This window comes from Squalius cephalus, assembly GCF_949319135.1.
Source record: "Squalius cephalus genome assembly, chromosome: 17".
NCBI classification, from domain to species: Eukaryota; Metazoa; Chordata; class Actinopteri; order Cypriniformes; family Leuciscidae; genus Squalius; species Squalius cephalus.
The window spans coordinates 7,491,067-7,563,155 of NC_137138.1; the positions used below are offsets into that span (position 1 = coordinate 7,491,067).

The 72,089-nt window shown below is 38.6% G+C and overlaps 2 protein-coding genes and 1 long non-coding RNA gene across 4 annotated transcripts; 1 reads left to right on the forward strand and 2 right to left on the reverse strand.

The window, feature by feature from the left end:
- The first annotated feature begins 6,631 nt into the window (after positions 1–6,631).
- On the forward strand, positions 6,632–24,266 carry LOC307145117. The gene is made up of 4 exons (XR_013818901.1): positions 6,632–6,859; positions 15,393–15,537; positions 18,723–18,797; positions 24,147–24,266. It is a non-coding gene; the product is annotated as an uncharacterized lncRNA (long non-coding RNA).
- A 15,715-nt stretch (positions 24,267–39,981) lies between these two features.
- Positions 39,982–46,778, reverse strand: LOC307145115 (uncharacterized protein; the record flags this gene model as incomplete). The annotated part of the gene is made up of 5 exons (XM_079847973.1): positions 39,982–40,511; positions 41,876–41,979; positions 44,139–44,267; positions 44,390–44,731; positions 46,673–46,778. 5 exons carry the CDS (start codon positions 46,776–46,778, stop codon positions 40,449–40,451), a joined length of 744 nt encoding a protein of 247 aa, XP_079704099.1. The 3' UTR covers positions 39,982–40,448.
- Positions 46,673–53,901, reverse strand: LOC307145114 (uncharacterized protein). Of its 2 annotated transcripts, none has more exons than XM_079847972.1 (5): positions 53,743–53,901; positions 53,108–53,206; positions 52,924–52,983; positions 52,154–52,270; positions 46,673–47,459 (listed from the first exon to the last, which is right to left on the reverse strand). In XM_079847972.1, the coding sequence occupies exons 1-5, from the start codon at positions 53,798–53,800 to the stop codon at positions 47,149–47,151; spliced, it is 645 nt and encodes a 214-aa protein (XP_079704098.1). In that variant the 5' UTR covers positions 53,801–53,901; the 3' UTR covers positions 46,673–47,148. The 2 variants fall into 2 exon arrangements, with proteins under 2 accessions (XP_079704098.1, XP_079704097.1); XM_079847971.1 differs by having other exon boundaries at positions 53,108–53,440.
- Positions 53,902–72,089: the final 18,188 nt, after the last annotated feature.

Here is a 72,089-nt window from a genome sequence, read left to right on the forward strand (position 1 = left end):
GTACTTACATTTTAATTATGTATTGATATATATATAGAAAGTTTAAACAAATTTGGAAAAAAGTTTTTTATAAAATTCCTACCTACCCTACCTTTAATACTTTTATTCAGCAAGTATGTATTAAATTGATCAGCAAAGACATTAAAGTGGTGGTTGATTATGTTGCTGTTTGAGCATAAACAACATCTGCAAAGTTACAATGTTCAAAGTTCAAAGCAAAGGGAGATATTTGCTTTTAAAGAAATAGTTTTTTTAAGGACTACAACAAACGGCTGGTAGAGACTACACAAGCTTCCTTCCGGGTTAGTGACATCACAATCCTTAAAATTTACACAAACCCCGCCCCCGGGAACATGCAAACAACAAAGGGGGTGAGACAGTGTTGAGAAGAGGAAGAGTTGTTGTAGTCGAGCACATTTGTGAGTCTGCTCAAGCTGTTGCATCAGTCTTTTCACATTTATTGCAATACAGTACGTGACACAAATGCAATAGCATGTCAATCTATGCATCTTACAACAGTTCCCACACTAGCGATTTATAGATTATCATGACAGAATATGCTACTCATTGACTTGAAGATAGTTATCTCCACATCAGCTACATAAATTCATCAACTAACCATTCAGAAACGTCCTGTTGCATTCTACGTTGTCACTTCTTCTTGAGTCTCTCAATCATTGTCCGACTGTCCGGTTTGAACATAAAAGGCAGAACAGTTTCTGACATTTTAGTGCTTGTCTGCGTGAGGTATTCGGAGCTGCTAACACACACACACACACACACACACACACACAAGCTGTTGAAGCTCCGCCCTCTGTACTGTACATTTGCATTTAAAGGGACTCACAAAACGACGCTTTTTTGCTCAAAAAGGGACAATTTTAACATGCTATAAAAATGATCTGTGGGGTATTTTGAGCTAAAACTTCACATACACACTCTGGGGACATCAGAGACTTATTTTACATCTTGTAAAAGGGGGAATTATACCACCCCTTTAATAACATTAAAAAATGCTGTTCCTTTGATCTGTATCACGGGTTCCACAAAAACATTAGGGACCGTTCGGTATTTATGGAAGGGGCCACCGGAGGAAAATAGGGGAGGGTCATGTCTTTTTATTCTTTGTTGAGGGGAGGGTCATCCAACTTTTTTTAGTCTATGGGGGAGGGTCACCCAACTTTTATATTCATTAAAACAGCAACATTTCAAAGTGGCTTGTTTGGTGCTATTTTTTTTTTTTTTTTTCATTTAGCTCCATGTTGATCTCGCGTTATCAGCCCCCCTTCGATATCAGATGGGTCTGACCCAACAAAAATCCAGTTTGGCGCTGTTTGACAGTGCGCGCGCACTTCAGTTCGCGCTTAGAAAAAGTGCATCATGTCAGAACAGAATGCCAAAGAAATGTTTACCCGGCAAAGCTTTAAAGCACGAGCAAATAATGAACTTTTGTTAAGTGCACAGTGTCCTGTGAGTGTAACTCTACGGGCCCTATCTTGCACCCAGCGCAATTGACTTTGTACACCGACGCATGTATCATTCCTATTTTGCACCCGCGCAAAGCGCACTTTTCCCTCCACAGAAGCACGTCGCTAAACTAGGGAATGAACTTGCGCTCCCTGGGCGGTTCAGCGCAAAAAAAGGAGGCGTGTTCAGGCGCAAACGTTCCTTCATGCTATTTTGCAGGTTTAGAAAACAATTGCGCCACTATAACCAGGAAAAAAGAGTTTAAAGTCAGTGGCGCGTTGCGCATGTTATTCATATGCTATTTTAAGGGCGCATGCTTGGCCATAATCAATGTAGCGTGTTCTCAACGTGCATACACTTTAATTCTCTCATCTACACACAGACGCAGCAGTTATCATTTTTGCAAATCATACATTATTACGATAGATAGATAGATAGATAGATAGATAGATAGATAGATAGATAGATAGATAGATAGATAGATAGATAGATAGATGCCAGTTTAACCTAAGTTAATTTGGGTGGGTTTCTCCATTTCAATGTAACTTATCTCTTTTACGACCGTGACGAGAGCGTTGCTCTCCTTGGCTGTGAACCGCTCCTGGCGCGCGTCTGGCAAATCCGCCGTTATGATAGGAATCCGCTTAGAACAAGCGCGTCTGCTCTTAAAGGGAATGTGAGATGACGCTCTGATTGGTTTATTTCACGTTACGGCCAAACCACACCTATGAATAATGAAGCTACTTCAGACCAACCCATTTTAGATTTTCGCCTGGCGCAAGAGTCATTTATCCCGCCGGGAAAATAGCAACAGCGCCGAGACCCGCCCACAAAGTTACTTGCGCTTTGCGCTTGACACTTGCGTTTCAGATCGTTAAAATAGGGCCCTACCGCTGCATTAACATGTGATGTGAACGTACGTCGAGTTTAACAGTATTGAGGCGCCAGATCTGCAGCTGATAGAATGTGCGATACTGCATATTTTAGTTTCCATTCTTATTTTGTTTCCACGATGTGTAAGATGTAGGGCTACCACATCTTTAAATTACTATTAGTATTATTTAAGTTAACATAAAATACATAGACCTACACCACAAAAACTAGTTTAGGATAAATTCGTTAAAATTGGGCGATTCCAGTGTTATGGACGTGACATTTGCAGTCAAAACTTAAAATAAAAATTCTCAGAAAATGCATTTAATACCAATATTTTGAAACGTCTGAAAGGAGTCAAGACATTAGAAAAATATCAGTCTACACATGCGTTTTATATTTAATATGAGGGAAATACACATGTGGCAAAATATTTTTTAGTAATTCAATTACACTGTGCAAACCAAAGATATATACCCACCGGATGAATAAAGATCGGCCTCCACAGAACATAAAATATTATATTATTTTTATTTTATTTTATTTTTCGTGTTCGCATTTATGTGAAAAAAAAACAAAAAAAAAAAACAATGTTACGGACGTGACAGTTCTCATTACGGGCATGACTGCTCTGAAGCGACTTTAAAAATTTCACAGAGACCTCAAACAGAAAGCACAAAGCCTTTCTTTAAAGTGAATTTCGTTTTTTTATTAATTTTATCTTAATTTTAATCAATGTTTCATCTGGATTTAATAAATAAGAAGTAGTCTAAATATAGTAGAAAATAGATAATCATGACACGGAGGCGCGGGCGAGTGAACTGGACTATATGAACCGAAACTCAGCGTAAGGTAGGCTATGCTACTTGCCTCACAGACCTGAGAAATATATAGAAAGCTTGAAATGTCTACTTTTAAACAGAACAATTCAAAACTAAAGAAAACAGACTGCTTTATGCTTATGAAATGTGCATTTCTCTCTGGCGCGTTCTGAGAAGATCGCGACGCATCGTCAACTTCATCTTTGCAGTGGACACAGAAAACACGTGTTTATTAATAAAGAATTAAAATGTATCCTTGCTATATTTGACATATTAATAATCATTACTTTTGCCGGTTCTTTGTGACAGCTTTTAGATGCTTTATTCGCAACGCCACCCACATGTTGAGTCACACCGCATCAGCACCGAAAACATGATTTTTTTTCAAATCTAAAATCAAAAATCGTGATACGAACCGGTTTGGTCTATCGTTACAGCCCTAGTAAGATGAGAAAGCAAGAGTTTATGGTTTAAAAAACAAACAAACAATGGCTATCTGAACATCTTTGCCAAGCGCAAACCAGTACAGAAGTAGGCTAATCAATAAATTATCGGGGAGGGTCATGCCTTTTTTCACAATCATTTTGGAGGGTCATAGAAAAATGTATTGCTGGCGAAGGGAGGGGTCATGTCTTTTTTGACAACAGATCTCAAAACTCCTCCGGTGGCCCCTTAAATAAATAACGAACAGTCCCTTAAGCAGCACAACTATTTACAACATTGATAATAAGAAATCTTGTGTCTTAATAATAAGAAATGTTTCTTGATCAGCAATGATTTCTGAAAGATCATGTGACACTGAAGACTGATCTAATGATGCTGAATGCTTTGCATCACAGGAATAAATTACATTTTAAAATATGTTGACATAGAAAAGAGTTATTTTAAATTGCAATAATATTTCACAATATTACTGTTTTTACTGTATTTTTGTTAGCATAAGATACGTCTTCTACCAATCCCAAACTTTGAATGGCTATAATTAAGAAGAAAAGGCAATCTGTTCAGCACCAACCCAAAACAAGAGCTCAGGTAGCATGAAAGAGCTTTCTGTTGCTAGAAGCCTATACGTTGAGTTTCGATAAAATTTTGTGACGTGCTTCACTAACTTCACGGAAAGGAAACTGGAACGGCAAAAAGCATCATCCTGTAAGCTTGTATCGAACAGTGAGTCAGTGACCCCAAAACCAAGGTACATACCAAACCGTGACTTATGTGAACCGTTACACCCCTAATATATATTCAATATATATATGTACACTGTAAAAAAAAAAAAAAAAAAGTTGAGAAAACTTAAAAGTTTAAGGCAACCAGCTGCAGGACATTTTTGAGTTTTCTCAACGTGTTTGAGTTATCTCAACTTTTCATGTTAAATAGTTGAATAAACTTTAAAAATTGAATTTGTCATACAAAACGTAAGTTGGATTTTTTACAGTGTATATACACTCACCTAAAGGATTATTAGGAACACCTTTTCAATTTCTCATTAATGCAATTATCTAATCAACCAATCACATGGCAGTTGCTTCAATGCATTTAGGGGTGTGGTCCTGGTCAAGACAATCTCCTGAACTCCAAACTGAATGTCAGAATGGGAAAGAAAGGTGATTTAAGCAATTTTGAGCGTGGCATGGTTGTTGGTGCCAGACAGGCCGGTCTGAGTATTTCACAATCTGCTCAGTTACTGGGATTTTCACGCACAACCATTTCTAGGGTTTACAAAGAATGGTGTGAAAAGGGAAAAACATCCAGTATGCAGCAGTCCTGTGGGCGAAAATGCCTTGTTGATGCTAGAGGTCAGAGGAGAATGGGCCGACTGATTCAAGCTGATAGAAGAGCAACTTTGACTGAAATAACCACTCGTTACAACCGAGGTATGCAGCAAAGCATTTGTGAAGCCACAACATGCACAACATTGAGGCGGATGGGCTACAACAGCAGAAGACCCCACCGGGTACCACTCATCTACACTACAAATAGGAAAAAGAGGCTACAATTTGCACGAGCTCACCAAAATTGAAAAGTTGAAGACTAGAAAAATGTTGCCTGGTCTGATGAGTCTCGATTTCTGTTGAGACATTCAGATGGTAGAGTCAGAATTTGGCGTAAACAGAATGAGAACATGGATCCATCATGCCTTGTTACCACTGTGCAGGCTGGTGGTGGTGGTGTAATGGTGTGGGGGATGTTTTCTTGGCACACTTTAGGCCCCTTAGTGCCAATTGGGCATCGTTTAAATCCCACGGCCTACCTGAGCATTGTTTCCGACCATGTCCATCCCTTTATGACCACCATGTACCCATCCTCTGATGAATAATATTAATAAATATTAATAATATTAATAAATATTGAATAATATTAATACATAGTTTTATAATAATGAGTCACTGCAATTCCATTGTGAAACTTGTCCTCAGTTCACTTGAAGTTATTCTGCCATCCAAAATCTCTGAATGGCTCAGGTCCTGAATGGCTCGCTGAAAGGTCCTAGATGCAAGTGTGTGTTCATTGCCAAAAGTATCCGGCTGTTGTTTTGCAGGCTGCCCACTCACACTGCTATCTGGCTATTGGTTTGCATTATCCCAAACTGCACTGCCTCAATGACATCAGAGGAAGAGCAAGTTATTTTATTTTTGGCGAAAGATTAAAACGTAGATAAAAACTATTTTTGTTTCGAAATAACATTCACAATAGACCATTTGGGAGCAGACCGTTACATCACTTGCAGCACGCACATTGCGGTTGTAGAAAAAAGTGGTAACAAGTGTGGGAAAATGGACATAACCCATGAAATAAGAGAAAAAAAATGTCTTCTTGTGCCTTTAGATGAATCAGATTGCAAAAAAAGATGATCTTATTTTTTACAGAATATCATAGCCCAACAGTTTCAGCATGAAATCATATTTAAACCTATAACATTTTACAGATAACTATTAAACCTATAACATTTTTGACATTTTTGCTGGTGGAATATTGAGTTTGTATCTCGGAATTCAGATTTTTCTTCTCAGAATTGTGAGATATAAACTCTTAATCACCTGAATCACCACATAATCGTTGATTGCAAACACCCAAATGGTCTCTAAAGACCAAGGATATTCATTAAAAAAGTATAGGGTCAGTTTGGATTTTGATGTCGACATTAATATAATGCATATAATGCATTTTTTGAATTTTGATGTCGACATTAATATATAATATATTAATAAAAAATACTCTTTTTTTTTTTTTGTCTTCTCTCTCTCTTTCCCATGTTGTTGAATGCAATACTTGGACACTTTAACGGCACACATACACTCTTGGGTCCATCTGTTTTGTCCAACAGTGCCAGATCTCCCCTCCTCTCTCTTCTTTCTACTTTTATTTTTCCTCTGTAGAGTACACAGATCATCCTCTGATCTCCCAATATTACTGTGCTCTTCATGCATCCATGACCTCTGACCTCTCTTTATTGTGGCTTGTGCAGGTTTGACCTGTGGAGCAGATCGAGGTCACAACTTCCACCATCATTTTGCCCTTCATTTAGTGTCTGGACCGCCGCCCGGCGCCTCTCTCACACATACACATGGTTCACAGCCAGAAAGTGTTTCTGAATCTGTGTTTGTGTGTCTCTGAACACGTCGTGACTGTTTTTGAGCGCATCTGATATGTGATCGCTGGCATCTACAAAGTCAGTCCAGACGTCCCACTGAGATGAGGTAAGCGAGTGACTCATGCATGACATAACATAGAAACGCAGGTGGCGCTGTGTGTCTGTGTGTGTGTACACGCCAATGTATTAAAGGTGATGTGTAATTTTGATTACACGTCAAACATCAAACGGAATTGCAAAAAATGTGTTTCCAAACAGGTTTCCGAAACTCTTCCTGCCCCACTCCCGTCTTTTATGCGGAGAACTCTCCTCGTGTGTTTTCATAATGATGAATTTAAAAGTTACTGACCAAACGTATAATCATAAAAGTTCACAATGTTGTTGCAGATGAAACATAATGTGGATAACATTGAATAAATATTTTTTCATCAGGTTAGATAATGATTATTAATCACGAGTCAGTTCCTCTGTCCCTCCATTGACAGCTATGCAACTGCCACTTTGATGCTTCAAAAAGTTCATAAAGAGATCATAAAACTATCCATATGAATTGAGTGGTTTAGTTCAAATTATCTAAAGAGACTTGATCACTTTATATGATGAACAGATTGAATGTAGGCTTTTATTCACATATAAACATTGATCAACTCACGCATCAGTTGTGGTAAATGGAAAAAAGAACCAATGAGGTTCATTCTCGTGTTACGCAGCACGTTTGAGCTTCAGCAAGAACCAATGAGGTTCATTCTCGTGTTACGCAGCACGTTTGAGCTTCAGCAAGAACCAATGAGGTTCATTCTCGTGTTACGCAGCACGTTTGAGCTTCAGCAAGAACCAATGAGGTTCATTCTCGTGTTGCGCAGCACGTTTGAGCTTCAGTAAGAACCAATGAGGTTCATTCTCGTGTTGCGCTGCACGTTTGAGCTTCAGTAAGAACCAGTGAGGTTCATTCTCGTGTTGCGCAGCACGTTTGAGCTTCTGCAAGAACCAATGAGGTTCATTCTCGTGTTACGCAGCACGTTTGAGCTTCTGCAAGAACCAATGAGGTTCATTCTCGTGTTACGCAGCACGTTTGAGCTTCAGTAAGAACCAGTGAGGTTCATTCTCGTGTTGCGCAGCACGTTTGAGCTTCTGCAAGAACCAATGAGGTTCATTCTCGTGTTACGCAACACGTTTGAGCTTCAGCAAGAACCAATGAGGTTCATTCTCGTGTTGCGCAGCACGTTTGAGCTTCTGCAAGAACCAATGAGGTTCATTCTCGTGTTGCGCAGCACGTTTGAGCTTCTGCAAGAACCAATGAGGTTCATTCTCGTGTTACGCAACACGTTTGAGCTTCAGCAAGAACCAATGAGGTTCATTCTCGTGTTACGCTGCACGTTTGAGCTTCAGTAAGAACCAATGAGGTTCATTCTCGTGTTACGCAACACGTTTGAGCTTCAGCAAGAACCAATGAGGTTCATTCTCGTGTTGCGCAGCACGTTTGAGCTTCTGCAAGAACCAATGAGGTTCATTCTCGTGTTGCGCAGCACGTTTGAGCTTCTGCAAGAACCAATGAGGTTCATTCTCGTGTTACGCAACACGTTTGAGCTTCAGCAAGAACCAATGAGGTTCATTCTCGTGTTGCGCTGCACGCTTGAGCTTCTGCAAGAACCAATGAGGTTCATTCTCGTGTTGCGCAGCACGTTTGAGCTTCTGCAAGAACCAATGAGGTTCATTCTCGTGTTACGCAACACGTTTGAGCTTCAGCAAGAACCAATGAGGTTCATTCTCGTGTTGCGCTGCACGCTTGAGCTTCAGCAAGAACCAATGAGATTAATTCTCGTGTTACGCAACACGTTTGAGCTTCAGCAAGAACCAATGAGATTAATTCTCGTGTTACGCAACACGTTTGAGCTTCAGCAAGAACCAATGAGGTTCATTCTCGTGTTACGCAACACGTTTGAGCTTCAGCAAGAACCAATGAGATTAATTCTCGTGTTACGCAACACGTTTGAGCTTCAGCAAGAACCAATGAGGTTCATTCTCGTGTTGCGCAACACGTTTGAGCGTCAGCAAGAACCAATGAGGTTCATTCTCGTGTTACGCTGCACGTTTGAGCTTCAGTAAGAACCAGTGAGGTTCATTCTCGTGTTGCGCAGCACGTTTGAGCTTCTGCAAGAACCAATGAGGTTCATTCTCGTGTTACGCAACACGTTTGAGCTTCAGCAAGAACCAATGAGGTTCATTCTCGTGTTACGCAACACGTTTGAGCTTCAGCAAGAACCAATGAGGTTCATTCTCGTGTTACGCAGCACGTTTGAGCTTCTGCAAGAACCAATGAGGTTCATTCTCGTGTTACGCAACACGTTTGAGCGTCAGCAAGAACCAATGAGGTTCATTCTCGTGTTACGCTGCACGTTTGAGCTTCAGTAAGAACCAGTGAGGTTCATTCTCGTGTTGCGCAGCACGTTTGAGCTTCTGCAAGAACCAATGAGGTTCATTCTCGTGTTACGCAACACGTTTGAGCTTCAGCAAGAACCAATGAGGTTCATTCTCGTGTTGCGCAGCACGTTTGAGCTTCTGCAAGAACCAATGAGGTTCATTCTCGTGTTACGCAACACGTTTGAGCTTCTGCAAGAACCAATGAGGTTCATTCTCGTGTTACGCAACACGTTTGAGCTTCAGCAAGAACCAATGAGGTTCATTCTCGTGTTACGCAACACGTTTGAGCTTCAGTAAGAACCAATGAGGTTCATTCTCGTGTTGCGCTGCACGCTTGAGCTTCAGCAAGAACCAATGAGATTAATTCTCGTGTTACGCAACACGTTTGAGCTTCAGCAAGAACCAATGAGATTAATTCTCGTGTTACGCAACACGTTTGAGCTTCAGCAAGAACCAATGAGATTAATTCTCGTGTTACGCAACACGTTTGAGCTTCAGTAAGAACCAATGAGGTTCATTCTCGTGTTACGCAACACGTTTGAGCTTCAGCAAGAACCAATGAGGTTCATTCTCGTGTTACGCAACACGTTTGAGCTTCAGCAAGAACCAATGAGGTTCATTCTCGTGTTACGCTGCACGTTTGAGCTTCAGTAAGAACCAATGAGGTTCATTCTCGTGTTACGCAACACGTTTGAGCTTCAGCAAGAACCAATGAGGTTCATTCTCGTGTTACGCTGCACGTTTGAGCTTCAGTAAGAACCAATGAGGTTCATTCTCGTGTTACGCTGCACGCTTGAGCTTCAGCAAGAACCAATGAGGTTCATTCTCGTGTTACGCAACACGTTTGAGCTTCAGCAAGAACCAATGAGATTAATTCTCGTGTTACGCAACACGTTTGAGCTTCAGCAAGAACCAATGAGATTAATTCTCGTGTTACGCAACACGTTTGAGCTTCAGCAAGAACCAATGAGGTTCATTCTCGTGTTGCGCTGCACGCTTGAGCTTCAGCAAGAACCAATGAGGTTCATTCTCGTGTTACGCAACACGTTTGAGCTTCAGCAAGAACCAATGAGATTAATTCTCGTGTTACGCAACACGTTTGAGCTTCAGCAAGAACCAATGAGATTAATTCTCGTGTTACGCAACACGTTTGAGCTTCAGCAAGAACCAATGAGATTAATTCTCGTGTTACGCAACACGTTTGAGCTTCAGCAAGAACCAATGAGATTAATTCTCGTGTTACGCAACACGTTTGAGCTTCAGCAAGAACCAATGAGGTTCATTCTCGTGTTACGCTGCACGTTTGAGCTTCAGCAAGAACCAATGAGGTTCATCCTCGTGTTACGCAGCACGTTTGAGCTTCAGCAAGAACCAATGAGGATCATTCTCGTGTTACGCTGCACGTTTGAGCTTCAGTAAGAGGTTTGTTCTCGTGTGTCAAGCAGGTTCGGTTGAGCTTCTGTTTATGTTCGTTGATCAATGTTTATGTGAATAAAAGCCTAAATTCAATCTGTTCATTGTATAAAGCGATCAAGTCTCTTCAGAAAATTTGGACTAAACCGCTCAATTCATATTAGTTTTACGATCTCTTTATGAACATTTTGAAGCGTCAAAGTGGTAGTTGCATAGCTGTCATAGGAGGGAAAGAAATCTCTCAGATTTCATTAAAATTATCTTCATTTGTGTTCCGAAGATTGAACGAAAGTCTTACGGGTTTGGAACAACATGAGGGATAACTGATGACAGAATTTAAATTTTTTGGGTGTACTATCCCTTTAATCATTGGTCTTGCACATCCGTTTTTTAAAACTTTTTACCTGTGTTTGTAGTTCTAATCGCAATGGGTTGTGGGCAATATTAGCCGTTAGTGTGCATGGATCTGCACTTCAAATTCTATACAGAATTTATATATATATATATAACAAATATATATATATATATATTGAACCACAACTCCCCCACATTATTTCTAATGCCACTAAAGAATCCTGTGGCTGCCGGGATGTGAACGTCAGAGAGAGAGCGGCTCTGTCTCTCTATGTGTGTTCTGGAGTCATTAAGAGTCTCACACAGAGTTTTGCTATTCAATTTACAGCCCTAGTCTCATAACCCATTGGAAAAAAATCACCTCTCACACTGACTAGCAAGAAGGGAAAGTTACACAAACATCTCCGGGGAACAAATTAGTAGCTTGAGTCAAAGTATATCAACTGCAAGAGTTAAAAAAACAGGAGAGACCTCACAAAACACATGTACAGATTGTGATCAGTACCACCACTACGGCTAAAGGAGGGGAAAAGAGAAAGGGGACATGATGGAAGAGAGATTGAGAGCGTTTTATTTCACGTTGTTCCCTTTGTGTCGTCTTGTAGCTCATGGGAGACGTTGACAACAGAAATTTTGCAGCAGCAGCAAGTGTTCTCTCATTCTTCGCTCGGTTTATTTTTAAACTCATTACCACTCTCTTGTTTGTCTCCCTCTTTTCTGTCTCTTTCTGCTGCTAATTTACCTACTTTCTCAGATTCATACGCACAACGCACAACGTTGTAATAAACAGCATAGCCTACACAAGTGCGCGACTTTGTTAATATGGTCACATTGCTTCCTTGATGGCTTCTTTGATTATTATGAGATTTTAAAGTTTTTAATGTTGCTTGCTTGCAATATAGACACTCTCATTGTTTTTAACATGGACATTCTAGTTTTGCAGTTATGCATGGCATGCTTGCAGTGTAAGCAGATTTATTGATTATCACAAGAGTATTTATAGTTTTTGTTTAGTTTTCTTGCATCACGTTTCACTTACATTTCACTTACACACATTGTTTGTAAAGGAAGTGCTCTAATTTTGTTTGCTCACTTGCAAAGTGGACAGTTTTGTTCATTATAATGGGAAAATTAGTGTTGATGGATTGCATGCTTGTAGTGTAGACAGCTTTAACAATTATGAGAATATTTAAAGACCCCCCTGTGGTGAAAATCAAGTTTTTAATATTGTTTTTATGTCTATGTGGTGTTTTTAATATGCTTTAAGACAAACCATGTGTAAAGTCATAAGTCAACACCATTGCTGAGAATTTTCTCCTTAGGGGGTCATGAACTGCATTGTTTTATTGTTTCATAATGTTTCCTGGGGTGCACTTACTGTATAATGTTAGTATGATTTTTACTTCAAAACTTGTCATAATTTAGAAATAAAAGGCATTTTCCTAGCCTGATTTTAACCCTCTGATTTGAAAGCTCTGTTTGAAGGGGCGTGTCTGCTGAGAGACTTCAGTGTAAACGCCCACTGCTGTGATTGGCTAACAGCTTTGCATATGAAATAGCTAGTATTACATGTGGAACTCTCTTGAAAACTTTTAGCATGTTTTTACTATTACAGTTCTCAATGTTACCTACTCGTGAAAGTTGATAATTATAGCAATGCAATTGGATCTGGCATTATATTAAGATCGTGCCATGAACGGTTGCAGTGAGCATGTAGCCGATCGCAGACATGTAGGCTATGCAGCGATCTCGTCATTGCAACACGATTTCTGCACACTAACAAATGCTTTCATCATAACTAATAGTGCAAACACAATGTTAATAAGAGATTCGTTGATTATTACGGGAGTTTTGGTGCGGGTCCAGAACTCAGTCAGTGATAGACACGCACTGTTTGATGCAGTGCGTTTATGATTTTTGATCATAAAATCAAAAATATAGCGTAAACGGAGCGTTCTTTGATCGCTGCTTTCTATATATAATTCAATTAGTTTAAATAACAGATTATATACACCCTACTAAGAGAAACAATGTGAAGTTGACTGTTTAGTCACTGGTTTGATTTACTGACACACAGACAAAGAAAATCTGACTGTAGCTACATGCATCATTACATATCAGAAATCACTGGTCACAGATCAGGCATTAGAATGAACAGGGTTACTTACAAGTTGTGAGTCCATATCGTAAAAGCCTACACCGAGTTTGTGGACTGATTTACCAAAGAATCCAGTGAAACGTACCGAATACAAATAAATAATGTTCAACTGAAACATTCACCTTGTTGAAACTAAATAACCACATTCCCAGCATTATGATTCTTTGGAAGGTAATGTTATTTTTAGTCCAGTGATTGACCCTGTGCTCTTCCTCATCTCACTAATGCCAATGGGCAAATAATTTCAAAGTTGATTTTGCAGCCATGTTTGGCCAAAGCAGAGGCGGAAGAATTTCACTACGTTATTACGTCATAAAGAGACATATTCCAGAATGAGTCGTTCGCTGGGCCTGGTAACAATAAAAGCTGATTTTGGACTAACAAGAAAGTTTTCAGCTCTTATGATGAGCTCTTATATGTCAAAACCTCAAGGAAAATTTGATTTGTCAGTTCATGACCCCTTTAAAACTGCAGAAGAGGACCGAGACCCATCTTTTCAGCGTCTCGGTCCGCTTGTTTGGTGTGCACCAGGGTTTGGATGGCAGCGTTCACACTTTATTCAAATGAACTGCACTAACAGAGTAATCGCAACTGGGTTCGAACCAAACCTGCCAAGTGTGAACACCTAAGGGCCCTTTCACACCTACCTTGTTTGGTCCGGATTTTTGGACTTTTCAGTTTGATCCGAATCAAAATCACAGGAGTGAAACCTCCCTCGGACCACAATCCGGACCAAACAGACGAAATTTGGTCAGACAAAAAGAGGTTGTCTCAGTCCAGATCAAACTGAACAAAGGTTTGTTTCGTTTCTAGTGTGAAAGCATTTTCTGTATGGTTCAGACTTTCAGAGCATTTACAGGAAGTTACGGTGGTTCCCGCGTAGCCTAAACAACTGAGAGAAGAAGACAGAAGATAGCAGGAAAAATCAGGATTGCTTGCAGTTTTCTCCTCCTTTCCTGCCGGCGTCGATAAAATGTTCGGACAACGAGGACGCTCATTTGGCGAATTTGAACTAGCCTTGAGTAATGCCGTAATAATAACAGTATAGTGGCAACGATATGCGTCTGTTCATTCATTCTTGTCAAAGTTACCCGCCGAATTGACAACACGTTGACGTCAGACGCACGTCCGTTTACAAACCAATGTCAAGATGCAGCCCACATAGATGATGATAGATGATGACGACAGGATGCAAGTATGTCATGTAAAGTTATTTAGTGCGCTTGCATAATTGCAATGTGAAACCAAACCAAAACTAACCAAATGTATAAAATGTATCAAAACATGAACTTTGGTTCGGACTTTCAGGTGTGAAAACGCCCTAAGTCTTCTAAACTGTAAGGCATTCAAAGCTTTGTTCATTTTATCAGGAGCCATTTTGTTTCCTTGCAGTACAGACTCCATGCTAGACGTTTTTACGGTCTTTCTTTTTCTTAGAAGACATAACCATGGGTTTAGAGCTCATATGTGAAGAGATGTTGAAAGGGGTCGAGACTCAGAGATCCCCTGTGAATTTGAATAAAGGGAGAAACAGACAAATAAGGCTGAAGGAGAGATGTTTATATACACAGAAGACAAGGAATCAGCTGACTCAGTAGACTCTTTATTGACTTCAGTCTAAGCACAAAGTAAAGGGCGAGGGTTTAAACGCACCAAAAATAAACATAAAACTTGAGTCGTCGGTTTTGTCATGCAGTTCCTCTCTGCGTCCCAGCGTGTGCTTCTCTCTCTCCCTGTCACTGCTTCCTGCTGGCTTATATCCTGTCCCTCCACCCAATTACTGAAACAAGAGACAGGTGTTATCACTTGAACTTGACCCACTTACGTCCTCCCGCTCTCTCTCCCGTCACAGACTTCGCTAAACCACGCCCCCCTGCCACAACAGTATTTTTAGGTAACCAATAATGATTATCCAACAGTTAGTTCAACAGATAAATCCGATCTGATTGCCAAAGTGATGTTCCGTCGCAACATGTGTTATGTTAGAGGAACGCTCATAAGATGGAGCATTAATAATAGTACAATTTGTCATTCTCATTGTTCATCATTTCCATTCCTTTATATTTTGTGCATTCGCCTTTAGAGCGAAATATTATGTCCTTTGTCCCCTAAAGATCTTTTATATCGGCTATTTAAAAGGGGACACACACACACACACACAAAGAACGCATTTATACAAACCACCTGCAATTTGTCTTAGTCTCTTTCTCTTAGGTTTTTTTCCCCCTGTATAAGGTGGCATGCGGTTCTCTTGTTCTCTTTTATTCTCTCTATTCTCTTTTTCCCCTGACAGGCTGGAGAAGCCAATTAAAGACTGCAGGGCACAGTAGAGCAGGCGTTTAGTTCTGCTCTCTCTCTCACACACACACACACACACAGTGCAGCATGGAGCGAATGTGATGGTATGAGATTGTGTGTGTGTGGCAGAGAGAGGAAAGGTCTGTATAATTGCTCTGACATTCATTGCTAAGAAGGTGTTATCTCTCCACCTCTTTTGTTGACAATGACTTTTTCATCCTCATTTAATCATTAGGATGTTTATATATAGATGCAAAATGTTCTGAACATTTGCTGTAGAATGATAAATCGAATGGTATAATACATCTAAGGTGGTTTTAAGTGCATTTAAAGGTGAAGTGTATAATTGTAGTCCGACTAGCCCCAGCAAAACTATACTGATAAATTCAGACAGAGTATAACCTGTATTATAATGCTTTAAAGACCTCCTGTGTGGTGTTTTTAATATGCTTTAAGACAAACCATGTGAAAATTCATTAGTCAACACCATTGATGAGTATTTTCTTTTTAAAACGGCAGTGTGTCAAAAAGCCAACAGTCAAAGTGCAGACGAGGCTTTTCCACAGTGAGCACAAGAACAACTTTAAGGAGGGACAGGAAAAATTGGGTAGCCTATGTATAGCAATATAGTGGGTGAATTATGTATATTACCATGTTATGATGAACTCTATGCAATTCTGTGATTTTTAGAAGGCAGCTGTCTGACTCTGAGATGGTGAACGGGAACATGGTTTGTGTAACATTACTAACACATTAATAGCTGTTTGATAACGTAGTCAAGCAAAAGGCTAATCATTTTTTAATTATCATTATGTTTCTGACATTGTAAGAGCGATACATAAAATACATTACCATTTTAATATATCGACTTGTAGACAAGCCTGTATAAATCACTCTTCCTCTTCTTCTGAATCAGTTTCTGGTTCAAACATACAGTATATGGCTGAATTAAACCAATACTTCTACTTGCCATAGTGTTTACTACAGTTGAGCGGGTGGATCAGGAAGTCCGAGCTGGTGTGAGTGAGTGGAGGCGGGGCTAATTTACATGTGCATGGGTCCACGTATATTAAATGATGCAAGGGTGCATGTTGTAGAGTTACATTGAAATGTTGAAAAATGTTTATAAGGAATAAACTATAATTTATTGTTGCTTTTATTTATAGATCGTTCTGTGTATTGTCCCAGATACATACATATTTTAAATATAAAATATATCATATTAAATTATTAAATTATTAAAATCTATAATAAAAAATATGAATATTTTAAAAACCATATACCATTAATAATCAAACCATTTCGGTATTTATTGTGTGAAATATAATTTGACAAATTATGACTGTCCCACAGTTGTGATGTAGTTTCCACTGCAACATATTTGGCATTAATACAGTTTTCAAAAGTTAGTGTAGCTACAGAAAAAGGTAAATATTACTTTGTATTTTTTTTGTACATCATTTTCAATTAAGCTGTAATTTTGTCAAATTATGCAAAAAGTGTGACTATTATTTAACCTTTTTAGTATTATTTATATTCATAACATGCTAGCTATAAATGAGATTTTGCAAGACAAAGGAGTCAGCAATTTTATTCTGAAAATGTTTCAATGTTTCATTTCCACCACATACATAATATAAAATGTGGTGATTTAAGAGAGTTTATATTCTGAAAGTCCGCAGGGACAAAAGTAGCCATGTTTTAAAAAATAAAACCTGTATATAATGCATGAAAATGCCACAAGCGCTGAGTTGTTCCAATATTTTATTCGTGTCTATCGTTCTGTTCACTGGTCTCATTCCAGCTCTCTGCTGGACGCTCCTGGAGCCGCTCTGAGCCAGAAACCCTCCAGCCTGACATCCCAGAATACCCTGGGGGAGATTCTGGAACGCATGTTAAAAACACTGGAACACACTGTGAAACGGCCATAAGATACACCACAAGAACTCTTATCAAATGAACATTATCATGACTATTTATAAATGTATCATTTTATGTATTGTTTTGTTTTATTCGCTCTTTGTATGTTTTGTGATAACATGCAGTATTTTAAAAGTGCAATCTGTGTTAAACACTTAATTTTTTTAATCAACAACTTTTAAATTCTGGCGTAGCTATGAAAAAAATTATTAAATATTAACCATTAATATCAAAGCCTAACACATCCAAATAAACTCCCACTGAATATTCTCTTGTTATATAACCTGTATAGTGCAAATAATACTGCACAAAAATAAATTATATCAAGGAATTCCAGAAATAAAAACAGAATTCAGTATAAACCTCATGTTAATTGGTCGAAGTGGAGCTTTAGATATTTCGCTTCCTACAGCTCTCCAGGTATCACACACACACACACACACACACACATACACACACACACACTTTTAACTGGGTCAGCTTGTGATGTCTACTGGGAGAGTTAAACGAATCCGCTGTTGTTTTCTTTTCACTTTAAAGTGAAAATGGGGCGAAATGACTGAGTGTGAGTGTGTGTGTGTGTGTGTGTGTGTTTCAGGTATTCCCTACATTATGTGGACCAGAAATCTTTAACATTTTTGGCCCCCATGAGGAAAAATCATTCCGAATAATTATTTTTTGAAAGGGTTAGCGGATATAATAGGCTATACAGTTTGCACTGTTTAAAATCATTGTCAATGGAAACTCCCCATAAAACATGGAAACCGGAAATGTGCTTGTGTGTGTTTTGTGATACTAGTTGTCTTAACTGCTGTATTGCAGGACTTCAAAAAAGAGCAAGAGGTGGAATGATATAACAATATATCTGATACATATTGTTATATGAATATATTATATATCAATATAAAATGCATATACATGATTTCATGCAGCACACATTGGCATGCAAGAGATTGGCGGGTATAGGCTGCTCACTGCAGAACCATGGGTAAAGCGTGAAGTCCAAGAATGTAATTTGGGGCGTAATGGGTTGAGCTAGAAGGCCCAAGTACAACCACACCCTAACTCTACACATAACTCTATCTCTCCACCCATTAAATCCACAGAGGTGGAGCTGGACTAGGTCAAGCTCAACCCATGACGTCCAGAGAGGTGGAGCTGGACATAATTTGGCTCAGTCTGCAGTCAGTGAGCACCACTTGCTTTTGCATATACCTGACTTCCATTTGCACTTATGCTTCCTCATCATTTCATCTGTTTCATTTGTTTCATTTAGTTATGAGCTGTATGGACACACTGATCTGCACAAACTGATCAACTTAATAGTCATGCAAGTATTTTAATTAAAATATTTTAGAAATAGCACCTACTTATTTCTCTCTCTCTCTCTCTCTCTCTCTCTCAGTGTCTGAATGCTCATTAAGGTGAAGAGGCACTTCCTGGGGGACAGGAAGTCAGCAGCAGGTTGCATGAAATAACAGTGAGTTGTCAAGCCATAGTATGATGAGAACACACACACACACACACGTACACACACACAGCTGCCACATCTAAGACAGCGTCTGTGTCTGTCGGTCTCTCCTGCTCGCTATTTCTCTGTCTAGAAGAAGCCACAGATAAAGAGAGAGAGACTTATGTATAATTCATGCTCCTGGAGACTCATTTGCTATGGAGACAGAAAGGCACATGAACTTGTGAGTGTGTGGAGGGACGAGCACGTGTGTGTGTGTGTGTGTGTGTGTGTGTGTGTGTGTGTGTGTGTGTGTGTGTGTGTGTGTGTGTGTGTGTGTGTGTGTGTGTGTGTGTGTGTGTGTGTGTGTGTGTGATGAACAGCCCTGCAGCACTGGTGTCAGAGCTCACAGGAGCATTAGCACATTCTTTAGACACCAACATTTGCTAATGATTATAACTTAAGTTTTCTGAAAATAATACCTGCTTTGGTTATATAAATCAAACATTACAACTGCTTTGAGTCATTTCTCAGCCTCTAGTGGCATCAAACGGAATTCCAAAAATAATGAGTGTTTTCAAACGAGTTTCCTGGACGTGCTTCAAGGCTGCGATTAGATTTGTTTTTAATTTGAGATTTTTGTTTTGTTTTATTGTAGCAGTTTGAGTTGATCATTTCAGCATACTGTATATTAAAGGGTTATTTCACCCAAAAATGAAAATTCTGTCAGTAATTACTCACCATGTTGTTCCAATCCCTATTTTGTTCATCTTCGGAAAACAAAACTTAAGATAATTTTGATGAAATCTGAGAGCTGTCTCACTCCTCCATAGGCTTCAATGTAATCGATCTCTGCCCGCCCAGAAAAGTTAGGAAAGACATCATTAAAATAGTCCGAGTGACTACAGTGGCTCAACCTTAAGTTTATCAAGCGACAAGAAAGCTCACTCAGAGGCCCACACAGAAGAAAATGAATAGTTGAATAAAGTCATTATTTTTGTTTTCTTTTTGCGCACAAAAAGTATTCTCGTTGCTTGATAAACTTATGGTTGAGCCACTGTAATCACTTGGACTATTTTAACGATGTCTTTACTAACTTTCCTGGGCTGGCAGATATCGACTACCTTGAAGCCTGTGGAGGAGTGAGACAGCTCTCAGATTTAATCAAAAATATCTTAATTTGTGTTGCGAAGATGAAAGAAAGTCTTACGGGTTGGAACAACATGAGGGTGAGTAATTACTGACAGAATTTTCATTTTTGGATGAACTAACCCTTTAAAATTCAGAAAATATTATTATTAATAATGCAATATATATTGCAATATAAATATATATTATTTTGTTATCTTTTTATTTCTGTTTTAACCTTTTTTATCTGTAGAATATCTGTTTGAATGGGCATTATGCCTCTGTCAGTCAGGCACAGGCTGAATTTATAAAGAGATGTGTGTTCACATTGTTTATGATAAACTGCGTGACTGTCAAAGCAGCTAAAGTTCAAAACACAACCTGACACTCAATGTCATTGTGTCCCCTCAGCATCAGAGGAAAGGAAAGACGTGAAAAGAAATTGGAAGAAAGAGACTTTTTGCTCTCAAAACATCACTTCAAAGCCATTCACATGATGCTGTATTCTGTTATTCTCCAGTGTTTCCCTCTTGAGCTTTTTCAGTTTCGCCCCTTCTGTTGACACATAAATGCACACACACACACACACAGACATTTTCAACAAATATGGTATGTCCTATGGGATTTCTACTGTTTTTATATAAAGCTAATTATAACAGACAGGGGTAATTCTAGGATTTCAATATATGGGGGCTCAGCCTCCAATGAGGGTATGATTTAAAAAACTAAATTATATATTGCTTGTATACTAGGGTAGGCATGAACAATACTTAGGTTCTACACTCTCCAGTCAATCCCTGCATATTAATTTAATTTCTAATCATTTTAAATAATCAGCTAATATTCATTAAGAATATAGCCAAACCTTATCTTACAGTAATTGTCTAGATTGGCAGTATGTGGGTTTATGTTAAACACTATTATTATTATTTTTAACTCTACATTTTGTGCATCAAATTTTACTTTAAAGAATATCTACATTTCTCATTTTCATTCATGGAGATAACATGGAAAATGTGGCATGCTTTAATGAAGAATTTCTGTCAGCTGGTGGAAAACAAACACCTTTAACAGAAAAATGACATGAAATTACCACTATAATCAGTAGATGGCTGCAGAGGACCACACATTTGCCATTTCCACTCTCTTTTATAGTTCTTTTCACATGTTTTGCTTTTGGATTTATTATAAAATGAATATTATGACTAGTGGTGGGCCGTTATCGGCGTTAACGTGCTGCGTTAACGTGAGACTCTTATCGGGCGATAAAAAAAATATCGCCGTTAATCTATTCTCAAAGTTGGGTTGGGAGCTGGGTCTCTACTACGCAAGCTATGATGACTTTCACCTTGATATTTTAGCGCGGATGTATACCTAGCTGAATTCGGTTCGGTGTTCGGTACGCATTTTCAAACCGAACGGTTCGTTGGACCATTTTTCCTGCCGACCTAAGCGGAACGAAACTGAGCTACTCGTTATTGTGTGGTTGACGGACCGTTGTTTATCAGTTTGGACCAAAGCAGCGCGAGCCGATCTTGATCAAGCGACACTGTTACTACACAGCCCTAATAAGAGATCCAGTATATAAATCATTTGAATTCGCTACTTAAGTAATAACATTGCTGCGAGATCTAGTGAGAAACATTCACATTTCTCTGTTATTAACGGATCAAACAGTGCGTGGAAGCCAGGAAGAAACATTGTGCCATGAATGAACTATCCAGTGTCCACAGATCTGCAACATTCACCATGGATTTACTGTAGTAACACTGCAACCATGGAAGTTTGGCATGAATAATAGGCTATAATGCTTTCAAGTAACATTACGTTGGTTTTATTTTGACATTATGAATAAAATTGCTGCCCTCAAATGTTAATCTGAACTAAAAATAGACCTTTGTTTATAACTAGGCTACTACAATATTAGGCTACATTTCATTTTTTCCAAGGAGCTGTTTTGTTTTATATGCTAGAAGAGTATATTAGCTCCATCATTGCTCAAAGTAAAAAATAAATAAATAAATAAAAAATCATACTTTATTATGTTAGTTTTAATAAAAAAATAAAATAAATCTCTGACATTTCTTCACAAGTTCTTTTAAATGTCACTTTGTATTTAAGAAACACGTGCCCTTTAGTCATTATTTGGGTAGCACACATATTCTGAATGCCTTCGTCAGAATTCAAATGAGCCATTTTAATCTAGATTAATCTATTTAGATGAAAGGAACGGTTTCATATTTTAAAGGGGACTGAGGCGATCACGAATTAGTGTACAAGACATATTTCGAAGTTAACAGCAAAATCTTAGGGGGGCAGCGTGGAATATTTAATAATATGACTAATTTGAGCACTTTTGTTCTCTAGTCTATCTGTACTCAGCATGCATTGCAGGTGGAGTGTTTACTCGAGACAGTTTTACTGTGACCTTTTGCTTTGTTTTCAACACCGGTTTGCAACATTTCATTACAAAGATAAACAGAATCACATCCGAGCAGACTAATGCACAGTGCAAACAGCTCCTCTGTGAAATTACTCCACACACACTTTTCTCTCTGTCTCTCCACAAAACGATTTATTTCTCACTTGCTGTTTCCAAATTACATGTGTTTTGTACCTCATAGTTTTCTACTCTGTTTTCTATTTCATATTGGAAATTGGAAAACCGTTTTTCATCAGGTTACTGGTTACATGCAGTTCTACCACACATTGCAATTTGTCTCAGTAAAGACAGATCTGAATGTCACTATGTCTTCATTCAGGTCCATTAAACTAAGTGTTATCGCCGCTGATTCTTTCTGCCCCTGTCTCTCTGTTGTCATAATTTGACTGTTGTAAAACAACTATTCTGGGTTATTGTCTAAAGACTGTATCTGTATAGATTTTCTTTAGATTCACACAGACAATAATAGATATATTCTGTTTACAAATACAGGAAACAATAGACTGCAATACCCGGGTTCCGGAAGTAAATCATTATAGGGAAACTGATTTTTAACAATAACGTAAACCTTTAAAGACAGCCCTACTGTGAGCTACAAGGCTGTAAGTCTATCGCTTTGCACTCGAGAAATACTTAAATATTTGATTATATATGCATATTTTGCAAGAAAATATAGTTTTTATACATATAATCAACATTTTTTATACGAGTAGTTTGACATTTCTTCATCAATTTTAATTCGATTATGTTGTTCGCAATGCTTCATGGGATTGTAGTTCTTTCTCTCACTAAGCAGTTAAGTACACAGTGTTGTACCTTTGTATTTTTGTCTGATTTTCAAATACTTTTTTGCTTCAAATTCAAAGTTTGTAATGCAATAATCATAGTATAATCATCTCACCTCAGCTGGTTGGTTTGATTCATGGCACATAATGCTTTAACAAAGACTGTTTTAAAATCCCTAAAAGAAAAAAAATCCTTCTGGAACCAATGCCGCTGAACCAGTGCATCCAAAAACTGAAATGTAAGTTAATTTGCTTTATTGTTTATTTTAGTTTTTGGGTAGTTATTTTGAAATTGTCTGTGCTGCTCTTTTACTTACTGTACAATGAAAGTGGATGGGGACTGACCAAAAAAAGCACCAAAAGTAGTCCATATGACTATATTTCAAGTCTTATGAAGACATCAATGACATCAAACGTAATTGGTTTCTTCTGTGTCTTGTAATCGTTCTTCAATAATGTCTAACATGATGAACATATGCAAATACAAAACAATTTTGAGAGCTATGAGGGGGGGGGGGAGGAACATTATTAGTAAACAACGATGTACATTTTAATTTGTTCATCATTGTATGGCTTCAGAAGACTTATAATGTATACTGTAAGTCATATGGAGTACATTTACAGTGCTTTTAAAAAATAAAAAATAAAAATAAAGCCCCAGTCCCCATCCACTTTCATTGGAATAAGAGCAGCAATGATATTCAGCAAAGTAACTGTTTTGTGTTCAAGTCATATAAATATATAAATCGACATCATGATGAGTAAACAATGACAAAATTATGAATTTTGAGAAAACTATTCCTTTATTTAAAAAAAATGCCACTGTGAACATTTAAAATGCCACACACACATCTGCAAGTCATCCGGTATAACATTTTGCCTGTGAAATGAAAGGGGTATTGGGCCACATGCACTCTCTCTGAACGCCCAGGTGGAGGGGTGAATGAATAGATGCTGAACTCAACGAGTGGTTTGGGGTTTCCTGTCTGACTCTTTCTCTTCCGCCCTCTATCTTTACCACAGTTTCAACCCACTCCATCAAGCGGCCCCAGAGCGCCACAGTCTGATGCCTTGAGAATCTCTCCGCCGGCCTGCAGGCAGCTCACATGACATAAATGCCACAAGAAGCTAATTGGAAATAAACAAAACCGGGGTAAAGGGCAGAATGTTGTGTGTGAATTACCAAAGGTGTTAATGTATTCAGAGCGAGACTTTGAAGAGTTCTGCGTTTGCTCGAGGCACATAAAAACATCAAACTCATGACCTTTGCAACAGGAAGTGAGCATGTTGGCTGTTCACCGGGGTTAAGGGGACGTAGAAATGCATCAACCTAGACTGGCTAAACCCAGCCCAATCTGCCGGCAATTTGATTTCGCCCTGCAGCTCAGGCTGGAAACCTGTACATTCTTCTATCCTGCTTCCGTTACAAATTTGCGGGGACCAATCACAAACTGGGTGATCCACCTGGCACGCTATTGGCGGGTTTAATCCAATCCAATTCCTTTTAACCTCTCGACGATGCTCAATGGCTTCTTTAGTTTAGCAAACAAATCGCTCGAGTGGGTGTAAATACCACTCACTTTCATGTGTAGCACTAAGAATGTAAAACGGGACGTAAAACGGGACAGATATCAGTGCACCCCCCTTTAAATTTCGAACTGTTAAAGTTATTGTTAGTTACTTGTATTACTTTATTGCATTGTGTTCAATTTGGTGAAACCGGAGTCGTCAGCAGGGGGCACTCGGGAGTTGCACGGCGCATGAGTGGCTGACTAGCTAGCAGCATAGAAGTAGTATTCAGCACGAGATGAAGCGCGCAAGTGCAGAGAAATGTGCTCCTTGTTTGAACAGTGTTTTTCTATGTGTTTTATACAGGTAAGCTGACAATAATCTTTATACTAGTAAATTCATAACAGTATTGTATTCTTATAGAGCTGTAGTTTGTGCCTGAGACGTGAAGAAAAGTTGTTTTTACTGTGATTACAAGTGTCGTGCGTGAAATGGCGGACGATAGTGTTAACAACTCAAGAGGAAAATTAGTAACTTTTAATGTGAGCAAAACAGAGGAATAAAGGCCTAAAAAGATATATACTCGAGATGTGAGTGCGTGACGAGGGATAATTAACCAAATAGATGTGTACGAACATTATTAAGTCGTGTGTAGTGACGTGTCTGGGCAGTCTGAGTTAACGAGGCACACGTGTCTGTTCTTAGCCCACGTGCATAGACCTGTTACCCTCATGTAGCATTACTTTGTCAGCCATTACATGTAAAAAACGATTTCAGTACTGTTAAATAAGAACTCCAGTCAGATTCAGAGGTAAAACACTTTTATTAATCATTTTGTGAGTTTATAGTGAGAACACAGTAACTGTTAAACGGTTGAAACATAGTTCATGATATAGTCAGTTCATTAGCATATTTCATGGAGTAAAAACGGATTAAAAGATAATTTAAACAGTGATATGAAAGAGTATTAAAATATGTGTGCAGTTATCAATGCTAGAGTAATGTGAATGTAGACTAACTATTACTGAGATCTGAATATCTACTGTTTACTAATTCCAAATGCTATTTTCATGGTTATGTTTAATGATTCACTTGTATTCATTTTAAAAAGAGAGTTTGTAATACTTTAATGATGGTATTCGTCAGACCTTTCCTTTTATGTCGTTTTATAGCAGGCACGGCACATGTTTAGATCTATGTTAATATGTTTATGTATTTAGAGCATATATTTCTTGAGAATTGAGTATTGTATAAAGAGTAATGCGCCTAGTGTTACGTACCAGCTTATACATTTGCACAATTAGACGTGTGATTGTTTATGATAATTTGTTAATGTATCACACAATAAGAGCATAGAAGTAGTATTCAGCACGAGATGAAGCGCGCAAGTGCAGAGAAATGTGCTCCTTGTTTGAACAGTGTTTTTCTATGTGTTTTATACAGATAAATAAATGTGTTGCCCCAGGAAGTGACATCGCTTCATTCCTAAAAGTGTAACATATTTTGGCGAGCCAGCCAGGAGGAGGCGACAGAGTGACCAGCACCATTAACCCCCTCCTTCCCAACGAGTCGAACCTTGAACATAATGGACGCCAGTCAGAACGTACGTGATAAAGTGAGTGCAGCTCTGTGGCAGCTAGGGGAAGAGTCTCTCGTTGACGTCTGCAGGTACCTGAAATGTGATAGCCTGGACAGTGGAGAGTCCCGCAGCAGGACACGGAGGGCGCTCATCAGGATGGCCGAGTGTCAATTGGATGAGCTTGAGGAGAAACTAGATGGTGATGAGGGTGAACAGTACTGTGTTGATTTATTATCATTCATTGAAAGACAAAGTAGGGGGCGTAGTCAGTCAGATAAAGTGTTCCCAACAGAGAAGCCAGCTAGAAAAGAAGAACTAAAAAAAGATTTCTCACCACACACCTCTCTTTTAAAGACTGATTCACCATTCAAGAGCCGGCTAGAGCCAGTTAGCCCATTGCCGGAGGTAACGATGCGAAGGGAGTTTAAAATTTGTGGGCAAATTGGAGAGAGTGGTCAGAGGGACAAATTGTCGTATCTCAGTTTAGTCCGCCAGATTGAGCTGGGAATACAAAAGGGGCACACACAGACTGAAGTGGTTGAGGCTGTAATCAGGGCTGTCAGTCCAGGACTGCCGTTGAGAGACATGTTAGAGATCAAGCGTGGGCTGACGCTCAGTGCACTCCTCACCATCCTAAAGGGCCACTATCGAGTAGACAGTTCGACAGAGCTTTACCACCAGCTTCTTAACATCTCCCAAGAGCCCAAAGAGACTGCCCTGAACTTTGTATTCCGTGCGATCGAGCTGAAAGAGAAACTGTTATGGAAAGCCGCGAACGAAGACACCGATGAGCAGTACAGCAGAGCTGTCATTCAGCGCAAGTTCCTCCGCTCGATCGAAACTGGACTGTTGAGCGATTCTGTAAAGTTCCAAATTCTACCCCACCTCAGCGATGTGAGCATAACAGATGAGGAACTGATACAGCAAGTGGATGAGGCGGCCAAAGTCGAAAGTGAGAGACAGGAGAAACGAAAAAGATCCACTGCTGGTAAAACTCCCAAAGTACAAGAGCTTCAAGCAGACTCTCAGGTAAAATCCACAGCTGGCCAAAGCCCCTCTAAGCACATGGAGTCCGACTCAACAGCGTCAATTAAAACAGTAAAGCGGAATGAGACTAAGCCTGACAGCATAAACGCGCAGCTGATGATGGAAGAGCTTCGCAAGGAAATGCAGCAGATGTTTCGGGCTGTAATGGAGGCAAGTCCCCGCCCTCCTGAACAGAAGCAGAGAGCGAAAGGCTGCAAGAAATGCAGGGATGAGAGAACAGGTGAGAGCTGTTTGCACTGTTTCAAATGTGGGCAGGAAGGCCACTTCTCTCGCGGATGCAGAGCATCGTCGGGAAACGGGCAGGGACTACTGAGATGGGGCCAGCAGTAGTCCAAGAAACAGCGCCCCAAAATGAGCGGCCACCACCCAGCTCAGTCATTCAACCTACAGCAGCCTTTGAAAAGAGAGCAGCTGGAGCCTCATCAGCTGTAAGTGTAGTTAACTATATACCACCTCGATACCAGCCACAGTTAGTAAGTCTTGTGGGTAGCCGATGCATTGTGGATTGCATTATGGACAATTGCCCAGTTAGAGCCCTGTGGGACACGGGAGCACAATCCAGCATTGTGAATGACCTCTGGCGACTGAACCACCTACCCCACACTGTTGTCAAACCCATCTCAGAGTTATTGGGGGAAGAGACACTGACAGTCTTTGCTGCTAATGACACACCCATTCCATATATCGGCTGGATTGAAGTCAGTTTCAGGCTAGGCAGTGACCACACCAAGACAAATGATTTACAAGTGCCAGTACTAGTGTCAAGTGACCCAGCAGTTGCTAGTGACCCCATTATCGGTTACAACGTCATTGAGGCCATCCTCAACAGGAAAGAGGAAGACACTGAAGGTGAAAGGAAGCAGCTTGCACACAAAGTGAGTAAAGCTTTTGCGATAACAGTGAAGACTGCTCATCGTGTGGTGAAGTTGATGCAGAATGCTTATTCAGAGACTGGAGTAGTTCGTACTGGCGGAAAAAGAGTACCCATACCAGCAAAACAAGTCACCACTGTCTATATAAGAGCGCATGTAAGTTCACGAGCCCAAGGCCAACAGATGTTCTTTTCACCTGACATGCTTAATCCTCCACCAGAAGGCGTGATATACAATGATGTACTGGTGCAGATCCCAGAAAAAAGAGTGCCATACATACCCATCTCCATGTCCAACACTACGGATCGCACCATCTATCTCGACCGTCACAGAGTGATTGGTCACCTGGAGCCCATCAAGACCGTATACACAGCACCTGTGCGAACAACAGAGAATGAGACGACAGCCATAATGAAGGACAACGAAGAGACAAAGTCTAGCGAAGCAAGTAGAACTCAGCCAGATAACAAGCAGGCAGGAAGACCAATGTCATGGGACCCCCCTGTAGATCTCTGTCATCTCCCAGAAGGACAGCAGGAGGCGGTAAGGAGGGTGTTGAGGGAGGAATGTGAAGCCTTTTCCTTTGACAGTGATGATGTGGGCTGTATACCATCCCTCAAGATGCATATAACCCTCCAAGATACCAGCCCTGTCCAAAAGACCTACATGTCCGTTCCAAAGCCTCTTCACAATGAGGTTAAGGAGTACTTGCAGGATCTACTGAGAAGAGGGTGGATCACACACTCTCGATCCCCTTATTCGTCGCCGGTGGTGTGTGTCCGCAAGAAAGACGGCAGTCTTCGTCTCTGTGTTGACTTCAGAGAACTCAACCGTAAGTCAGTCCCCGACCGCCATCCGATACCGAGGATTCAGGATATGTTGGATGCTTTGGGTGGGAGCTCATGGTTCTCGGTCTTAGACCAGGGTAAAGCGTACCACCAGGGTTATCTGGATGAGGAGAGCCGCCCTCTCACAGCTTTCATCACACCCTGGGGGCTTTATGAATGGGTGCGCATACCCTTTGGCCTGAGCTCGGCACCCGCAGAGTTTCAGAGGAGTATGGAGCACTGTTTGGCAGACCTGAGAGACACAATTTGCCTCCCGTACCTTGATGACAACCTGGTACACAGTAGGAGCTTCAAGGAGCACTTGGAGCACATCCGTCTTGTTCTCCAGCGTTACAAGGAACATGGTGTGAAGCTGACCCCAAAGAAATGTGAGCTGTTTAGATCGAGTGTAAGGTTTCTTGGCAAGTTGGTGACAGGAGAGGGTTATACAATGGACCCTGCAGAGATGGCTCCGGTGCAGGCGTTAAAAGAGAAGACCCCTGCCACAGTGGGTGATGTGCGCCAGATCCTTGGGTTCCTCTCCTACTACAGACCCTTCATCCCCAATTTCTCCCGTGTGGCCCACCCGCTGTATAACTTACTCACTGTCTCCAACCCCGAGAAGTGCACTCCAGACCCGACTGTGAAGAAGCCCCGTAAAACAGGAAAGAAAAACAAGGGTCACTTACCATCGCAGACACCTGTACAGTGGACCAACTCTCACCAGGAAGTGTTGAACCAGTTAATAGATGCACTCACGAAGCCCCCTGTCCTTGGATATCCGGATTTCACCCAGGCATTCGTATTACATTGTGACGCATCCCAAGTTGGCCTGGGCGCGGTGTTATACCAGAGACAGCAGGGGAAGATGAGAGTGATCGCCTATGGCTCCCGCACCCTGAGTCCAGCAGAGAAGAGGTACCATCTGCACTCTGGAAAGCTAGAGTTTTTAGCGTTGAAGTGGGCCATCTGCGAACGTTTCCGGGATTATCTTTACCATGCCCCATCGTTTGTGGTATATACAGATAATAACCCACTAACATACGTACTCACCACCGCAAAACTCAACGCAACAGGACACAGATGGGTGGCGGAGTTGGCCGATTATAACTTTACCATCCGGTACCGCCCAGGCAAGAACAACTCCGATGCAGATGGGTTGTCACGGATGCCCTTGGATATTGAGGACTACATGCGTTGCTGTACGGCTGAGGCCAGTCAAGATGTCATCAGTGCGTCTATGGAGAGAGTCACAGCGGAAAAGACAAACCCTTGCCGGGGTGTTGGGTTGATTCAGGTCAGTGCTTTGAGCATGGTGAAGGACAGTGGAACCAGCCAACCTCTCACCGCAGATCAAATCCGCAAAGCACAGGAGGAGGATGAAATCCTGTCGAGAGTCCTCTGGTACAAGTCACAGAGCAGGAGGCCGAGTAGAACTGAAGTGAAAGCAGAGAACCCTGCAGTGGCCATACTGCTGAAACAATGGCTCAAGGTTCAAGTTGGTCCAGATGGTGTCTTGCGCCACAGAACTTCCCGTCGAGAACAACTGCTGCTCCCCAAAGCTTATCATCCGCTGGTCTTCAAAGAACTACACCAGGACATGGGTCACTTGGGGGTCGAAAGGACGCTTGACCTGATTCGAGAACGGTTCTACTGGCCACAGATGAGCAAGGATGTTGAACATTTTGTCAGTAATGTGTGCGAATGTCTCAAGAAGAAGAAGCCGAGTAAGCAGACCCGTGCACCTCTGGTGTCCATCCAGACCACTTATCCCTTCCAGCTCGTCTCCATAGACTTCCTGCATTTGGAGAAATGCAAGCATGGCTATGAGTATATATTAGTGGTCATGGACCATTTTACGAGGTTTGCGCAGGCCTACGCGACAAGGAATAAATCGTCCAAAACAGTAGCTGACAAGATTTTCAACGACTTTGCACTCAAGTTCGGGTTCCCAAGCAGACTACATCATGACATGGGCAAAGAGTTTGAGAACAGACTGATGGCTAGCTTGAAAAAACTCTCTGGCATCCAGGGCTCACACACAACACCATATCACCCCCAGGGTAACGGGCAGGTGGAAAGGTTTAACCGTACCCTGTTGTCCATGCTGCGTACCTTGGATGACGAGGAGAAGGAGGATTGGAAGGAGTCCCTCGCGAAAGTTGTCCACGCGTACAACTGCACAAAGAATGAGGCAACGGGTTACGCGCCTTATTACCTTACCTTTGGGCGTTCTCCTCGCCTGCCTATTGATCTTTTATTCAATCTGGGAAAAGATGAGGCCCATGACACCTATGATGACTACGTGAGTCATTGGAAGACGAGAATGCAAGAGGCATACCAGATTGCGGCAAAAACAGCTGTCAAGGGGGCGGTTCGGGGAAAAGTCCTCTACGACAGAAAAGTCCAGGGGAGAGACCTTCACCCCGGCGACAGGGTTCTCCTCAGAAACCTCACTCCCAGAGGGGGTCCTGGAAAGATCCAGTCCTATTGGGAGGGCCAAGTGTACAAGGTGAAGGAGAGAAAAGCCGATGGCAGCCCAGTTTATGAGATCAGTCCAGAAAATGGTAAAGGAAGAGACAGAGTGGTTCACAGAAATCTTCTGCTGCCCTGTGATTTCCTTCCCCTTGACCAGCCACCAGCAGAGATTCGTCAGCCACAGAAGGACTCCCAGAGTTTTCCGAAGGAAAGAACCAAGCCAGAACGACAGCCTCTGCAACAGCTAGAGCAGAGTGACACCTCCAGTGACGAATACAGTGGCAACTACCAGTGGCATCTCAGACCTGGCCGAGGGAGACGGCAAAGACAGGGTTCACTGAATCCTCTAGCAGAGCCTTTCCAGCCTCAGCAGAGTCCTCAACGTCACAAAGACGATGAGCCACTACAAAGCGAAGAGGATGTGCCACTACATAGCGAAGAGGATGTGCCACTACAAAGCGAAGAGGATGTGCCACTACAATCTCAGAGACCTGATGTGAGTTCTGACAGGTCTGAGAATGTTGAATCAGAGGCCGACCCGCTGGTTCGGACGCTAGGAGAGCGACAGGCGGTAGGACCGCGACCCCAGAGACTGAGACATCAGCCTGTTGTACTGAGTTATGATACATTAGGTCAACCGTCCTTGGTAAAAAGAGACTGTAAGGTAACAGAGAGTCAGGTAACACAGATTAAGGGTTACTGGAGGCCTTGGATGGCTGAGGTGTTCTAAAGAAATGTTCATTTGTTCCCGGAAATGTCAGGAGACATTTAATTTTGTGGGGGAGAGTGTAGCACTAAGAATGTAAAACGGGACGTAAAACGGGACAGATATCAGTGCACCCCCCTTTAAATTTCGAACTGTTAAAGTTATTGTTAGTTACTTGTATTACTTTATTGCATTGTGTTCAATTTGGTGAAACCGGAGTCGTCAGCAGGGGGCACTCGGGAGTTGCACGGCGCATGAGTGGCTGACTAGCTAGCAGCATAGAAGTAGTATTCAGCACGAGATGAAGCGCGCAAGTGCAGAGAAATGTGCTCCTTGTTTGAACAGTGTTTTTCTATGTGTTTTATACAGGTAAGCTGACAATAATCTTTATACTAGTAAATTCATAACAGTATTGTATTCTTATAGAGCTGTAGTTTGTGCCTGAGACGTGAAGAAAAGTTGTTTTTACTGTGATTACAAGTGTCGTGCGTGAAATGGCGGACGATAGTGTTAACAACTCAAGAGGAAAATTAGTAACTTTTAATGTGAGCAAAACAGAGGAATAAAGGCCTAAAAAGATATATACTCGAGATGTGAGTGCGTGACGAGGGATAATTAACCAAATAGATGTGTACGAACATTATTAAGTCGTGTGTAGTGACGTGTCTGGGCAGTCTGAGTTAACGAGGCACACGTGTCTGTTCTTAGCCCACGTGCATAGACCTGTTACCCTCATGTAGCATTACTTTGTCAGCCATTACATGTAAAAAACGATTTCAGTACTGTTAAATAAGAACTCCAGTCAGATTCAGAGGTAAAACACTTTTATTAATCATTTTGTGAGTTTATAGTGAGAACACAGTAACTGTTAAACGGTTGAAACATAGTTCATGATATAGTCAGTTCATTAGCATATTTCATGGAGTAAAAACGGATTAAAAGATAATTTAAACAGTGATATGAAAGAGTATTAAAATATGTGTGCAGTTATCAATGCTAGAGTAATGTGAATGTAGACTAACTATTACTGAGATCTGAATATCTACTGTTTACTAATTCCAAATGCTATTTTCATGGTTATGTTTAATGATTCACTTGTATTCATTTTAAAAAGAGAGTTTGTAATACTTTAATGATGGTATTCGTCAGACCTTTCCTTTTATGTCGTTTTATAGCAGGCACGGCACATGTTTAGATCTATGTTAATATGTTTATGTATTTAGAGCATATATTTCTTGAGAATTGAGTATTGTATAAAGAGTAATGCGCCTAGTGTTACGTACCAGCTTATACATTTGCACAATTAGACGTGTGATTGTTTATGATAATTTGTTAATGTATCACACAATAAGAGCATAGAAGTAGTATTCAGCACGAGATGAAGCGCGCAAGTGCAGAGAAATGTGCTCCTTGTTTGAACAGTGTTTTTCTATGTGTTTTATACAGATAAATAAATGTGTTGCCCCAGGAAGTGACATCGCTTCATTCCTAAAAGTGTAACACATGTTTGTTTGTTTTTGGCACAACCTTCAAAAATCACTCGATGCCATTGCTGCTTCTGCAAACCGCTGATCAATGCTCCAAACCAACATGTTTGTTGACACATTTCCTGCCTGGAGTTTTCGCTGCAAAGTCACCCGGATCGTTGGTCTGATTGGTTGAAGGACTATCCAATTGCATACAGAGTCATTTGAACTGATTTGAACCGTCATTGATCACGCCTCTTGTGCAGTCGAAAATACAGAGCAGACTCCCCAGACTAAAGTTCAATCTTAAAAGATTGAGCTTGGTCTGGTGATATCCAGACTAGCATCAACCACATTTATAGCAGGTTTTTGTTTATTACATATCCACTTGAATCTAACTTGCTCAGAAGTATCAAGTCAATGATAAACAACAAGGGCCACAGCCACAGACCTAGTTTTAATTGTCTAACTCTTCTAAATGATAGTAATACCGCTTATTATTTAAAAAAATGGGTCTTTAAAGGGGTATACACTACCAGTCAAAAGTTTTAATAATGGTTTGTATTATTATCAATGCTGAAAACTTGGAAATCTTTTGAAACATTATAAATGTCTTTGCTGCAAAAGTGGCAGTAAATACATTTATAATGTTACAGAATATTTATATTTCCTAGTCTTCAACATAACAAGAACCATTATTAATAAATGAGCACCAATAATAATTGATAACAACTGAGCAGCAAATCAGCATATTAGAATGACTTCTGAAGGATCATGTGACTCTGAAGATTGATGCTGAAAATTCAGCTTTGATCACAGGAAAAAATTACATTTTTAAATATATTCAAATAAAACTCTAAATGACGCTTAAACCCTGAGAACATTGAGCTCAAAGAGGAAACCAGGCCGACATACAGCGTATGGAGCCGCATCAGAGGCAGAGAGAATAAGGTTGTAGCTGGTAGCAAGTGAGGTTGAAGATGAGATGAATGGAAAGAGAAATATACTCTGACATCCCATTTGTGAGAGCCTGTGTGCATGAGAGAGAGATCTCATTCTGTACCTAATGAGGACGGCAGTAATAAGGGAAGGAGAGATAGACCAATGCGGTGTAATTTCAGCCAATTCAGACGGAAAGTATCTCTTTAGCAGACTATCAGGACGCTGCGTTCCTGCCAGAACTCCCACAAAACAGCAGCGGTGCGGGTGAACACAACCATCATCTGTGAGCAATGTGACCACCACTTCCATGCTCACCCATTTCCTTGTTTTACCACTACTGATAATGCTGCTATACAAACGGTCACGTTAATATTATGACTGACAGCTGAGGTGTTGCTATACATTTAGGGGAGACCGGGGCTAGTTGTCACGTCATGGGAATGTTTCAGTAAAAAGAGAAAAAGAAAATGCAGTGATTTTTGCATGTTGGTTTCAAACATTTTGTTACATTTTTGCTGTTTACGGCCTGATGGTGCGCATATATTATTGGCCTATATATATACATATAAAATCTATGGATAATTTTTCCAATTAAGAGAGCATGTCTTCTGCATGTCCCCAAAGTGTTTATGTCAAACTGAGTTTACTTCTGGGTACAAATTAATCTCTGAAGTATAGCTCGCCCACACACACACACACACACACACACACACACACACACTACCAGAGGTGTCTGAGTTCGCAGCTATGACACACTGATATTAATTATCAGTGTTGATCTGACAGCCGAGAGCAGGGGTGTCCAGCCTTTAGCTGTACTAAAGAACGATACAAGCAAATCCACATTTGATATGACAGCTTGGGGAAAAAATGAAAAGGCTGATCATAAGTTGATGTCTTTCCTGTAGCTCAAACAGTAGTGTTGGAGCTTTCAACGCCAAGGTCATGGGTTTGATTCCCAGGGAAAGCAAGAACTGATAACAATGTAAATATGTACCATGCAATGCAAGTCGCTTTGGATAAAAGTGTATGCCAAATGCATAATTGTTAATATAAAGAGAAAGAAAACAACACCATTTTGGACACATTTGACTGAATTTGTTTCTCATTCTAAAACCTTTTGATCTGAAGGTTTATTAAATGCTTGAAATTAATTCTGTAGAAATATATAAAGTGTGCCTATAAGAATTTATTTACATAACAAGCTATTTTAATTTAAATCTCAAATATAGGCCTAAGACAATTTTTAATTGATAGATTGATTTAATAAATTAATTAATAAGTTATTAAATAAATAGAAAAAATGTTTATGGGCACTATATATAATCCCCATAATTCCATTTGTTATATTTTGTTATATTTTTGTATTCAGAAAGTGACTGTTATTGTTGTAAAACGTCCAGGAAAAAAATTAGGCTGTGTTCAAACTTTTGACTGATATACTTAATGTATTTTTATGTGTTTGTGTACAGAGAGACTTTGTAATAAAACTCAGGCAAATATAATTCAGCTCAATATTACAATACACAAACACATCTGTCATATAGGCATAGAGATGTTTATTGAGTGAGTCTGTTATTGGACTTGAGTTTCTATTAGCCTGAATGACAAATGCAAGACTGAGGGAGACATTTATTATTAAACCCCGTGATGACAGACAATCAATATGCAGGTGTTTGCCTGTGTCCCAGACGCAGGTGACGACTAAATTATTGACTTACATGCAGTTTTTGTTGTGTGATAATCCAGTTACAGCCTCCTGCAGTCTGTCAGGAGAAATGAAATGGCGGCGCTCAGAGAAAGTTTGTGCGTCGCGTGCGTTGAGGAGACGAGATTAGCGTGAAAACCTGCAGTTTTAAAGTTTGTGTTTTTTATCTAGTTAAAGGATTGAAACAGAAGTTGCGATAGTCTTCTTCTTCTTCTTCTTCTTCTGTGTTTTATGGCAGATTGGCAAAGTTGAGATAGTCTTTTCTTCCCTAATGTGAGACAGGCCTATACCCGAGTGAAACGCTTGCCTTCTCGAACAAGAAAAAATATATGGCGGGACTTGCACTTGATTTTGTCCATCAGGAATTGATTCGTTGAGATATTGGTCGATGTCTTATGAGTGACAGGTTGTTGTGGAAGCTTGTTTCTGCCTCAGAATAAAACATTTTAAAGATAATTACGACTTTTTATCTCACAATTGCGAGTTTACATCTCGCAATTCTGAATTTATTTCTCAGAATTGCGTGATATAAAGTTGCAATTACGTGTTATAAAAGTCAGAATTTCGAGATTTAAACTCACAATTGTGAAACTGCAACTCTGACTTTTTTGTTGTTGTTGTTGTTGTTGCAAATCTGACTTTACATCTCCCAATTGCATATTATAAAATCAGAATTGCGAGATACAAAAATGAAATTCTGAGAAAAATGAAAGTTTATATCGCACAATTCTGACTTTAAAGCTACAATATGTTTTTTGTTTTTTTCATAAAAAATAACCTCTTACAATAACAAAGGCGTAGGTTGATGACGCATAGCCTACGTGGAATTATGGAACTTGTCGTCATGCCGAAGGATCTAATAATGTTTATGGATGAATGAATTGATATTTTTAACATGACTGTGGTATGTAGCAGGTTGCGACTGCTATGAGACATATATCAACGCCACACGTGAGTCCCGCGGATATAAAGGAATAAGGACATTTAATTCTACCGAACTAACCTGCAAGTGCTGAATTAATACTCACACAGGCCAGTTTATTAGACAAATTAAACTTGAGGTAACGCAGCGCTGTTTCACTTGGTCTAAACTATCACACTAAACTGCATTTGAGTGTGTTGAAAGTTATAATGTTATTCTGTGTGTTAGTTTGTCAGTATGAGACTAGCAGCTAGATCAACATTAAAATAACATACTGATCATATTCTAACATTTCATCATGTTGAGCTATTTAACATTGATAGTTTTATGTACATTTGCTCACCTCTACATTTGTCTCTGTCAAGTCGAAGTTTGTCACGGACGTGAAGCTGTCGGCATCTCGAAAACGCCACGCTGATATTGATCCTCGTTTTAGTTCTCCTTTTGTCCCAAAGTCTGCTTGCCATGGTCCATAATGTGTGAACCATATAGGGTTTGAACGAAACAACAACAGCGTGAGCGTGCCGCTAGACGTAGGCTAACGCAGTTGTCCACGTCTGTCGCCATGGTTACTATGCAGTACGAGTGGAAACCAGGGATAACGCGGATATTACGCCATTGACAGGCGACAAGTGAACATGGACGAGCCATTATTTAAAATTGGAATTTCTCTGAAATTAAAAATCTTTGGGAACTTTTGGGCTATTGTAAGTACACAACTGCAGCAAATATATCACACCGTGCAAGTGATTTTTGGATATTTACAAAATTCTTACATATTAACATGTATATTTAACATGTAATTGCGACTTTATATGACGCAATTCTGACTTTATAACACAATTTCGACATTATATCACGCAATTCTGACTTTATAACACAATTGCGACTTTATATCATGCAATTTTGACTTTATAACTCGCAATTGCGACTTTATATCATGCAATTCTGAGATAAAAAGAATTGTGAGATGCAAACTCGCAATTGTGAGAAAAAAAAGGCAGAATTGTGAGATTAAAAAGTCGCAATTACCCTTTTTATTTTTTATTCTGTGGCAGAAACAAGCTTCCATAGGTTGTCCCTCCCTTGCGCCAGTAAACACGATTTAAAATAAAGATGTACACGGATAAATAATTTATAATAAATACTGCAATATTCCATTAAAAAATGTCAATTTTGATTTCATGGTGACTAAGCTGACATACTGTGACATAGCTTATCAATCTTCACGAAATGTGAAACTTCTTCAAATGAGCTTAAATTCCCAGTCTCTCGCATTTGCATGCATATGAATGGAAAGAAAAGTGTATTTTGACTGTCCCTTCAAGCGTGTGCTAACTGAAACACTGCGATTCATAGTGGTTTCCCTCCTCAATGTTCAACTATACAGACCATGACCTTTAATAAGCTAATGATGCCGCACATAAACCTGCAGTCTTCATGTCAACTGTAAACAAACAATTGCTGAGGTCAGAGGGATCTGTAGGGACTGAAAGTTGAAAACTTTAGCTTAACTGGCTATATGTGTTTTAATGAGCAACGCTAATGCCACTGGATATGTTCACTGAACAAAGTGAAAAGTTAAAGTGTTCCCTGTAACTTTGCTGCCTCAGTTGTTTTCTTCAAAGAACGTTTACCATTATGTCGCCTGATAATTACTGTTATACACTGCCCGGCTGTTTGGATAGGCAAATGCTTAAGAGTCTATGATTGGATCATTATTGCTGTGATTAATATGTTTCTAGCATGTTATGTTTGGCAACAGTTTCTAACCCTAATTGATGGAGTGTGTAGCTTTTCATTTCTTAAACATCCATGTAGGAAGATACATTATGGCCATATTCCAGGATGACAATGTCAAGATTCATCAGGCTCAAACTGTGAAAGAATGGTTGGGAGGAACATGAAGAATCATTTCCACACATGAATCGGCTCCTCTGAGTTCAGATCTTAAACTCATTGAAAGTGTTTGGGATGTGCTGGAGGAGACTTTACAGAGAGCTGGACTCTTGCATTGACAACACAAGATCTTGACCAAAAATGTATGCACTTGATGTAAATATCACAACATTTATTTCCATCAAGAGGCGCATCAATTTTTGGTCAAGAATATTTTGGCTTTGTCATATGTAGCCATCATGTGTCTTCCAATCATAGACTCTTAAACGTTTGCCTATTTAAATCCTAACAGCGACTTTTGTTTTTGTTTTTTGGCCAGGCAGTGTATGTCTATAAGAATAGGATTTTTTTTCTGATTCTCTTTCCTTTCATAAAAAAAAAAAGATTGGCTATTTGGTGTAGCAAATCTACTAAATCAGTCTAAAGACCCATTCACACCAAAATGGACCAGCACAAGAATGTTTGCAAACCTGAGTGGAAGAAAAACACACTCTGGTCATCAATGTGGTTTTTTTGAAAACATAATGTGTGAGAGAAAAACTAAATCTAGGTCATGTGGTTGTGCATGGCGAGGACCAGTTCACCTGATGGAGCATTTCTCTCTCTAAATGCAGCCAGAATCTGAACATATTTCGTAACATAGGCCTAATTAGTTTTATTTTCTTATATAAGAAATAACCAGAAATAATCTGCTTGATTTCTCAACCTGTTTTATTTGTTTGGTCAACAGAAATGCACGCAAGTGCATCACGTTGAAAACAAGGTCGAAGTAAACCAGATGCACTGCACTTTCCATTTCCTGCCATTGACCCGTCAATACCACCAGAGTTTCCACCCTGAAACTCAACGTCTACCTCCCTCTCCTTTCTTTCTCGCACGTAATGACACCAGTATCACAGTCAATGGTTTTCACACACTTTTATTTGAAATGGCAAAAGAAACCACAGTATGAAAGTGTCAAAATCAAATCTTAGAAACATTTCTAAGAAGGCTGAGAGGCATAGCTGACACCTGTACAGCATAAAACTCAAACTTCTCACGGTTAGACACAGTGTGTACTAATATATACATGTTTGAATTGCATCAGTATGGGCATGAACGTATCAAAGTAGTTTTCCATGTCAGTTTGCAACATCTTTTTCAGAGAACCAAAAAGACAAAGAACTAAAGCTAAGAACAAAACAATCTATCAGTGGAGCTGCTACAAACAGAGAGATTAACATCTGATACCGCGATCAAGAGCTCAAAGGGTTTCCACTGTATCTGAAGATTAAAACCGTTTCTGCTATTTACAAAGACATTCTCACGAAAGGAAGAAAAATGCTAAATACAGTCCAATGAACATCACGTTTGTCTTTCCTTTCTGGTGGTCACTTGTCTTCTTCTGCACCCCTCTGTAGATCAAAGTAAGACCAGTAAACTGGTACTTGATACTGTAAAGAGAGAAAGAACATGAAACAAACATTATTGTCATTTGAAATATGGATGGAATGGTTTCGTCAGAACCCTGTAGATTTTAAAGAGCTGATAAAAGAGCAGATTTGGCACAGAACGAGGCTCAGATGCACACGAGTGAGATCTCGCCGCACGCTCTCAGAGAACTCAGTGGAATTGCAGATATTGCTCAGAGATTGTACATTATGACATCATACAGTAATGTGAGAAGCAAAACAATCCTGAGTAAAAGCATCTTTTAATTTATTCTAATTCAAGAGATAAACATGTTTTAAGATCTAGCTGGATACCAGTATCTGTACATCACAGATATTGAATTTATTGTGCTCTGTATTGCAGTGTGTTATTGTTGATTTGGGTCAAGTGTCCTTTATAGGGGGGATGTTTAGAATTTTGCACTATGCAATTGTCTGTGTGCATATTACCCGAATGACCTACTGCATTTGCCAAAATGATGCATTACACACAGAACACACTCCCACCCAGATGACGTTTCAACATTTCTTTACGGGTTGAATCATTGTTGAATTGTGTTTCGATTTTGCCATTCGAATTAACACTAATATTGCAACATTGTTTCAATGTCTTTTAAACATAGGTGAATGAATTTCAGACATTTCAGACATTGTAAGCGCTGAAGATCAGTCAAGTGCCGACTGGGACTGTGTGGGATCTGTACCACAATACATTGCACTTCAGTGCAGTGTGACAGATGAACTAACGCAAACAGCAACACAGTGTCGGCCCAGATCCGGTACACATTGATTTCACACGGCCCAGATGCGGTCCGGATCTGAGCCGACACAATGTTGCTGTCTGGGAGATACATAACAAGACGTTGAAGAGTGAAGAGATTGGAATGAAATAAATTGGGGGAAAAAAGCATAATAACCCTATTTATTTGATGAGACGTTAATCATCTAAATAAAGACCTTACAATTTTTTTAAAAAATGTATAAAAAAAAAAAAACTGCTTTGAAACAATGTACATTGTGAATAAAATGAACTTTAATGGACATGCAGCATCATGAGGTCATGTGACTCCAATGTACATGTAGCATGCTAAAGTTTGACTGTAGCCCTGTGTTTTTACAAAATAATACACAGTACATACTTAGCAGTATGTAGTACGCTAGTAATCCATTCCGAACAGAGCCAAAGACCAACATATTCTCATGACAATTCACTACTTTTTTTCACCTTTTATAGTTGTTTTTTTTATTTCAGTAATGTTTAGGCTTTATAGATATAACTTACAGTAGGTTATGTTTTTACATGACTCAACATACAATTATGCCATCTTGTATTATTACGATTCCTCATGAGGCCGGATCTCACTTACCCATTGTAGGGATCCTCGAGAGGAGCCTGTGCTGCCGTCCTCCTCTTCCATGTGCTCATGCTCCTCGCCCTCACTGTGTGCCGTCTGGCGAATCACCACTCGCTCTGAGGGAAGATATCCTGAATTAGTTTTTCTATTTTTAATTTTTACATTTTCAGTTTAAACTTAGTTAAAGTTTTAGTAATTTTGTGGAGTGTTTTTGTCATTTCTTTTACGGTCGTTAGTGTTTTTTTTTTTGTTTTTTTTTTTTTTTTCAGGTTTAATTTAAAGGGATAGTTCACCCAATACCCAATAGGAATAGTTTTTTTTTAGTACATCAAGTTAAACTAAATGAAAATGAGAAAATTTGCTGTAGAAACTATCTGAAATTAATTTATTAACAATTTTTCGTGGTTTTAGTTTTAGTTAACTATAATAACCATGTTTCACATTCAAATGAGCTTTTTATGATTATACATTTTTTTATCTATATTATTTATGTGTTTGTGCAGGTCTAACTTAATTCCAGACAGATCTAATCTTCATGATCTTTTTTTTTTTTTCTTTTTTTTTTTTTTTTATAAATCAGAAGTAATAAGTAACAGATATACCATACAAACTTCCCCAAATAAGTAATGCTCTTTTTTCACTTTTTATTTATTTACTGACACATATGACTATAAACTTCTTTCCAAATTGGTCACATAAGTCTATGCAGAGGATACGACAACAGCAAGCAATGTTGCCCAACAATAAATACACTGTTCCCATTATAAATCTGTCTATACTGCAAGTAGCATTGCATATATATATATATATATATATATATACATAGGGTGTTAAAGTCGTTGCATGCAAACTTTGTCCATGATGACAAAAAACTGTCTACAAAAAAACTGTCTGTATGCCAAACACAGCACAACTGAGAGAGAGCCACAGCCAACTCAAATACTAATGCAACTATTGAGTACTTGAGTAAAGTGGTTCTGCTTCAGGAACCGAGTTTTACATTGGATCTTGTAGAAAAGTAAACAGAAATGTCTTTACAATCAAATATGTTAATATTAATTATATTAATATGAACTGCACAGGCCCAATGATATAGAAATGAATAATATGACATTGGCTGAATAGGAAAATTGTACCAATACTAGTTTGTAAATGCATAAACATCCAAAAGTGTGTTCTATCAGCCAAACACATACAAACACTGATGCTAAAAATTGAAATAATATTATCCACACAACCAAATTATAGAATTGATTATTATTATTATTATTATTATTTTGTTGCTTTCAACATTATTTTCCTTGCTGTTTGGCGGTTGCAACTCACCATTTGAGAACAATGTAACATTTATTTTTATATAAATAAAAATGTTTTTGTTTTTTTGTACAAAATAAAAATTCATATTTTTATAGTAGTATACTTATTATAAATAATTTTTAGAAGTAATGTTCATAGAAATATTTTTTTACTTCAACTGTTACTTTTTCCAAAGTAATGTTAAGTGTGTGTTTGAATAAGCTCAACAGTTGCTCTTCCTGTGCAGAGGAGCCGCACCGTTACAAACTCTGATAAGCTTTGACACAAAAGACCTGCTCACACAGCAACTTTATGACATAGGCCACATTACTTTTCATATTACATGCACTTGCATCATACACTGCTCAGTTAGTCAGTAAGAGTGTCTGGATTTTTGCATGACAGCGTGCTGTTGTTTAGTCAGCTGAAGAAAATGTCCAATACTTCCTTTAAATTAATAATATATTGACACTGGTTGTGAGTTCAGTAGTGGACTGAGTATAAGTGGTGTCAAAAAACTATTAATGAACATTTAATATCTCAGCTTTGCAGGAAAAACAGAAGTACAGTCAATACAGCAGACGATAAAGGAATGCAGCGCACATGCCTTCAACATACATACAAACACGCCAGTACACTCTTCAAAACATCTTCAGTGGGTTCTATAAAGAACCTGATGGTTCATGACTCAATCTTAAAGAACCCTTTATGCCAAAAGGAGAAATGTCTTAAATGATTGCATTATACTTTATTGTTTATTTAAGGGTTATTTTCATTTCTTCTAGTGAAGAAAGTAAATGTAATCAAAGTAATTACATTTTTTTTTATTAAAACTAAATTCACAAAATGATCCCATAATGAACCTCCTCTAAAAGGTTCTAAATATGAAGCGCCTGACTGGTTCCTTCAAGGTTCTACTGTATATAGAGCCTTTTCTTCCAAGAGTGTAATGGAGTCTCAGTATTAAAATGAATTGTACCTGATTTTTTACAGGAGTTCCTCATCTTGCACAGACTTAAGGTCAAGCAGAGGGTCACCAGGATGATGGCAGCGGTCAGGGACAGCGGCAGGATGGGATCTGGTTGGGTTGTTTGAGACGAGGGAGGATCTTCAACAGAAGAAATAGACTGAATTAGATCAAATATTGTATGAGTTTAATATTGGTGGTCTTAGTCTTTTAACTGTATTGGAATGTGTAGAAAAAATTATATTGTCATGGTAAAATCTTACCAGTCATTGTATTTTGTCGTTGTCTGACCCTGACAGATAGATCTGTTCCAGTTCCATTCACCCAAAGTAAGGTTGGAATGACTTGAGTCACTTCACAAACAAATCGACCTGTATGATTTTTAAGTATGTTTGTGAGGTTGAGAGTTGAACAGTTCTGTGTTTGATGCTCTTGGAGTTCATCCTTTACTCCTGAATGTTTGGTCTCGTTGATGTACCAAGCAACTTTAACTTTATGTCCAGGTATTTTATTCCAGCAGCAGCTGATATGAGCAGAATCTCCCTCATTCACAGTGATGTTAAATGGGCTCTGATTCACAGTCAGCTCCTCACTTGATCCTGTGACTGAGAAACAACAGCAAACGAGAAATACATGAATGTTTATGGCTGTTGTTCTTGATGTTGTAGTTTGTATCTTTAGGGACTTCTCCATTACTCAGACTTGAATCTGTTAGCAATAAATCATTTTAACCTTATAAAACAGGAACCATAAAAATGTGTAACTTCATATCTAAAAATGTAAAAAAAAATTATATATATATATATATATATATAATATATATATATATATATATATATATAAATATATTTAAATATATAATTTTTCCAGGATGCAATCCTGTCCGTCATGTAGAATTTTATTTTGCTAAATTTGATTTGAAGACCAGTGGAAACGTCTTTAATTAGACAAAAAAACAAACAAACAAAAAAATCAGATGGTAATGGTGTAAAGCCACTGATAAAAAAAAAAGGTGGAAAGAGAAAAGAACATATACAACATATACAATATTTTTTATTTTAATTAATGTCTTACATAATGGGTATGACATATAATAATAAATGTCAATTACTTTATGTAGGTGATTCATCAATAAACATGCAAACAAACATTTCGGGCTAAATATATCAGCTCATATCTGCCATATTTTCCATATATTGTAATCATTATGATCGCAACATGTAATCATTGCTCAGTTTTTTTCTGGTTAAATGAATACATGATGTTAGCTAACTTCATGATTTGTATTATCTTAGAACTGTACATTTCTACAATATGGACATTTCTTTGACACAGTCTCATGATAACGGATTACTCTTAATTGTAACCAGGTATGTAACTGATTATTTGTAATCTGGATTACGTAATCAGATTCTAAAAATTAAATACTTGTAATTAGATTAAATTAAATTTTAAAATACTAATAATCAGAATTCGGTTGCTTTTTTATTGATTACAGTATTACTTAATATTCACAAAATGGCAATAAATTATTCAGAATTCTTCTTTTTTTATCTTTAAAGTTTTTTGTTTTGTGGAATTGCACACACAGACCGGCCATTAGTCAAGTGACTATAATTACATAGAACATTTTTCATTTAACGTTTTTATGATTTAATTAGCTTTTTTACTTTATGAACCCCCTTCTATTCCTTCCCAAACCCTGGCGTATACTGTAATGTTTAATGCGCTTCATTTTGTTGCTAACAAAAATGGAATAAATTTTATTTCTCGTTGTATTTTTTTATCAATATGGTACAAGATTATTCCATTCAAATCAATGTTATAAACACGTATCAAAAGTAATCTAAAAGTAATCAAAAACTAGTCAGATTATATTACCCAAAATGCGTAATGTAATGGATTATGTTTCTAACTACAATTATAATGTAGTTTGTATTCAGTAATGGACTACAATTTGTAAGTAATCTACCCAGCACTGACTGTAACGTAGAAACATGCATTTTCTGTAAAGCTGCGTTGAAACGACACTTTGTGAAGTTATACTTGATACAAATACATGTGAATTGAACTGTAAATATCCAAACATGGACGGCTTGTTGTTTATAACGCCTGCAAATGTTACTGAGCGACTAAGTAATGATGTCTTACTGCAATTTAAATGTATAAATATCCCTCCTTCATCACGCCTATACAGCTCTACCTCTTAAAAAGTACATTTAAAATCAACAAAAAATATGCAAGTCAATTTGTAAATATCAAAGGCATATAACAAATCAGATAAAAAGTTAAATACAATTGAGATTATTCTATACAGAGCTACAATGTGACATCAATAAATGATAAATAAGTGTTTATGAAATAAAACGTTTATTAAAATAGTGCAATATGCCACAAAATAATGTCTCCAGCTGAATGCAGGAAGGCAGCATTATCTCACAGCTCTACACACATTTGATTAACTTTATTTTGCACTAATTTCGAATAGTATCCTTGAAAGTCTGTGCTGGTTTTCCATTCAGGAAGGTGTTTTGAGCGGCACTTACCTCTGAAACAAAGGCATGACATGAGGAACCCACACAGGAGTCTGGAGGAACACTTCATTTCTGAGCATCTGCTGAGAAGCTGAACTCTGCTTAACTCCCACATCATAACCGTTCACACGCATGAGATACTCAAGCTCTCAGATTTTCTCTGAACACCTCCCCCCCCCAATCCCCCCCCCCCCCCAAAAAAAAGACCACGCATCTCATTTTTGTCAAACCACAACACTGATCTCACACTCGTTCTCCCCTGGACACACAACCATATACACAACCCCACAAAAAACACAGAAAAATTCATGCATGAAGTTGAACAAGATATGTTTTTTATATATATTTCAAATCAGTTTCGATAAAATCTACTGTCAGAATTCAGTCACAGTCATTGCAAACCATTAGAAGTCAGCAAACAAGCTATGATACAGGAAGTGACATCATAGACCTGAAAAACACACCCATATCTCCATTTCCTGTCTTTCTCACAGAGCTGAAACAATGCCATCTACCACAGAAACGGTCACATCTTCAACATCAGCCATTAGATTAGTCTTTTCTGAGGTGTCCTGAACAGAAACGATCTTGTTTTCATTGCCATGCATTGCAGATAAACCTTGTTCAACGTCCACAACTACAACAGTCTCTTTTTCTTCATTCTTTTCTTCTTCTATTGCAGCAGCAGTGACTTCAGGTTTCTCTGAGTTGTCCCTCCCTTTCTCCTGTTCAGAAAGTTCAGTTTGATTTATCTGTGTCTCTCCGGCCTTCAGGTCTTCATCCAGTCCTTCTTCTGATTCTACAGATTTGGATTGAAATATGAATACACATATGAAAATCAGTAAGAACTCAGCAACATCTAAGGGTATAAACTTACTTTAACTACTTTAACTGTGGTACCAAACTTATTATTTAAATTCGCTTACCACACTAACAGTATGTCATAACAAAGAACAAAAGAAGTGCATTGCTCATGCATGAAAACAAACGGTCTGAGATGTTGTAAGATACTGGCTATATTCAAATGAACCCAGTGACCACAAGTTCATACATCACTGCTGCGGCTTTAAAATCTGAATATTATGTCAAGGGTTTAGTGGTCTTAACAAAAGTATATTACAAAATAACACTTGGCTGGCTATGTGGTAGAAAGGTGGGAAAAAAATATTGGTGCTACCTGACAAGAGAAAACAGAGAAAGGGCTGTTGTCTTTCCTCTTTTGCCAATAGGAAAACTTCAACACCCATAATGCACTGGGCATGTGGCCATCCAAGGCCACGCCAAAGACTATAGAAAAACCCAAGATGCGTCAGACACATTGTTTTGAATGGGGAAAAGCGTAACGCTCAATATGGCAGAATAAGTCCCGCCTTCTAAATAAGAGCCAATCGCAGGTTGATAAAGTCATCGTGTCTCTGCAGCTGCTGTTTTATGTCATGATTCGAGATTTTAGAAACAAAATTTATGAGTCAGTTGTTGTCAGATTTCATTGGTGATTTCAAATATGGTATTTAATCATAAGCTTGGCGAACAGTTTTCGAGAATTTGATGTTTCCCCATTCAAAAAGATAGGAGCTGCACTTGCATGCCCGAGAGGCGTTTCAAAGATGGCCGCCCAGTGAAATGACTTGTCTAAAAGGGACTTTGGCCACGCCCAGTCTAGTATGGATATGCTTGACCAGAGTCAAATACTGCCTAGCTTTAGTAGGAAATACTTCTTAACCAACTTTTAATCATAATGGTGTCGACTTGAATTGTTCATGGGTGCAAAAATAAAAGAGTAAGGGCCCTATCTTGCACCCAGCGCAACGCATGTATCATTCTTATTTTGCACCAGACGCACAGCGGACTTTTCCCTCCACAGACGCATGTCGGTAAATTAGGGAATGAACTTGCGCTCCTGGGGGGCGGTTCAGCGAAAAGAGGAGGCGTGTTCCAGCGCAAACGTACCCTGGTGCTATTTTGCAGTTTCAGAAAACAAATCCGCCACTGACCAGGAAAAACCTAGTCTAAAGTCAGTGGCACGTTCAGATACTATTTTAAGGGCGCATGCTTGGCCATAATGTAGCGTGTGCACAACGCGCATACACTTTGCTTCTCTCATCTACACACAGGCGCAGCAGTTGCCATTTTTGCAAACCATACATGATTACAAGGAAAAATAACACATTTACCAAAATTAATATACGCCTGTTTAACCGAAGCTAATTTGGGTGGGTTTCTCCATCCCCATACAATGTCACTTCTCTGTGTTTTACGGCCCTGACGAGAACGTCGGTCTCCTCGGCTGTGAACCGCTCCTGGCGCGCGCCTGGCAAATCCGCCATTATAATAGCAATCCACCATGGAACAAGCGCGCCTGCTCTTAAAGGGAATGTGAGATGACGCTCTGATTGGTTTATTTCATGTTACGCCCAAACCACACCTATGAGTAATGTAGCTACTTCAGACCAACCCATTTTAGATTTGCGTCGGGTGCAAGAGTAATTTATCCCGCCGGTATAATAGCAACAGCTACTATCGAGATCCGCCCACAAAGTTACTAAATTACATTAGTTTGATACTTGCGTTTCAGATTGTTAAAATAGGGCCCTAAATGTTTCGCAGGAATGATATACTGTATTTTTGGTTTCCAGTGAAGGATCCAGAGTGTTGTATGCAGTGGATAAAGGACACAGTGTTTAAGGTCAAACGGGGTAAAAAACGGAAAGAAACTGCCATTCCATCAGTTAATTTGGAAGAAGAGGAACAGGGAGCACCTTCTGCTCAACCTCCAGAAGTAAAACACCGTAGTGTACAGGTAATAAGCTGTTGCCATAGTGTTCTATTTTTTACCGTAATTCTGTTTAAAGAGTAGAAAAAGTACGATACAATTTTCAGTGATAAACCTACTCTTACAATAACTGTTCTGTTAATAACCCTCTGCCGATCAGACTGTCCGTGGGTGGGTATACAAAAATGCGGAAGTACAATCTGAAGTTTTTACGAAAGCCCTGGAGCTCTCAATACTCAGCAGAATAATGCATTTTGGAGGACTTTTGCTGATGAATAAACAGGAATTTTATTTACATATATGTGACCCTGGACCACAAAACCAGTCACATGGGTCAATTTTCTGAAATTGAGATTTATACATCATATGAAAGCTGAATAAATAAGATTTCCGTTGATGCACTTCTTTCAATTATTATTATTATTATTATTATTATTATTATAGTAATTTTTGGTTAACCATATGTTCATTATAATTTTTTATCAATTCTATAATGCAAGTATTAGATTCAATAGTATCACATTATTAACAGTATTGTGTAGAAAAACTTTTACTTATACATATTTTGTCTTGTTATTACCTTGTTATCATTACCATCTCCATAGCAACTGGGTGTACATTTACAGCATTCATTTTGATGATGATGATGATGTGTACCCTATCTTGTGTTGTGCATTAAAAAGCCAGGGCATGGGCTCGTTGGAAGTGGATCTCAGCCCCGTCCAGCAGGCCCGCCCAGCTACCCTAAATAATTGTCTTAACGGGCGATGTTTATAACCTTTGCTGTGTGATGCATTTAAAAAGACGATGTTTCATGAGTCAGTCTGGAGGAGGGAGCCCTTCACCCGACGGGTCCATGTCTCGTCTTCCCTAATTCTCTTTTGTCTATCGTGTGTCGCGATAGTAATGACAATGGTAATAAAACAGTAGTTGTATCAGCATGATATGATATATTGTACTCATTTTAATAGACAGTGACAGAAATCCTGCTTAGTGATTACATTTGACATATTGCCTTAAGATACTTATCTTAAATTGTTTTTTGAATTGATGAAAATTTACAGCACTTTTTAATTCATCCTTTAAGTCATTCCATAAGTTCACACCTCTTCGAGTGACACATTGGCTCCTGAGGGTAGTACGAACACACTGCACCTTAAAATTAAGCGTTCCCCGCAAATTATATCCGCCTTCTCTGTTGGTGAATAATTGTTGGATGTTGCTAGGAAGTTGGTTAGCTCTAGCTTTAAATACAATTAAAAGCACTTTTAGTTTTATTAAATCTTCAAGTTTTAGAAGGTTAGATTTTATAAACAGTGTGTTGGTATGGTCCCTGAAATCAACGTTGTGCACTATCCTAATAGCTTTTTTTTGTAGTTTAAATACAGTCTCTAGATGGCTACTGTAGGTATTTCCCCAAATCTCCGTGCAGTAACTGAGGTAAGGTAGTATAAGCGAATAGTACAAGATAAGGAGAGCTTGTTGGTCCAATAGATATCTACACTTGCCCATAATAGCAATATTTTTTGCTAATTTAGTTCGTATGCTGTTTATTTGTGGTCTCCAGCTAATATTGTGTCTAAGAATCACTCCTAAGAATTTATACTCTTTTACTCTTTCTATTTCAACTTTGTTAATTTTGATTTGAAACTGTACATCCTCCTTACGTTTACCAAATAACATCACTTTTGTTTTCATTATATTTAATGATAATTTGTTTTGATTGAACCATTTTTTAAGTTTTTGCTAACTCCACTGTGATCTCATTCACAATTAGCTGAAGATTTTTGCCTGAGTATAAGATTGTGGTGTCGTCGGCAAATAATATAAATTTAAGTTTAGGTGATACATAGCACAGATCATTAATGTACAACAGGAACAATATTGGTCCCAATACCGAACCCTGGGGGACTCCACAAGTAATGCTCCTCCATCTTGACCTTTGCTCACCTACCTGTACAAATTGCTGTCTATCAGTTAAGTAAGACTTCACCCAGTTATATGCAAGACCCCTTATCCCATTTTGTTGTAGTTTCTGTAAAAGTATTTCATGGTCTATAGTATCGAACGCTTTTTGGAGATCAATGAATATACCCACCGAGTACACTTTGCTGTCAATTTTGCCACTTATATATTCTATTAGATCAATTAATGCATGAGCTGTTGACCTATTTTTTCTAAAACCGTATTGACTATCGTGAAGTAAGCTATGGCTACTAATAAAGCCATTCAGGTGTGCAACAAAAAGTTTTTCCAATATTTTTGATAATTGAGAAAGTATAGAAATAGGTCGATAGTTAGACCTATGGGTCAACCTATGCCTATGGGCATAGGTTGAAAATAGCAATTCTATTTGCTTGCCATAAGCAGAGTCACTGTCATGGGGTGTAAAAGATTGATTTTGCTTATTTTTAATGTTAGTTTTTAAATGTAATCAAATCATTTATTTTTACTCTTTTTTGCATTATTCTTGCATCATCTGGGAATATTTTTTATCCTTGAAACTGTAGATAATGCATTTTACAATTCTGGGATTTTATCTTTTTTTTTATCTAAATCTAAATGTTAAGCATAAAGTCTATTTCCAGTTTTGAAATACATATCTGACTCAAATCAAATGTTTCAGTGTTGTGATTCTTCATCTCTGGTTTGTTTGGTTAAAGGCTAAACAAACAACTAAACTACATTGTGAATTCTGTGCTGATATGTTGAACAGTTACCTGGTTTTGACACTGTTGCTTGTTTGACGTCCCTGTTCAGGTAGAAGAACGCCATCAGCAGACAGATGAAGGGCAGACTTCTGAATATGTATATTATCACAATATCACGTGAACTACCTGTGAGAAACAATTGATCTTTTTAACAGAGGATCGTTTTAGGGAATTATACAAAACTACAACTACATAAGAAAAGTTAGTAAACCTGAAAAAAAAAAAAAAAAAAAAAGAAGAAATCTTCAATAAATAAATCAGTTTTTTTCCATATTCATATTTTTGTAAACATATACATAATAAAAGAACTGTATATTTATAATTTATGTCTAACATGTTTTTTTTTTTATCAGTATTCATATAACATCTTACCCTTTATTCAGATAGGATCCAAAATTATAGTTCTCATCTTTTGGATTTATTTCCAAAATCTTTCTTCAGTTATAAAATATTAATAATGATAATTAATTCTGACACTTGACATTTAGCCTTCTAATTTAAGAATTTATTATAAATGTAAAAAATATTATTAATTTATTATTTATTTTCTTTATTAGACTGAGACAACACCGTTTACAATTGTATTTAGCGTCGTCCATTTGTGATTCGAGAGACCAAAACACATCTTAATACCATGTGTACACAGGACCAGAGAGTGACAGGAGACCATTGAGAGAAACCAGATCACCCATGTGATCCATGACTCAACACATCCAGACAACACTTGCTGTACCACAGAAAAAGAATCGTGTTTTTGCACACTGTAAGTAGCTACTCACTGGCTGATGGGGTTGTGGTTGTAAGCTCTATAATCCAGGTTGTTTGAGGCAAGGGAGGATCTTCAACAGAAGAAATAGACTGAATTAGATCAAATATTGAATGAGTTTAATAATGGTGGTCTTCTAGTCTTTTAACTGTATTGGAATGTGTAGAAAAAATAATATTGTGATGGTAAAATCTTACCAGTCTGTAGTTGTCTGACACTGACAGATAGATCTGTTCCAGTTCCATTCACCCAAAGTAAGGTTGGAATGACTTGAGTCACTTCACAAACATAACGACCTGTATGATTTTTAAGTATGTTTGTGAGGTGGAGAGTTGAACAGTTCTGTGTTTGATGCTCTTGGAGTTCATCCTTTACTCCTGAAAGTTTGGTCTCGTTGATGTACCAAGCAACTTTAACTCTATTCTCGTGTGTTTTATTCCAGCAGCAGGTGATATGAGCAGAATCTCCCTCATTCACAGTGATGTTAGATGGGCTCTGATTCACAGTCAGCTCCTCACTTGATCCTGTGACTAAAACAAGCCATTAACATTTGCATTTTTTCATTTAGCAGACACCTTTATCCAAAGAAGCTGACAAATGAGGAAATATTTATGTGTTCGGACAATCTTTGTCAATATACTGTACATTTGACGTAGAAAACATTTGCGCTGTACAGGGACATTTAGAGAAGCATATAATGAGATGTGTCCGCATCTTCAAATGTCCTTAACCCCGAGATAACAAAAATAAGACACAAGTATTTGAATAACTAGTATTCGTAACAAGTAGATGAGAGTATTGAGCAGATGTTTAGGCAGGATGAGGCTCTTACCTTTGAAGCAAATGCAGGAAAACATGAGACCATAGATGAGAGGGCAGGAAAACTTCATTTCTAAGCATTTGATCACAAATGCAAACTAACAAAAGCGCTGACACACCCGCTCACATTAAAACACACCAACAGTCATAACTTCCTGGACTTGTATCTGTGTGCCCCAAGATGAGACCCCCCCCCCCCCCCCCCTCTATCTTCTGGTTAATCTGCAGTAACTGTAGAAGATCATTGTTGTAACATTTACCAATGACGCTTTTTTGTTCTCAATATTCTCAAAATGGATCTAACTTAACCTAATACTCCCAATTCATTGCTGTGTAACTCAATATGTGACTAGTTTGACAAAATTAAATAACTAAAAAATAAACATTTAAACATCAGGATGAAATACAAATAACATCAACATGTTATAATTTATAATTATTATATTTTTTGAATTTTCTGTTCATTCTGATGTTGATGGAATCTCTAAACCCATCCTTTCTGAGAGCCTACTCTGCTCTGATTGGTCAGATGGTTCAGTCTGTTGTGATTGGTCTACTCTGCTCTGATTGGTCAGATGGTTCAGTCTGTTGTGATTGGTCTACTCTGCTCTGATTGGTCAGATGGTTCAGTCTATTGTGATTGGTCTACTCTGCTCTGATTGGTCAGATGGCCCAGTCTGTTGTGATTGGTCTACTCTGCTCTGATTGGTCAGATGGCCCAATCTGTTGTGATTGGTCTACTCTGCTCTGATTGGTCAGATGGCCCAGTCTGTTGTGATTGGTCTACTCTGCTCTGATTGGTCAGATGGCCCAGTCTGTTGTGATTGGTCTACTCTGCTCTGATTGGTCAGATGGCCCAGTCTGTTGTGATTGGTCTACTCTGCTCTGATTGGTCAGATGGTTCAGTCTGTTGTGATTGGTCTACTCTGCTCTGATTGGTCAGATGGTTCAGTCTGTTATGATTGGTCTACTCTGCTCTGATTGGTCAGATTCAGTCTGTTGTGATTGGTCTACTCTGCTCTGATTGGTCAGATGGTTCAGTCTATTGTGATTGGTCTACTCTGCTCTGATTGGTCAGATGGCCCAGTCTGTTGTGATTGGTCTACTCTGCTCTGATTGGTCAGATGGCCCAGTCTGTTGTGATTGGTCTACTCTGCTCTGATTGGTCAGATGGCTCAGTCTGTTGTGATTGGTCTACTCTGCTCTGATTGGTCAGATGGCCCAGTCTGTTGTGATTGGTCTACTCTGCTCTGATTGGTCAGATGGCCCAGTCTGTTGTGATTGGTCTACTCTGCTCTGATTGGTCAGATGGCCCAGTCTGTTGTGATTGGTCTACTCTGCTCTGATTGGTTTCAACCAATACATCTGAGTCCTCATCCTTTGGAAGTGCATGCAAAGTGGATTCACTTCCACAGCGCAGAAAACAGTGTCTTTTCGACATAATTCGTCCACAACACGAACCAAACTCTTCCAGGTGTCATCAGCTACAACTACTTTGTTTGAGGGCGTATCAAAGTATACGTTGTTCGCCGGCAGCCAGTGAACAGCATTGGCAGGCATTATGCAAATTTGTTACAAACAGGAAGTAAAACTGGAATTACTAAAGACTCATTTCAGGCAGTTCAGAATTGATTATTTCTTTTGTGAGTCCTTTTTCATTCATAGTCACTATATGAAAGGCAAAAAGCAAGAGGCACCTTAATGTTGACCTTTTCAATGACTTTCGAACATCTAAATGCATGCTGGGCATTTCATTAAAGACATTATGTTCTCCTGTCTCTTTGCTAACATTCTCCTGCTGACTTTGCGTGTTAATTAAGTGAGCTGCTGTGGTTGGCTTGAGCCCTCAGCGCTGCTGTCTTCTCTGATGCACCTGTGATGCAGAATGATTGATTTCCGCTGGTTTGACCACTGCTGTACTTCTTAAAAGAAACAGCAGATGCAATGATATGAGCTAGTCATTAGCCACTGAGATAAAGATACTGTGGACAATTAAAGCTGCAGTCAGCATTTAAACAACTTGTTCTACAAATCAAATCTGTACATCAGCTTTACACATTTGTGCATGTATTGAATGCATTCCAATATTTTTTCCTCAAACTGACACACCTCAAAATCTTCAAGATCTGAGCTCATAATGAACTTGACAAAATATTCACAAATCATTTTAAAGATGGACTACACCTAAGCTTCATCCATTTGATCTCACAGGGCATCTTCTCACAGAGTGTATTGGCAGGAAGTGGTTACAACAACATCTTGATAAACAGGACATCCATAATGGTCTAAGAAGAGAAAAGGGTCCACAGTGAGTGAACATCAGAGCTGGGTGGGCTTGTGGTTATCTGTTAGATGTCTTTTAAAATGTTTCAAACTATCCTGTTAAAGCTTTGTGTCATTGTTTTCTCTTGGTTTTAGTTAGGTTGATTTTCTGTGTTGTTTGCTTTTTCTGTTATTAGGTCAGATTAAGTATGTTGAAATTCTCCTATGAAGTTCTGTTGTTTTTTTCCCATTTATAAATAAATATAATTTGGATTAAAATTTAACTCTTGTTCTTGAAGTGCATTTAGGAACCCTTTTACCCTCAACTGGTTGGATGGAGAGATGTATGATTTTACACATGTACCCTGGGCATTAACATGTGTGAAGGTTCATTTTATTTCCTTCATGTCAAATGTGTTCATGCAGATGGATCATATCACACAGTAAGTCAGGAACAGGAAGTCAAATCTGAGTGACTAAACAGTAAAAAAAATAAAAATTTGTCACTTTTACAGTTCGGGGTCAAACAGTTTTGGCAATGTTTTTGATAGCAGTCTTTTATGCGGCTGTAAAACAGTAAAACCGTAAAATTGTGAAATATGTTATTCTATTTAAATATTTTTTTTTTAAATGTAATTTATTCCTGTGATCAAAGCTGCATTTTCAGCAAAAAAATTAAAAAAAATCTTTTCTTATTATTACCAGTGTTGTTGTGTTGCTTAATATTTTGTGGAAACAGAGATACATTTCCTTTCAGGATTCTTTAATGAATAGAAAGTTCAAAAGAACAGAATTTATTTAAAAAATAAACCTTGCTGAATAAAAGTTTTCATTTCTTTCAAAGAAATATATCTTACTGAGCCCAGACTTTAGAGCAGTAATATACATATATATAATATATACATACAAGTTAAACTCTAAATTAATTTTAAAAAAACACACGCACACACACACACAATTCACCATTTAAAATGTGTCACAGTATTTCCTTGAAGTACATTGTAAACCATGTTATATGAATATGAAACTCTATGTGCAGTACATAAGCATTAAGCTTTTCCTCTCATACTATACACCTCATTTCATAGTATGATTATTATACCTTTCTATGTTTTTCAAATCCTTGGGCAACAGCATCTTCACATGAAATCATCAATGCAGCACCACACAGCGGTTTAACTTTTGATTTCTGACAGCACCAGATCAGGAGACTCCGACAAAAAGGATGATGATCTCATCTTCAAGTCAAGAACCTTCATAAAGCCGTATGCACCTGCTCTTCCACTGTCTCCTAGCAACCAGAGAGAGAGAGAGAGAGAGAGAGAGAGAGAGAGAGAGAGAGAGAGAGAGAGAGAGAGAGAGAGAGAGAGAGAGAGAGAGAGAGAGAGAGAGAGAGAGAGAGAGAGAGAGAGAGAGAGAGAGAGAGAGAGAGATTGATTCTTGAGCCGCTTTACGGGCATTGGGTGTCTGATCATGGCAGTTAAATGGTGGCTAATTGAATTGTGTTTTTTAGCTGAGCACTTTCAAGGGCGACGCCACATTTGCGCTCGCGTCTCACAGCTTGAGCGTTCCCAAAAACATCCTCACAAGCACTTAAGCCAAAACCGTTTAATTCAATTCAGCTCCATTCTGAGAGGCCTTATCGACATGACAAATGATCATGTGTTACTATAATACTTACAGACTTTCATTCAACAGAATGATGTAGCTGATTAGAGTTACAAAGCATTCATAATATTTATGAATATAAAGTGACCAAGTTAAAGAAATAAAACACAACTAAATAAAACACAACATTCCAGTAAACTGTTTTAGACATTCATGTCCTTAAAGTGGACATATTATGCCCCTTTTTAGAAGAAGTAATATAAGTCTCAGGTGTCCCCAGAATGTGTCCACACAATCATACCACACAGATCATTTTTTATACAGTGTTGTATACCATTTTTGAGTGGAAAGAAAAACATGCTGTTTTTGTGCATGTGTCTTTAAATGCAAATGAGCTGCTTCTCCCCACCACCCCACTTTCCAGAAGAGGGCGGAGCCTGTACAGCTCGTGACTCCGATATTCTGCCAAAAACTAAAACATCTTTTTGGTTTTGATTATCATCTTTACCATTGCTGTTCTTCATCATCATGGAAGTTTATTATTTGCATGCGTTTTAAAGCTATATCAGTCTAAACTGTTTTCTGAGGGCACACACCCGAAGCACACACACAGAAAGCTGGCTGTCAGACGGAGCGTCCCGTGAGTATTAAACTAAGTTCTCTTTCACGTCTTATTGCACTTAAACTGTCAAATACACACAAGGTTATGTCAAAAACACACAAAGTTCACACAGTCGGTTATGTCTGTGAATCTAAACAACAAATAAAGAAATCGCATTTGTATATTAGATCTGTGTACTGAAGTGAAAGCAGCGCAATACAGTATACTGCGTATAGGCTACCTACTGCTAAATATGCTGTTAATATGAATCAAACAACAAAAGAAAAATAGAAAATCACTCACTGCTCTTGACTCTATGGGCCCAATTTTAACGTTCTAAGCACATAAAGCGCACGGCGCAAGTGCATTTAAGTGTCTGAATCCACTTTTGCTATTTTAACCACAGGAAAAATGGTCGGTGCGCCCAGCTCATGGTCTAAAAGGGATGTCCCTATTCTCTTAAAGAGTAATGGGTGTGTTTTGGGCTTTACGTGCAATAAACCAATCCGAGACTCATCTCCCATTCCCTTTAAAGGGGTCATATAATGTAATTTTTGTACAAGCTAATATGATTCTTTAGGGTCTAAATTAAAAGTTTGTAATATACTTTAATTAAAAATTCTCATTAGTATTGTAAGAAAACACTCATTTTACCTGGTCAAAAACAGCTCTGTTTTCAGCACGCCGTTTCAGTGCATGTGTCTTTAAATGATAATGAGCTTTGCTCACCCCGCCCCTCTGTTCTGTGTGTACACCGTTTGTAACACAATAACCATAACGCGTTGTTCATTATAAACATGGGATTATGAATTATATTGAGAATGTCGTACATAGAAAACATGCCATAATGTACCCTGAGTGTAAAAATAGCCACATTCTATTTTCTAATCTTTGCAAAGATTAATATAAAGATTAATATAAAGGTCAATAAAACGCTACACTCACTTCAGTTCTTCTGGAGGTGCAGCAGGAACACGAATAGTTGGTACTGATCCTTTTTTCAGGAGCAGCTTCTTAGCAAATAACCAGCTTTTTACTGATCCTCGTTTGTAAAGCAGTCTGGTGAAATGATTCGCGCAAACATGAAAGCATTGACGTTGATCATGGGGAACATTCCCTTCGAAAACAAACTCAGCCACTGCGTCTTCAGCGGTTCGGATTTAGGAACATCATCAATATGACTGCTGTGTTCGTTATTACACCCAAGAACAGAACACCACAATCGCTAGATGCCATTCTACTCAGCACTCCAGCTATCAACACTGAACGCGCCGGCCGCCGCGTGGCCGCGTGCTATGATTGACAGCTCGCTCACGAGGGCGCGAGGGCGGGTCTGTGTTTGAAATGCTGCTGTCAATCAGCCATCGTGGGAGGGGCGTCGATTTTGTGACGTCACAATATCGAAGAGCTTGATTTGAGACAGGAGGAAACATATAAGAAGATTTAAAAAAACCACTGGATGGATTTTTATCATTTTATTATGGTTGTGTACAGGCACTGCCAACACACATTTCAGTACAATCAACTTGTAAAAGTGCATGTACCATTATATGACCCCTTTAAAAGCCAGTTGCGCTATTTACATGACGGAATTTGCAAGCAGAAAGAGTGAACGCGTCTCCAGAGAGGAAACAGATATGCTCGTGCGCGAGGTTAAAGTGTGCGAGCAGACCATCTACGGGACAAACCGGATTCCACCATATCTTTATGTACACAATAATAATCTTTTACATTGTAATCCTTTTATTTTTCATATTTAAAAATGTTTGTGTGCTGCTGCGCGTCCCTGTGTGTTTAATAAGCAGAGTGTACACGCATTGTGGACCCGCCTATAGGCTCATATTACCACGCTCTTTAAATAACAAATAAAAAAAATATTGCACTATTGACTTTAGACCAGGTTTCAGTTGGTCAATGGGGCAGTCTATTTCAGTTGCCTCAAAATAGCAACACGCCAACAATGCGCCCGAATACACTTCGTTTTCAGACCATGGGTGCACAAATAGGCGCAAATGCATTTGCTATTTAAACAATGTGTTGCAGGAGTGAAAATGATAATTGTGTTGGGCTGAAAACATTACGGACTGTACAGCTCACTGAGGGCGGGTCTATGCTAATAGGGCCTAGGTAATGTCCCATCCTACATTATTTCTCAATGAATGTTCTGTTTCATTCAGAAATACCTCACAACACAGAAGATAAAAAGCATTTTGAATGATGTTTCATGTTTAAATTGTGTAAATAGTTGCTGTAAGGTCGACTGTACCCGGTGTAATTGTTTCCATCTGCTTATAAATTATTCACAGAACTACAGGGGGAAACGTCTCCCTTGAAGGACATTGTGTGGAAAAATAAATCCAATATAGGAAAAGGAAGTGCATTTGTCCTTAATCCCGAATGTAAAAGTCCACAGAGATGTTTGTGTCAACACAAAACTTCAATTATTTGGACAACATTTAGTCTCTCTACACTTTTAGTGTACTCACACTCACTCACTAGATAGGCTACACTACACTACACTGAAAACATGACTGTTTGCCTATGCATTTTGGTTGTTGCCTTTGTGTTGCAATGAGGTTCCTAAAGAGTGTGTAAACATAGGTCATTTCCGAGTTCCTTTACAGCAAAGGATTGATGTTGCCCTCTGAATGAACTTCCTTCCTCTAGAATTTCCACCTGTGATTTGATGTACTCTCTGATATGAACACATTTACATTAATTTTCTCTCTTGCTCAGTGTCTGTGCTATGGGGCAGAAGCACTAAAGTAAAATGCTATTAGATATTAAATATCATTAAGCGCGCACACACACACACAGATGTTCCCACATGAGGTGATTTAGATCTCACTAAGTACTGCTTTTAGTGTCACAACATTAATCGCTGTACAGCAACACACACACATTATCCCATGTTGCTTCCTGTAGCCATACTAATACGGCATATTCAGCATCAACTAATATTCATTTCTGAGATCTGCACTCACTAATATTAAAAAAAAAAAAAATTACAGAAATGGAACAATATAATTAGTAGATTTACACTTTTCACCTTGTAACCTCACACACACACACACAAACACAGCTGTTCAAGTCGGCATGAAGCGGAAGTGATAATCTTTTCTTCTCTATCGGAGTGCTTCTTGAACAAGAATAAATGTAGGGCGGGACGTGATTTTGTCCATGGGGAATTGATTGGATGGTTGTGGTTTGCTATTGGTGGATCTCATGTGATTGACAGGTTGCCCCGCCCTCACGCAAGTAAACATGTCATCAGAGAAGAGAAAAGAAGAGAAGAGAAGTCGCTGCAAGAGGGAGGGGAATATTTTAATTCAAGACTACGAGGGAACATGAATTAGCTATAAAAAACAATAATGTGCACAGATAAAATCATTTATAATAAATAGCCTACAGCAATATTCCACACACACATACACACACACACACACACACACACACACACACACAAAGAATGGTCAATTTTGATCCATTGGGATGGTGCACATACACACAGAGACCCACAGGTGCAACATCTTTTGGGATTTAATCCTTCAGGAGTTTGATTTTATCCGTCTCAGGAACTCCCACATTCACATTAACACTGCATTATTTTAACCTTGAGGAGGAGAAGCAAACTGCTCATTTAATTATTATTAGCATAAGAACATTACTATCATCACATGTGAGCGCCTGATAATGTCTTTATTGCTTTGAGATGCTCACTTGTCTTTCCTGCTTTTGTCACTGATTAAATTTCCCTCCCTCCTTCCCGCCAGGGGGTCTGCCTGTGGATAAGACCATAAAACCATATATTGATTCCCCGTAATGTGGAAATTTATATGGAATCGTGAATTTAATGTGAAATATAATCAGTGAAACAAAAGAGGCTTGTTCTATCTTGCAGCTGAAAGGGGATTTTAATGTGTAAACGATTCCCTATTCAGAGCCATATAAGTCAAGGATAGGAGAACAGTGCCTCCTGTTGGTCAATCAGTGATACTCAACATGTTCAGATTTGCATACTATCACACTACTATCTAACTATTTCTGCAGTATATTGTATGTATGCCGTGCATAGTGTGTGAATTTTCTTTATGCACAGAATGACCAACAACATTTGCTTAAAAATGTGCAATGCACTTGACTCGGCTTTCCATTTCCAGTGTGATAAATGAATAGGGAAATAATATAGCTTAGGTTAGAAATGCTAGATACATAATGCATAGCATGTACAATGTCATTCAAATGTTTGTTTTTGAAAGTCCTGTAGTCTCTTTTGCTCATTAAGGCTGCATTTGTTTGATTAAAAATACATTAAAAACAGTAATATTGTGAAATATTATTACAATTTAAAATAACAGTTTTCTTTTTGAATACATTTTAAAATGTAATTTATTCCTGTGATGCAAAGCTGAATTTTCAGCATCATTCTTCCAGTCTTCTGTGTCACATGATCCTTCAGAAATCATTCTAATATGATGATTTGCTATTTTGCATTGATTTGAAATGTCTTTACTGTCACTTTTAATCAATTTAATGCGTCCTAGCTGAATAAAAGTATTAATTTTTTTTAGAAAATCTTACTGACCCTAAATAGCTACTACGGCCTACTAAAATACAGCAGGAATTACTTTTAATAAAATAAATTTGAAGTAAAATATTTTACAGTTTGTCATTACATTTAAATAATCAAAATAAAGAACAAAACAGATCTTTACAAATGGAAGATCAACTTTGCATTGCAGTCTATACCAGCTTCTCAAACACTCACAGCACAAACTGCAATATTTAACTAAAATATGCCTCTGAGAACATCAGTGGGTTACACTTTATTTTAAGGTGTCATTGTTACAGTGTAATTATATATTAATTAATAAAATGTACTTACTATAGGGTTAGGGTTAGGATTTGGTTGAGGGTTAGTTGCATGTAATTATGCATAATTTACTGTTATTACTATGGTAAGTACATACATATGTAACATGGACACTGTAAAATAAAGTGTTACCCGTCAGTGAGTGATGTCTTAAACCAATCAGTGAATTGTTTCTCTTTCTTTTGATTGGTTCATTGAAACAAACTGTCCAAACAAACCGATTGACTGAATCATATTTCTCAGCACTAACCAAGTGTTCTTCATTGATGTGTAACACACACTGAAAATAATGGCTGAATATTTTTCTGCATCACATGAAGGAGCAGGATATCTAAAATCCCCCCCTGCAGAAAGTCTCAGTGTAATGACCGGATGTCTGTCTGTCCTCAGCGATACGCTCACTAACCTCTGTCCTGCTGCGACGCTCACACTGGCCATCCTTTCCCTCACTTCCCTGCTGTGTGTGTGTGTGTGTGTGTGTGTGAGAGAGGTTTATTCTGTGATTTGAGGCAGAACTACAAGAAAATGTTATTGAATGGTTCTTTTGACACACACAAAAAAAAATCAATCTACTGTCCTTCGCCAAGATGTGGGGCATTGCACAGTGGCTGCAAATTTCTGTAAAAAAAAAGTTATTGCTTTGATAGAGACTCAAAATTGCAATACGAATAACATAATAATGTTTGAAATATTCAAAAAAAAAAAATGTGTCTTTGCCTCACAAAAGTCTTCATTACACCAAGCAGGAATGTTTTATAAATCTATTTCAAATTATTTTCTCATATTTTATATGGATATTAATATTTAATTTCACTGCAGCACCAATATTTTAAATGCTTGATGTGCTTCTTTTAATAAATCCAAACTAACAAGTAACCTTTATTAATCCACTCGTTGGCGATCACACGTTGACCTGATTGGTTACAAGTTTGTGACATCAGAAACACCAGCGATTTCAACCCGTGTTTTTGAGACTGTCTTTGGTTCACTGCAGTTTTAAGGAGAAAATACTCACCAATGGTGTTGACTTATGAATTTGCACATGGTTTGTCTTAAAGCATATTAAAAACACCACATAGACAAACAATATTAAACGCTTGATTTTGATTGGCTGTCAATGTTTTTATTGTTCATCAGCTAGAAAAAAAAAAATCTGAAAATGATTCTAACTATCTTCGATTACTTGTAGGATCATATGATTTTTTATTTATTTATTTATTTTACTTTGGGAGTAAACCTATATCTACAGCCTGCAAAATATTATTCAGGCCTATTGTACACTCTGAAAAATAAAGGTCCAAAGGTTGTTGTTGTTTTTTGCAGTGATCCATAAAAGAACCATTCAGTGAACAGTTCTTTTTTTTTTATTTTTTACATTTTAATAATCTAAAGAACCTTTTTCTACTATAAATAGACTTTTCTGCAATGCAGATGTTGCATGGATGTTTAAAATTTCTTCATGGAACCAGATTTCTTCATAGACATTCCAGTATTTTAGGTGTGTGTATTCAGGGGAGGACAAAAGTCTGTTCAAGGGGACAAAGTAAAAGTTTTGTGTGTGTGTGTTTTGAAGTTAGTCTGAATAAAACAAACCTTGGGGGGCAAAGACAAACATCATTACAAAGTTGGCTTTGATTAAGCTCTGTGTGTGTGTGTGTGTGTGTGTGTGTGTGTGTGTGTGTGTGTGTGTGTGTGTGTGTGTGTGTGTGTGTGTGTGTGTGTGTGTTCCCTACTGCAGGGTCAAACACACACATAGATTAATTTATTCAAAAGGCATATTATCAAAATCTCTGCTGAGTTAAAGGTGCCCTTGTAACCGGGTTTACAGGGACGTTCTGCCAGCAATAAATCACTCCAAAAACATCCATAATCTAAAAGACAATTATCAGCAAGATAAATCTGCCGCCGTTGAAAACTTTGGCTTATATTTCATCAGAGGAAATTGGCAGCTCGTACCACAGGGAAACAAACTTGTTTAGCGGTACATGTATCTGATTTCGTTCATTGGACATTGCTTATTTTCTCTCCCTCCCAATCTTTCACTTTCCACTCTTTTCTTATATTCACTTAATCATTGGTAATGACGCTCCTGGGCAATTTCCTTGAATTTCTCTCGCTCTTACACCTCACTTGAATACTAACATATTCATTTAAATACTCATCTCTTCCAGCTGAAATGTCTCTCTTCCTCTCTCATTTGTTTCATTGATTGACATTCAGATGCAGCATGACCGGTTGGGACAACTTTCTTTCTTTGATGAAGAATATCTCTCATAAGAAAACCCAACTAGGTGCAGAATAAACCATATTAGTTGATCATTTACTCACCATCATGTTGTGTAGAGACTGTCTTTCGTGGAGCTCAAAAGGAGTTATTCTGCAGACTGCCCAATTAGCTGCTCTTTTCCATCCAGTAAAAGTGAATGGTGACTGACCACGGCTGTAGGGAAAACAAATTCAATGCAAGATTTTTAGTCTGTTCAAAAGTTTGGACACAGTTGGCTTAATTTATGAACTCTTGATATTTTTGCTTAATTGCTTGAAATTAGAGCTGCACGATTTTGGATAAATTGAGAATCACGATTTTGAACAGACCACTAAACAAAATAACATGTAATTTACTAATTGATAATAATTTTTCTGAATGAATTATTTAAAAAAAAAAAAAAGTGTTTGAATTAATGATTCAGTGACTTCACTTGTTTCATTACTGGATGAATCAGCATTTTTGAACGAATCTCTTGAGTGAATGATTCAATGACTACATTTTTTCATGCCTAAAATTTCATTTCATGCCTATATGCCTAGATGACATCTGCTTTCTCTGGCTCAGCGGCAACACAAATGCATATTTGAATGTTCAGGTGTGATTTTGTCAAAGGTTTAATACACACGGGCGAATCTTTGTCATTTAGGAATGAGATTGCGTGGGTGTTTGAATCAAGATCTTTTAACGATTAATTCTTTATTGCCATTGATGGTTCCATGAAGAACCTTTAAAGGGGTCCTATTATGCTTCTTCACTTTTTTTTCAACTTTAGTTATTGTGTAATGTTGCTGTTTGAGCATAAAATTGCTTAAATGTCTCCATCTTAAACAGCTAACACAGCAGTTAACACCTGTTGTATAATTCATTCTCAGTACTTGAGAGAGAAGCAATAATTAGAGTTTTTTGTAAATACATATACACATTTTATTAATAGAGCTGTACACACAGTAAACAATGCACAAATCTGTACATAAGTCTTCTGTTTCAGATACCACAATATTATTATTGTTTATTCTATTTATTTATGGTTTTTCCTTAGCCTCATTTAAATGCCTGTTCTCATGTCATATATGTATGTAAGAGCTCCTGTAAAAAACACAAAAAAATTCCTTGTGTGTTTGCGCACCCTTGGCGAATAAAGCTCATTCTGATTCTGATTCTGATCAAAAAGATCTGCAAGGTTACAAAGCTCAAAGTCCACTCCAAAGGGAGATATTTTATTTAACAGAATTCACTTTCCAAGAACTACAACGAACAACTCATTTCTACTACATACTCATTTAAATAATCCCTGCCCATGGAATACACAAACAAGGGGACGAGTCCTGGTTGAGCTGCTGCTATGTTGCTCTGTTTTTTCCACCACTTTTCCAAAACTCATTTGTTTGACCTTCCTAAGGCTGATAAACTTAGAGCGGTTCAAATTGATTTTAAACACTGTTCCTGAACATTACAACTCCAGCGTTTATCTGTGTGCTGCACATTTTACGGAGAACAGCTTCCAGAGAGTACAATGCAGGCTACGTACAAATGCTCCTCCTGAAATTCAACAGTTCCCACTTTGTCGGGACAATCTGTTGTTTGTGGATCACAACTTGTAAGTATGTCTTATTATTTGTAGTTGTGTTTTCTATTAACAGTTCCAATTATACGTGTTATGTTGTTGCTATGATTTAAACAAAGGGCAGAGCTGTTTGGCCCTGGCCTGCTAGCCATAGTGTTGATAGTGTTTGTAAGCCCTGTCCAAATACCCACACTTAACTTGCGGCCTTGGCCACTTGAGAGCACGTGCCCACGACAGGAAGTAAGAAGTGTGCAAGACTGTCCCATGTCCTAAAAATGCCAAAGCACAGTGCCCTGAACACACACTAAGTCCACACTATCTTGAATACCGCTTCGGAGCAGTATTCGAGGCTAACCGCATCCCATCATGCATTATGTTCGGGAAATTGCATGCCCCGAAATCAAGAGATGAGGAAAATATTCCATTGTAAGTTAAAATTATTAGATATTACATATAATTTGCTAGTAAAACATAAAGTGTTGGACATTTTATTGGTGCAAAGATGAGTAGGCTATGTGTATTTTGTACAACATTTGCAACTGCTTTTTATCACTTAAAGTCCCCCTGTAGTAAATAATTGTATCCCTTAAACTCATCTTTGATCACCAAAATGACACATTTAAACATATGTTTTTCCTGAAAAATAATTCTCCATGCCTTAAAAAAGCTTGAATGTCACTCTACACCCTTGCCTCATTTAGTATACACGGTTCTATGAATATGCAAATTAGCCCCGCCTCCACTCACTCACTCCAGCTCAGAGATCCACTTGTTGACGATCACACGTTGACCTGATTGGTTACAAGGTAGTTTGTGACGTCAGAAAAAACAGCGATTTCAAACCCTGTCTTTGGTTCACTGCAGTTTTAATGAGAAAATACTCAGCAATGGTGTTGACTTATGAATTTGCACATGGTTTGTCTTAATTAAAGCATATTAAAAACACCACATAGACTTATAAGCAACAATAAAAACTTGATTTCCACCAGAGGGGGACTTTAATTAGAAGCACAATTTATAAATTGTGTCTTCTAGTTACATAGGGACTACTGAACAGACATTTAGAAGTTTATTTTAAAATGCAAAGTATTGAAAATAAATAAAGCTCTGTAAACACTTGCACTTTTAGCATAAGTGTGTCCTATCGGGTAATCAAAAGTTCTACACACTTGTAGTCTTCATGCCTACTTGAACACTTGGGCCAAATACAGGAAAAACGTCATGTAAGTAAGTGGTCAAGTGCAAACACCGCAAGTGTGGGTATTTGGACAGGACAACATGTAGCTTTTGTAAGCTCTCGCTTTTGTAAGACTTTCCATTGTACGAAAGGTTCTTTATAGAGGAAAAGTGTTCTTTTGGGTTATTAAAATGTTCTTCATACTGAGATAAAAAAAAGGTTGTTTTAGGAACTGTTCACTGAAATGTTCTTTGAGGAACCAAAAATCAAGCGTAGCGTCAGTTCTGGCTGGTCACGTTAGTCAAGCTCATATCAGCTGACTCTCAGCTGATCCACGTCTACCTATAGGAATACAACGCCTATCACTGTATTCATATATAAGCTCAATCAGTATTATCAGCAGCTATCGCGTTTCTCGGGAGCTAATTAAATGTGAAATTCAGCTGGCAAACCATATCATCTCACAACACATTCTCAACACATTCTCATACCCAAGACGTCACTTTTTGTCACTTTCAACCATGCTTCAATATCTGATGCTCAAAGCACCCTTTAGCGTCCATATGTGACGCTTCGGTTATGGGTAGGTTTAGGTCTGTGGTAGGGTTATGCGTCTCATATGGACGCTAAAGGGTGCTTTGAGCGTCAGATATTGAAGCATGGTTGAAAGTGACGTCTTGGGTATGAGAACGGGCTGCATCTCACAAGGAATCGTGCAATCGGGAATTTAGCAAGAGGAATTCGTTCCCCCCAAGGATTTCACCTCAGATTCATTCAAGTTCGTGAACTTGAACACGAGATTCGCCCCATCGATCATAAGCTGCCTGATTTGGAAGTGACCTCAGTCTGCAGCTGCATTATTGACACAGGACTCGGTATGATTCACTCTCCATTCATCTCTGAAAGTCTCCCCGAAGCTAAGCTAAGTTGCTTTTTTAATGCTCATTGCTAAAAGCTATCGCGGTATTGGCAACATGCTTGTTGCTAATGCTATCTCTGTTGCTTGGGCATAGTATTATTGAGTATACTGTACTAAGCGACATGCTGTGGTAATGAAAGCGTCAACACTAACAACATAGCTTGATGATCCCGTGAATGAGTGTGGAATCATGGGAGTCGTCATCTTCAGCTCCGCAACAATGGAATTCAGTACGACGGGAGCAGAAATCATGTTCATGAATTAGGAAGCACACTGTACTTCATTGCTTAGCTGCGCACTGCATATGATTCAGAGCTACAGGTCGTATCCTTCCCCGACCGGACTACACTAGTTTTAATACTAGTCCCATGGTTATATAACATGCTTGTATCAGATTTTGTTGCCACTAGTCTGAGCTACTGCTGGAGGGTGTATGCTTCCCCTGCCAAACTACACTAGTTTTAGCAATAGTTCCACGATTTATACAACATGCTTGTTGTATCAGATTTTGCTGCCGCTAGGGGTGTAGGCTTCCCCCAATAGATCTCATACACTGTTAAATTGGCTACAGCAAAATGCTTGTTGCAATGTGTCCTTGCTTTCTCCAGCTTGGGGTGATGCTTCCCCCATTAGATTGGATCTATAGTGGCACTAACCTATGCATATGCCACTAACATCAGGATGTATTAACCATTCTATCAGCATCAGTCGTGCTGGGGATAGTGTGTAAAAGACATCCAGAATTTCGCTGTCAGTTTGTGTTTATATTGGCATAAGATTTTATTTTGGGGGGCTATTGCTGCTCTCCCTGCTCTTATCCATGCTAGGCTGCTGGGAGTTCTTGCCCAGAACAGAACCATTACCGCCAATCCTAACTGTATGCTAATTTTCAATCGTATTTGACGATAGTGGTCCTGACAGAAATCAAGAGTAGCGTCAGTTCTGGCAGGTCACGTTAGTCAAGCTCATATCAGCTGACTCTCAGCTGATCCACGTCTACCTATAGGAATACAATGCCTATCACTGTATACATATATAAGCTCCATCAGTATTATCAGCAGCTATCGCATTTCCCAGGAGCTATTACCCTCCTCCATCCCCAGCTCCACCTCTCCTCAGTCAGGATTTAGCATACTAATTACCCCTGAATCAGACTAAAATTCTCTAATTATGTTGTACATTAAAATTAATTATTGATATCTGCAATAGATTCATGTTAGTTCTGTTCGGTTTACGCTGAGGCCGTGTGTCCACCAAAGCGTTTTTTTCACGCGGCTGGCGTATATTTTCAATTGTTTTCAATGGGAGTGCCGCGTTTTTAAAACGGCATGAGCGTAACGTTTTTCACGCTGAAGCGCTGAGCGATCTGCGTTATTTACAGATCGCCGAGAGTTGAAGAATGTTCAACTTTGGGTAAAACGCAACGCTCATCACTGTCACTTTTTACCCAACCATCCAATCAAAGTGGAGGAGGGGCGGGACTAATACCACACCAACCAACCGCCACGTTCTGCTTGTACAACGTCAACAGATGACAACAATAAGCATAATAACGGAACAAAATAATTTAAAAGCCAGAGAAAATATGTTACATTGTATCGACATTTTAATATAGAATCAACACAGAAACAAAATATGTGTGAAATGAGATACTAGTAACACTTTTGTGGATATTCCGTATCATAACAAGCAAAGCGTCTCAACTGAAAAAAATGCTGCGCTGCCAAAACGCTCTCAAGCGCCCATAGCTAGGCGTTTTCAGCAGAGCACATAGCGTTTTCAGCTGGCTAAAAACGCTTTGGTGGACACACGGCCTAAGGGAGGTTATTGCTACCCTTCCTGCTCTTATCCATGCTAGGCTGACTGGATGCGTAGGGAGTTCTTGCCTAGAACAGAGCCATACCGCCAATCCTATGCTATTGTCAATCGTATTTGATGATAGTGGTCCTGACAGGTTCTTCTATGGCTTCACTGTGAAAACATTTATTTTTAACCCTGTGATGCATGATGGTCACTACAGTGGACAGCTATTCAATTCTCACTTCCTTTTAAATGCTCTGGTTTCAATGGTGTAACTGCAGTCACTACAGTGGACTCTAAAGCTGCATTCACATTACAAGCGACACAATCCCATTCATTTCAATAGAGAGGCGATTTCCAGTGACACGAGCGACAGGATGTAGACATGTCCAGCGATGCGACAAAGTTGAGATATGTTTAACTTTATGCAAATGAAGAGCGACTTTGGGAGCGACAACCAATAGGAGTGAAGTCAGAGGAGCACACGTGATCTGTCAAGGCAAGAAGGAGAAGGAGACCTGAATGGTTTCTTGAAACCAGATAGACTGGAGCTTGCGCTTCATTATTTATCATGCAGGGTATTCACTGTAAACAAAAAAAATAAAAATAAAATTCTATTGTGACCCGCAGTGGGACCCCACCTCTGTTGAAAAGCAGAGAAGTGACCAGAGGACCTCCTGAGGTCAGGTTTGGCTATGGATTCACTGGCCCCAGCTCACCAAAGCAAAATATGCAAATATATATGCCATTATGCTGCCTGATACGAAAGCTACATCTATATGCAGTTTCTATAATCTGTATAGGCTATACAGTTCCAGATTGTTTTTTGTTTTTTTGCCATAGGCCTAAACAGTATACAAATATTAATGTGTCATTTATCTGCATTTTTAATTTTCACATATAGTTCTAACGCTCAAACGCATGCAGAAGTTAATTGTGTTTTTTCATGCCTGGAGGACAATAAAAACACAGGGGGGGAAAAATAAATCCTGACTCAGGTTGTCATAATTCATGCATCAGAGGATTAAGAGGATTAAAAATGTATGCGTATTAGGTCAGATTTATTTGTGTGCTTCGTTAGTAAATTCAGTGCAAATGTCAGTCATCCGGCAAGAAGTCTTGAGTTCGCAGGTGCTGCAAAAGTACAAAGCCACATACAGCCCTAAATAACCTCAAAATGATCAGATAGAAATGAGGAGACAAGAGACAGTGTGTCTGGGACTGTGTAGGTGTTATAGGCAGACGAGGAGAGATGGCAGGTAAAAATGGTAATGACACCGAAACACA

Bases quoted from the DNA above. Each gene is read 5' to 3' on its own strand.
- LOC307145114 (XM_079847971.1), bottom strand. From the start codon at position 53,800: ATGAAGTTTTCCTGCCCTCTCATCTATGGTCTCATGTTTTCCTGCATT. The intron at 53,441-53,742 runs GTAAGAGCCTCA...GGCTTGTTTTAG, and splicing joins TTCCTGCATTTGCTTCAAAG to TCACAGGATCAAGTGAGGAG. The intron at 52,984-53,107 runs GTAAGATTTTAC...CTTCTGTTGAAG, and splicing joins TGTCAGACAACTACAGACTG to ATCCTCCCTTGCCTCAAACA.